The sequence below is a fragment of the Cydia fagiglandana genome, chromosome 27 (assembly GCF_963556715.1).
Source record: "Cydia fagiglandana chromosome 27, ilCydFagi1.1, whole genome shotgun sequence".
NCBI classification, from domain to species: domain Eukaryota; kingdom Metazoa; phylum Arthropoda; class Insecta; order Lepidoptera; family Tortricidae; genus Cydia; species Cydia fagiglandana.
This window is the reverse complement of record NC_085958.1, coordinates 8432816-8504402: the sequence shown is the minus strand read 5'-3', so window position 1 is coordinate 8504402 and position 71587 is coordinate 8432816. Positions and strand designations below refer to the sequence as shown.

Here is a 71587-nt window from a genome sequence, read left to right as displayed (position 1 = left end):
ATCGAACGCATATGCACAGATCTTGTTTCAATTAAATGATCTTCTTTAATTAAATTGGCAAGTTATCTTCTTGATACAGCCGAATTTGACCATTTTAATAGATTTTAAACGTTATAATAGGCACATTTTCCTTGGTTTTGAAAATACCGGGATCCCGGTATTTCATTAAATTATACCGGTATTGAAAAATCTGTTTAAACAGACGGGATCCCGGTATTTCGGGATCCCGGGATCCCGGTATTGGAAGCCCTAGTCACAATGCAGACGTTACAAAATGGCTCATTGGCGATCAATTCTTACAATAACAAACAATTTTCCACAAATTACGAGCAAGAAATCTAATTAAAAAAAAACAGGAAAATAATAGACACTACCACTACCATTGGAATAGAAAACAATGTAGGTACACAAAAACAGGACAAAGCACTATTACTATTAAAACTCACCTCTTCGGCACACTAGACACGAGAAACACACACACATACACACATAAACACACAAGTCAAGTTCAAACGTAAGTAATTGCAACCTCCATGATCAAGAGACAGAACTGATCTAATAATATAACAATCCACATTTCTTATTTTACAAAATGTAATTTAAAACCGATCACCTTTAAACTTACCAAGCCGACAGAATCCAAAAAAGGATCTCCATCTTCCTTATTAGAAGATAAGAAAGCAAGCGACGCATTGTTTACAGTAATTACAGTATTATATCTAATGTTACATAGGAATAATTATAAGTAAGACACATACTGAATGTCAATACCGCACTTATAGCTATAAGATAAATATAGTCATGTAACCTTTAGGATAATTAATAGCAGAGTAAGCAAAATAATACTTAAACAACGACACCAAGGTGTTTTTTGTAATTTAACTAGTAGTTCGCCTCGAACTGAGAACTCGCGGTTTGCCAAAAATTATATAGAGCGATTGACTTTGTTGCACCTACTTACTCGTATAGTTCGACATAAAATAGTAGAAAATAATTTTCAAGAAAAAAAAACCGACTTCTATGGGGGCCGGTGAAAGATTATTGTACATAGATGGTGCAACATAGTGCACCATCTATGTACAATAATCTTTCACAGGAGGTAAAACCACCCACTTTTCTAGTAGTAGCATTTCGTTTCTGTAAGGGTCGCAGTTTTAGCCTCACGAACCCACTTCTCTTATAGCAGTTCGGTTCTGTGAGGATTGCAGTTCGAACCTAACCAAAACCACTTTTCTAGTAGCATTTCATTTCTGTAAGGCTCGTAGTTCTAACCTAACCTAACCCACTTTTTTTCGGTTCTGTGAGGATCGCAGTTCAAACCTAACACTTAACGGCGCGTGCGGTGCGGTGTACGGGGGTTTGAGCAGGAAGGGCTAGTAAGTTTGGCATCATTATACTTTATACCTACATTTTATGGTAGTTAATCATAGTGGTTTATTTAGCTTAGGTATCAGTGGTTTTCCGGGTGAAGGTCCGAATCCGGGTCCGAGTCCGGGTCCGAGTCCGGATCCGGGTCCAGTTCCGGGTCCAGGACCAGGTCCAGGTCGAGGTCCAGCTCTATGTCTTGGTCCAGGTCCAAGTTCAGGTCCAAGTCCGGGCCCAGGTCCGGGTTCAGGTCCAGATAAGAATCTGGATCCGGGTCAGGTCTGGCTCCAGGGCCAGCTCCGTCAAAATCGAAATTCGAAATCGCCAAACGTGTAGTCATTGAAGAGTTCTGTTCTGATCATCATCAGCAGTTCCACTTCATCAAATGCGACAGTTTTTAATGTAAATTCTTGATTTTCTGATGAAAATACACAAATCTCTATACGCATGCCTTTAAAATTTGAGGAGTTCCCTCGATACCTCGTGGATCCCATCATCAGAACTCGAGCTTGACAAAAATGTGGCTTAAAAACTTAACTTGCTTAACAAACGTAACGAAGAGGACAAATCGCCAAACGTGAACTACGCTTCGTTGAAGAGTTCCGTTCTGATCATCATCAGCAGTTCCACTTCATCAAATGTCACTTTTTTTAATGTATGTGCTTGATTTGTTGATAAAACCCATAAATCACTATATGTATGCCTTTAAGATTTGAGGAGTTCCCTCGATTCTTCATGGATCCCATCATCAGAACTGGGTTTTGACAAAAACGGGACCAATCTGTATGCATATACATACAATCAAAAAAATAATTTTTACAATCGGTCCAGTAATGACGGAGATATGGAGTAACAAATATAAAAAAAAATCACAATCCAATCTCCTCCTTTTGAGATTTGGAAGTCGGTTAATAAATGAGGGCGCCACTTTCTACGTAGCTGTCACATTTTTGACGTAAAATGCTTACACATGGCAACTATTTATAATCTGTCAAACCATTTCCATCAGTAGAAAAAAGCGGCTAAAAAATGTAGGCGCGAAGGGTTATCGTTCCATAGAAAATTTGAATATCGCGCCTTTTTCTACTGACAAACTTGTTTAACCGACTATAGTCTGGAAATTTTAGAGTCCCATTTTATTTAATTTCTACTATTTTATGTACCACTATAGGCGGCAATAGATCAAAAATCGCGTGGATATATTACAAGGTCTGTGGAGCCCTTAACTGATACTGTGTCTGTGGTAAGCCGAAATATTTCCTGTCAAATGTCAAATACCTATATTATGTTTATTTTTATCTTGCTAATTATTCCAAATTGGTAAATTTAGAAACGATATTATAAAAGTGCAAGCCGAGCACTTTCATTTGATACCAAACTCGACCATACTTTCTTGCAAAAAGATTACCAAAATAGCAAGACCCCTCACAAATAGCTTTTTAGCCTTCTAAGCTCTTCTAGCTCAATAACCCCTTGATCGAGCCTGCTGATAATTTAATGACTAAAATATAATGCCCTCAACTACACGTTTACCCAATTTAATTTAAATTAGAATAAATTTACTTAAGTTCTTGAGGATAAAACTATCCTCTGATAGTTCAGCTTAAAAATATCGAAATGCCGGGACGTGCCCCTAGCCAGCCGCGTGTCCCAAGTCGAATGTAAGAACTTCGTTCGCTTCGCTCGCTCGTTCGATAAGAACTTCGTTCGCTTCGCTCGCTCGTTCGATAAGAACTTCGTTCGCTTCGCTCGCTCGTTCGATAAGAACTTCGTTCGCTTCGCTCGCTCGTTCGATAACAAAGTAGAAATACGAGTACGTAACAGGAAGTGAAAACCAAGTCTTGTAATTACATTTAGAATATAAAGTGGAATAATTTTAAGTACCTAGTAGTCTGTCATATGTTAACCAATATTTTTTTTTATATACCTATGTTAAGTCAAATATTTTCAACATTGTTAAACCTTTAATTGTTTAAACTGTATTTACGACAAAAATATATTATTACCTATTTTTGTCTACAAAAAATAAACGGGGAAGGTGTACTAACTGTGGGTAGGCACATGTCGTGATGAGTATTACAGTCAACACGTCATGACACATTTAAGAAATATAATATATTTTTTTTTAAATGAACAATAATTATAATTACATTTATGTAAAGGTCACCTAAAGTGAGTGGTTGACGTAGACCACTAGTATATAAGCCCGATTTTACTTAATAAATATGTTCAGTAATCAGCAGATTTTCTTAGTGTTCAATACTACCCTGCAACGCCCCACATTACAGGTAAACTAGACCTTATTAGGATTAGTACGGTTTTTTCACGATGTTTTCCTTCACCGAAAAGCGAATGGTAAATATCAAATGATATTTCGCCTCCCTCAACCTTCATTGGAGGTTTTTCAACTGTTTTAAGTAGTTAATACTTTTTTTCTACTCGTCGACTGTAATTCTTGAATTAACATTTCTTATACCAAACTGCAATTGGGTATATTTAATGTATGGGCTCCCAACTCAACTATAATATTAATTTCGATACAGTTTAGTCATCTATAATTGACCAATCACAGCTCGCCGCGATCAAGAGGACGAAACAAAACCATAGCTCAAATTAATTAATTATTTTAGGTTGTATAGTAGAAACAATGAAGCGCTGGTGGCCTAGCGGTAAGAGCGTGCGACTTGCAATCCGGAGGTCGCGGGTTCAAACCCCGGCTCGTACCAATGAGTTTTTCGGAACTTATGTACGAAATATCATTTGATATTTGCCAGTCCCTTTTCGGTGAAGGAAAACGTCGTGAGGAAACGCGGACTAATCCCAATAATAAGGCCTAGTTTCCCCTCTGGGTTGGAAGGTCAGATGGCAGTCGCTTTCGTAAAAACTAGTGCCTACGTCAAATCATGGGATTAGTTGTCAATTGATTAGTTGTCCCATGAGCCGTGGCAAAATGCCGGGATAACGCGAGGAAGAAGAAGTATAGTAGAAACAATTGGTTTATAAGTCAGAAACGCGCATGTGGCACCCATAATATAGGAACATCCATAGACTACGAAAATCGCTTAGCGTTACTTGTTAGTCTCCATAGGCTACGGTGGCTAAAATCGAGAAAAAAAATGAAGATAGGCTGTATCAGGGACACAGCCGCTATGGTTGACGTGAAACGTGGTGTGGACAGCTAATGCGAAGGCCGAAGGCCGAGCTCCGCGTAGGGCCGAAGGCCCGAAGCGTCCAGAATGTCAGTGCTTTAGCACAGAGCATTAGTACAAGTGCCTAAATGCGAAGGCCGAAGGCCGAGCTCCGCGTAGGGCCGAAGGCCCGAAGCGTCCAGGATGTTAGTGTTTAAACACAGAACAAAAGTACAAGTGTCTAAATGCGAAGGCCGAAGGCCGAGCTCCGCGTAGGGCCGAAGGCCCGAAGCGTCCAGGATTTAAGTGCTTAATCACAGAAAAATACTATAAGTATCTAAATGCGAAGGCCGAAGGCCGAGCTCCGCGTAGGGCCGAAGGCCCGAAGCGTCCAGGAGGTCAGTGCTTTATCACAGAACAATAGTACAAGTATCTAAATGCGAAGGACGAAGGCCGAGCTCCGCGTAGGGCCTAAGGCCCGAAGCGTCCAGAATGTCAGTGCTTTAGCACAGAGCAATAGTACAAGTGTCTAAATGCGAAGGCTGATGGCCGAGCTCCGCGTAGGGCCGAAGGCCCGAAGCGACCAGGATGTTAGTGTTTAAACACAGAACAAAAGTACAAGTGTCCAAATGCGAAGGCCGAAGGCCGAGATCCGCGTAGGGCCGAAGGCCCGAAGCGTCCAGGCTGTCAGTTCTTAAACACAGAACAATAGTATAAGTGTCTAAATGCGAAGGCCGAAGGCCGAGCTCCGCGTAGGGCCAAAGGTCCGAAGCGTCCAGGATTTAAGTGCTTAATCACAGAACAATACTATAAGTATCTAAATGCGAAGGCCGAAGGCCGAGCTCCGCGTAGGACCGAAGGCCCGAAGCGTCCAGGATGTCAGTGCTTTAGCACAGAACAATAGTACAAGTGTCTAAATGCGAAGGCCGAAGGCCGAACTCCGCGTAGGGCCGCAGGCCCGAAGCGTCCAGGATGTTAGTGCTTAAACACATAATAATAGTATTGTTGGAATGTAGGTATAAGTAACATAACCTATTATTGTAGTCGGTACATATAAGGAGAGGCATGAAATATCACTCTCCTCCATATTAGGTTAGGAATGTAGTCCATATACGGATAGTCATGTAAGATGACTCTCCTCTATATAAGGAATGGAATTTAGGTCAAGCTACTGGACACCTGAACTGGATACCTTCCACGTGTAAACCTCCCCACCTAAACACGTGTGACCTAAATTCCCAAGTTTATATATTCTAGGTTTTAATCAATAAATTTCAGTATTTACTCTGCAAGCGTGTGTTTTACTACTGTCCTGGGTCCCATCCTTACATGGCGATCCTGCCAGGCAGGCAAGTGTCTAAATGCGAAGGCCGAAGGCCGAGCTCCGCGTAGGGCCGAAGGCCCGAAGCGTCCAAAATGTCAGTTCGTCAGCACAGGGCAATAGTACAAGTTTCTAAATACGAAGGCCGAAGGCCGAGCTCCGCGTAGGGCCGAAGGCCCGAAGCGTCCAGGATGTTTGTGCTTAAACACAGAACAATAGTACAAGCGTTTAAATGCGAAGGCCGAAGGCCGAGGATGTTAGCGCTTAAACACAGAACAATAGTACAAGTGTCTAATTGCGAAGGCCGAAGGCCGAGCTCCGCGTATAGGGCCGAAGGCCCGAAGCATCCAAGACGTCAGTGCTTTAGCACAGAACAATAGCACAAGTGTCTAAATGCGAAGGCCGAAGGCCGAGCTCCGCGTAGGGCCGAAGGCCCGAAGCGTCCAGAATGTTAGTGCTTAAACACAGAACAGTAGTACAAGTGTTTAAATGCGAAGGCCGAAGGCCGAGCTCCGCGTATAGGGCCGAAGGCCCGAAGTATCCAAGACGTCAGTGCTTTAGCACAGAACAATAGCACAAGTGTCTAAATGCGAAGGCCGAAGGCCGAGCTCCGCGTAGGGCCGAAGGCCCGAAGCGTCCAGGATGTTAGTGCTTTAACACAGAACAATAGTACAAGTGTCTAAATGCGAAGGCCGAAGGCCCGTACCGTCCAGGATGTCAGTGCTTTAGCACAGAGCAATAGTACAAGTGTTTAAATGCGAAGGCCGAAGGCCGAGCTCCGCGTAGGGTCGAATGCCCGAAGCGTCCAGAATGTCAGTTCTTTAGCACAGGGCAATAGTACAAGTTTCTAAATGCGAAGGCCGAAGGCCGAGCTCGGCGTAGGGCCGAAGGCCCGAAGCGTCCAGGATATTAGTGCTTAACCACAGAACAATAGTATAAGTGTCTAAGTGCGAGGGCCGAAGGCCGAACTCCGCGTAATGCCGAAGGCCCGAAGTGTCCAGGATGTCAGTGCTTTAGCACAGAACAATAGTACAAGTGTCTAAATGCGAAGGCCGAAGGCCGAGCTCCGCGTAGGGCCGAAGGCCCGAAGCGTCCAGGATGTTAGTGCTTAAACACAGAACAATAGTACAAGTGTCTAAATGCGAAGGCCGAAGGCCGAGCTCCGCATAGGGCCGACGGCCCGTGGCGTCCAGGATGTTAGTGCTTAAACACAGAACAATAGTATAAGCAGGGGTGCGAAGCTCCTGACTTCGGCCAAACTCGGCTCCGCTCGGCTCAGCATTGCTCCGAGCAATTATTAGGGTTGGCACCACTTGACTTCCTTTTGCGTGCACGACCACAGATAAGATAATCACTTGAATTTTGACAACCCTAATTGGCCGAAAGGGATAGTGCCATGTATTAGAAAGGGATAGCATGATTCGACCCTGAACCGCTGTCAAACTTCGGTTTTGTAGGAAGCTTCCTTTCTGTACGGTAGTACTATTATTTATTCTGTGGTATAAGTGTATAAGTGCGAGGGCCGAAGGCCGAGGTCCGCGTAGGGTCGTAGGGCCGAAGCGTCCAGGCTGTCAGATCTGTGTTAAACCACTGACATCCTGGACGCTTCGGGCCTTCGGCCTTCGCATTTAGACACTTGTACTATTGACCTGTGTTTAGAACTGACCTCCTGGATGCTTCGGGCCTTCGGCCCTACGCGACTTCAGCCTTTTTATCATGCGATTTGGACACTTGTACTTTAAAATACTTCTTCAGACCTTCGAATCGGTCCTACGCAGAGTTCAGCCTTCGGCCTTCGCATTTAGTTAGACTCTTGTACTATTGCTTTGTGTTTCCATACCGAAGTGTCGCGCGTCTCGCGAATGCTTGATGTATTATAATTATTTTGAGTAATATCTTAAATTTTATCTGTAAAGATTATTTGGGGTCATAATGATTCACTGTATCTAAATGAACTTGAATACAGCATTTGATGGGTAATTTTAAAACAATTAATTAAAGCGTCACACCTATTTAATTATATGATCATTTCATTTTGGAGTAATGAATGTAACGATTAGGTACTATTTTTTTGTAAATAACACCCCAAAATTACGAGAATAGATATTTTATACGGGTAATACACGTTTTATAGCAAACTCGTTCGTGTCTTTCCTGTAGCCATCGCAAATATAAGGGAATCTAAAAGCAATTTTTTGCAGCACCTTTACATGCGGAATATTTTTTTTCAGTACTTGAGACTCAAATGAGATAAACGGGATATATATGTACCAGAGTCGTTACCTTTTATAGTATTGTCCACAGAAGTGACCTTTTCTAAAATATGTTTTTTCCATAGGTACATCTGAAAGTACCCAACAACAAGTAATTAGCAATAGGAACTCGAGTTTGTAAAGCAGCCGTCATACGTCCTATGTGTTCTATCAAACTAACTCGCGCCGCCGCGCCGCCATAGATTCTAATGCATTATTTGTGGATACTAGCATGTTTTACTAGGATAAAAGTGATATGTAAAGAACCGTTTTTGCTTTATCTTAGTACTTCAGGTATTTTGCGTCAGTTTTGTGCCCTTTTTTTCGCACACGGTGGCCTCAAACAAGAGCAGTGATAAAAATTCTGTAAAAACTGTCACATTTTTATCTTTTAGAAGCTTATTATAATTCCGCGTGCTTCATTTTACTCATATTTCATTAAAATAAAATAAGATCAACCAAATGACACTAATTTTACCGAAATCGGTTAATGGGCTGATGAGTCATTACTAAATGAACACTGAAAATAGGGGTCATTTTAGCTCCGAATGCGTCGTTTCTAGCGCCGAATTGGCGCCATCTATGTCAGCGGCACATGTAATTCCGAGTAATGGCTACTTTCCTCTATACACTGATGTCAAAACTATACATATAGGTATTATAGTTATGGAGATATAAGCCTCCGCGCCATAACACTTTTCGTTACACTTGGTTTTTGGTCCGGCACCTCTACTACGGGTTTTTAAAGACGTTCACCTAACGTTTCACGTCAAAACAGTAAGTAACGTAAGTAAAATTGTTTAAATATTGTCTAGGATAAAAAAAGAGGTACCTACCACAATTAAATAATGTTGGCCGATTGAAGTATTTTATAGATGGCGCCAGCATAAGTTTTCTTGAATTTTATAGCCTGAGAAATGAGAATCGGTTGAAAAATGCGACTAGAACATCGACACACGAAATTTTTTTCCCAAATTGAAACGGAGACCTTTGTTTTCGCTCGGTCAATAACACTGTTATTTTTTTACAGCCTGTATCGTATTGAAGAGCGGTCAGAATGCTATGGCAGCTAGTTTTGGCGGCGGTGGCAATGGGTGCCGCGTACTACCGATGGTCTCGAAGGCGGCTCTACCGACTCGGGGCAGAGATACCTGGCTTGCCGAACAATAATCATATATTTGGACATGCGCTCAAGTTTATTGGGAACAGTGAAGGTAATTTTTATTGAGATGAAAAAAATCATTTATTTATCGTACAAACATTTGAAAATAAATAAATAAATGAATGAATGAATGATTGAATGAATGAATGAATGACTGAATGAATGAATGTATGATTGAATGAATCAATCAATCAATGAATGAATGATTGAATGAATGAATGAATATATAAATATACTTGGTCAAGCAGATCTTGTCAGTAGAAAAAGGCGGCAAATTTAAAAAAATGTAGGCGTGAAGGGATATCGTCCCATAGAAAATTTGAATTTCGCGCCTTTTTTTACTGACATGATTTGCTTGACCAGCTATATATACATATTTTAAGGACATTCTTACACAAATTGACTAAGTTTCACGGTAAGCTCAAGAAGGCTTGAGTTGTGGGTACTCAGACAAAACACACAGAGATAAATATAATATACAAATACTTAAGTACATAGAAAACATCCATGACTCAGGAACAAATATAAAAGGTAATAGTTATTTACGATACAAGTGTGGAAAAGAGGAAATTCGAAACGAGTGGCGATAAATTAAAACACGACCGAAGGGAGTGTTTCAAATCGACACGAGTTGTGAATCACCTATTAGCACGTGTATCGTACAACGTTTTACAGTACATATGGCCCTTTAAACTTTTGACATACGCACGGAAAGTGCTCTTTCCCGCACTAGTGCGGGAAAATAGGGCCATAATGTACTGTAAAGTTTATTTCAATAACAATTTTAATAACAAAACTTCCGTGAGACACAGACATATTAAATATATTAAAAACGGGTCACTCACGTATTTTAAGTCGAAAAACGCTCGACATGTTTCACTCCGTACCGAGAAATGTCATCAGTACGGTTACCATCAGTTTGTCACTGACATAAACGCCGTCGAGAACGTAATTTACTATCTATACATCCCGTTTGCACTAATATGCGAGTGCGAGCGAGATGTATAGAAAGTAAATTACGTTCTCGACGGCATTTATGTCAGTGACAAACTGATGGTAACCATACTGGTGCTTGCGTTTACGGTGACGGACCGGCGCAAAGTTTATGTTTAAGTTAACTATAGAGTTAGACCAATTAAGAAAACTCTGCAACGATTTTGATAGCACACGCAGTGAAAGTGTTATTTTAAACGTCAAACTTCTATGAAATTATGACGTATAAATAACACTTGCACTGCGTGTGCTATCAAAATCGTTGCAGACTTGTCTTGGTTTAACTCTATCAAAAATGTTTTTGACGGTAACTTTGTTTCAGATCGAATGAAGTATCTACAAGAAATGGGTCGACTCTCAAACCAATATGGTGGCCTGTCAAGTGCCTGGCTGGTCAACAGACTGTTCATTTGTGAGTACCTGTAGGGACCGTGCGCGTTGGAGGGCCTGCCATCTTGTGGCCTGAATCGGAAACATAAACATGTACATTGCCAAAGCAAGTGCTGCCATCTACCGTATTGTGCATAGTAGGTTCTGCCATCTTGTGGGCTACATTGGAAGCATACCTACCAAAGAGTAGTATAATATATAGGACAATACCTACACTTCATATTTACGCCTCGCCCCAAAAATCTGACGGCTCCTGTGCTGCCACCTACAGTTCATGCACGGTCGCTATAACCAGAGTGCTTAACGCGAAAATTACAAAATGACATTTCGTTAGTCGTGATGATCCCCATTATTTTGTAAGTGGGTAGTTTTTCCTCAGTCACCCGTTGACCACGAACGCTGTAAAGGGTTCGAAACGTCGGGATGTAGTATGAATTCAATATACGCGATTGTGTATCGGAGCCAGAGTCAGGGCTCTGGCTTCATGCATTGCCATCCCCCAACATAGGCACCCTCCTAGAAAAAACGACCCTCACACTCGCTACCAGTCTGCGATTGGGGGTCAAAACCAATGAGCCCCACCGCTGCCGCTGTGGCTCCAATGTTGACGAGCTGGGCCACCACGGCTTATCCTGCCAGAGAAGCGCGGGCCGCATCTCTCGCCATGCCTCCCTGAATGATGTCATCCGGAGGGCGCTTGCTTCCGTTAGCGTGCCGGCCATACTTGAGCCGAACGGTATCGCACGTGACGACGGCAAGCGGCCCGACGGAATGACACTTATTCCGTGGAGGCTGGGGAGGACGCTTGTGTGGGACGCCACCTGCGTTGACACGCTGGCGCCGTCCCACCTACAGGCGACCTCCGTCAGGGCGGGAGCTGCGGCTACAACCGCAGAACAGAACAAGCGGCGCAAATATGCTGTCCTCGGTGAGGGATATATATTTGCGCCATTTGGCGTAGAGACTCTGGGACCGTGGGGGCCTAGCGCAAAAGCCTTATTTAAGGAAATGTCCCAGCGTCTCATCGACACCACAGGTGACCAGAGGGCTGGCAGCTACCTCGGCCAGAGAATAAGCCTGGCCATCCAAAAAGGAAACGCTGCCAGCCTCCTGGGCACCATAACAAACGAAGGCGACCTGGGGAGCATTTTTTATTTATAAGTTCTGTTAAATTTTAGTTTTAATTTTAATGTTGTTTTTATTATCACCTTATTTGTTATTGGTAAATAAAATATACGCGATATAATCCGTTTCAATAGTTTAATATCACGAATAAACTTATTATTATTATTGTACTAGTAAATGTCTAAATAAACTTACGAAGGAGCATGACATCGATATTTTCAACAGCAACATCCAAACTGTGCGGCGTATCCTGACAGAGGAGTTCTTTAAATGAGCATGGCTTATTGGATTTTGAAATTTCATTGTGCTGTGTTTTTTCTTTATTTCTTTTGAATCTTCTTTAGTAATACGAATTCAAAATTAGTTACTCTGCCTTTGGCGTCGAAATGAATGTGGTGCAATAGTGCTAACCACCAATTGTTTTTGTTAATCTGTATTTACTGGTGAGAACCTGTAATTGGCTTTTTGTATCACATTTATAAAACCTATTAACATGTTAACAGCTGTTGGATCTCCGAATAGTAAAATAAATAAAATAATAATAATTATTATTATCGAGCAGGTATGACAGATCCGGCGGCTATCGAACTAGTGTCCAAGAGTTGTCTGGATAAGGACGAGTTCACTCTGAAGTTCACCAGGACGGCAATAGGCAACGGCTCCATATTTGCACCAGGTATAGTGTTTCCTTTTTTTAGGGTTCCGTACCCAAAGGGTAAAAGGGACCCTATTACTAAGACTCCCCTGTCCGTTTGTCTGTCACCAGGCTGTATCTCATGAACCGTCATAGGCAGTTGAAATTTTTACAGATGATGTATTTCTTTTGCCGCTATAACAACAAATACTAAACCCGGAACCCTCGTTGGGCCCGACTCGTACTTGTCCGGTTTTTCTTTTTTATCAATTCACTTCACAGTGTACTCGTGTATAAAAATTTAATTTTGTAGGACGGGGAGGTAAGTAGCGATGGGCGAGTCGAGTTATCTGATTCGAATAATCCGAATCAACCTACAGATGAGTTGATTCGAATCAAGACTATTGGCAATCCGAATCAACTCGGCCACTAAACTGACTGGTAACTTGGTATCCGATCCGCTGACTCGGCGAATGAATCGCCAATTCACCAACTCTCCGAGCCGAGTCAACGCTACGCTAAGGCCATTCAAAAATAAACCTTAATTCGATAGCCCGAAGATTCTTTTTACAACAACTGCCGCTTGATTCGGCGTTTCAATCCGAGTTGACTGGTACTATGACCATTCAAAAATAAACCTTAATTCAGTAGCCCGAAGGTTCTTTTTACAACAACTGCCGCTTGATTCGCCATCCCGAGTCGAGTTCACTGGTAGTATGGCCATTGAAAAATAAACCTTAATTCGGTGCCCTGAAGGTTCTGTTTACAACAACTGCCGCTTGACTCGTTTGCGGCTCCGCGGCCCGTGACCTTGTCGCGAACCACGCAGTCGCAAACCGTCGAGTCGAGTCAGTTCGAATTTCGACTCGGATCAGTGGCCGAATCGATTCGAATGATTCGAATCGAAAAAAAGTGGACTCGTCACATCGCTAGAGGTAAGGGCGAAGACGAAAAGCCGACGTTAGGTACTTAGCGCGTGTATTATCAAACTTAGAGCTATTACAATACTGTAGTCTTTACTTGCCGAGCAAGACCTAACGAGGTAGGCGCGAGCTAGACTAGTATAAATTTTACTACGGCACAGACACTAGGATACTTCAACAGAGGTGAAGGTATGTAGCGTGCGGTGCCGAAGTCGACGATCCCTACTTGCATTTCTTCAATAATCCTCGGTCCATGCTGGAGGGTCATGTTTCCACGTCGTACAACCGTTAGCGAGATCTATCTCGATCGCGTCGCCATCTATTGGTAGACGTGGAGTTGCATCGTGCAGCGGCTATGCTGCACCGCGAGTTGTGTACATTGACGTACTAGTAGCGCCATCTGTTGGCCTGTGATGGTAATGGTGTTACAATTTAATTTAATTTTTTATACTTGAGATTCTCGAGAATACCAATGTGCAAAGAGATTTTTCAAAAGTTGAAAAATTCCCATGAAATTCTCGGTATTTTTTTCTGCACGTTTATTGCCAAAGCTTCTTACAATTAATTTCGATTTCTATGACATTTGAAATATAAGCCAGCGAGTGTCGTAAATAAATAAATAAATATTAGGGGACATCTTACACAGATCAACCTAGCCCCAAACCAACCCAAACTAAGCAAAGCTTGTACTATGGATGCTAGGCGACGATATACATACTTATAGATAAATACATACGTATATACATAGAAAACACCCATGACTCAGGAACAAATATTAGTGTTCATCACACAAATAAATGCCCTTACTGGGATTCGAACCCAGGACCATCGGCTTCGCAGGCAGGGTCACTATCCAAGTATCCACTAGGCCGGACCGGTCGTCAGACTTGTCTGTTTCATGTTAAATGCAACGGTCGTCAACAGTTCAGAACATTCAGTAGGTAATAAAAAACCGGACAAGTGCGAGTCGGACTCGCCCACCGAGGCCCGAGGGTTCCGTACTTTTTAGTATTTGTTGTTATAGCGGCAACAGCATATCACGGTTCGTGAGATACAGCCTGGTGACAGACGGACGGACGGACGGACGGACGGACAGCGGAGTCTTAGTAATAGGGTCCCGTTTTACCCTTTGGGTACGGAACCCTAAAAAATAATAATTAAACATATACATACAAACATGAACGCTGAAAACAATACACTCTTTTTTTTGGGCAGTCGTGTAATAATTCCTAATTTAAACGGAGTTAGACATTTCTAGAGTCAGACCAAGAAAAATCTGTAACGATTTTGATAGCACACGCAGTGCAAGTGTTATTTTAAACGTCTATTCGTTCTATGAAATTATGACGCATAAATAGCACTTGCACTGCGTGTGCTATCATAATCGTTGCAGACTTTTCTTGGTCTAACTCTTAAGTGGAACATGCATGGGAAAATTCAAATACAAGTTTCCAAAAAAATTTCAGATATTTTGAGTATTGTCTGCAACATGCACATGTCATTGCCACCTATAACGGTATTCCCTGATCCATTTATATGCCAGTCTTCAACACGCTTTAACCTTACAGATGTGGTACATAATTGTTTTCCATCGTATTTTCTCGGAAACGTTCGTATTTGTCATGCTACTTCAGTCAACCTCAGCACTTTGTGTAAGGTAAAGGGCCCCTGTTTCGGCAGGTTAAGGCTCTTGAGAGTTTGTATATTTTTTTTTAATATTACTAAGCATATCAATACCTTGAAAGCTTTTGAGTAAGTTATATTAGTTCTTTGTTAATAATTTAATGTATAAACTATAGGGTTTTAGTTGAAACTTTTTTTTCTATGATTTTTTTCGTGAACCTCTTATTTGGCTCCCATTTCGTGATACAAATTTAGCTCAGCTCCTAAGTTCGTGAATTCGTGTCCCCTGTTTCGGAATAAATTTTCTTAGAGTAATTGGTGATAATTTGCTGATAATCATTTTAAATATTTAGCGGTCTTACCTACTTACGAGTAATTTGTAAGATCAAATTAAAAATAATATTTAAAAAAAAGTTAAATTGAGAGCTAGCTTAAAGTTTTTTGTACTCGTCGACTTTAATGGTTGAATTAAGACTTTGTAAACCATATGGGTACTTTAATACTTGATTAAAAGCCGAACTATATAAAAAAAAAATTAAACAAAAATAAAAAAAAAAATTACAAAAAAAAATTTAACTATCTTATACGTTAAATATAAACATACTTACACAAAAATAAATCTAATAAATTGAATTATAAATAAAATTGTGCTAGTAGTTAATATGAGAATATACGTGGAATATACCTTGATTTTTTAAACTCGGGTCACATTCAAACTCGTTTTATGAGAATTCTAGTGAAAAAAACATATACCGATTTCGCTCATATGAAACTTCATGAAATACATTAATTGTTTTCTAATTTATTTTTTTAATTATCTTCGTTGTTATATTTAAAAACAAGCACTCAAAATGTATCTAGAAAACCCTTGATTCGTTAGTGGCACGAAATAGGAGACACACGTAAAATAAAATGACCGCTATTTCGTGAGTCGATTTGTTGCAATTTTAAGGTATTTCTATGCATATATTCAATCTTTTTTCTTATCAAATCAATTACTAAGGAACCCACAGAAACACTTCCAAAAACTTTTATTCGAATGGGTTTAGCTTTTCCTTCCTATAAGCTTAACAAGTGAGAGCGCGCACCTTACGCCTAAAAAAAGTGCACGCATACAACACAGCTGTTCGCGGCCGTCTGACAGTTTCGACCGTTGTATTACTCTCAGATTAATCACTAAAATATTGGTTATTATTTTATTGAAGAGATTAAATAATACAGATTTTTTTCATATGTATATTTGAATTCCTTATTATTTGCGCCAGAAACAAAACTAACGAAATAACGTACTAACACGAACTTGGGGCCCGTTACCTTACCGAGACTGACTGAAATAGCAAGACACGTTGGTAACGTCCGTGAAAATACGATGGAAAATAATTATGCACTACCTACATCTGTATTCAGGTCTAATAACTCAAATTTAAACTATGTTCACAGTAAAAATTTGGCACCCTCGCCGAAAAATCAACTCTCCATTCTACAGTTTGAAAAACTTGAACAAAATAGTACCCCAGTTTGACACACAGAGCGCCATCATGGTGGACCTCATGAGGGCTGAGGTCGGACGAGGGGATTTCTCCATCTGGGGTTACATCACTACCTACACAAGTGATTCTGTTGGTGGTAAGTGAACCCAAATGAAATGAAATTAAATGAAATGACAGTTTATTCCCGAGAACATATGGTACAGTAGATATTATCCCATCAAAAACATAAATGTAAAAAAGGAGAGCCAAGTTCAATACAAAAATTATGCTTGGCTGTGGGGTTCGCCGCAAAAAGAATGGAGATCTAAATGAGTACCAAGTTCTATGCAAAATCCAAATATGTATTTATAGGAACAAAATAACATTATAAACAAGTATTAAACTCTATTTCTTTGCTTTATTGGATACCTATAACAATTGCTGTTATTTAAAAAAAATGCGAGATCTTAAAGCAGGTTAGATTTGACTAGGCCTTTTCAAATTTGCCGCCTTTTTCTACTGACAAGATCTGCTTGACCATCTATAATTTCCAACATCTCTCGTGGCTCTATAAGCCCCCTCTACAGCCTGGCAAAAATTCAAATTCAAATTCAAATTCAATTTCTTTAATGTCAAAATAACACATGTCAAACAAAATCACAATAGAACTACAAAATATACAACTAAAACTAAACACTCAACTATTACAAAACACTAACACCAAAATAAACACACATAACCAGATCAAGGAAAGAAGAAGAAATCATTAAAACTTATACATTACAAATGTCATTATTTACGAAATTATTTAATGTTAAATTTACTGTAGAATTCCTTAACCGTAAAAAATGCCTTATCAATTAAATAGGCTTTCAACTTCTCAACAAACAGGTCATAAGAAGCCGCCTCTTTAATCTCACGGCTCAGGCTGTTAAAGATTTTAATTCCAACTACCCCCAATGAGTTGGATGTTTTCGCAAGCCTAACAAAGACAGACTTAATGTCCCTATCAGTTCTCCTTTGTTCAGGTCGACGCATCACATATTCACTTTTGTGTTTATACATGTACTTTGCCACTTCAAAAATATATAACGAGGGCACCGTTAGAATTTTTAATTCGCGGAAATATTCTTTAGTCGGAGTAAATGGCGGCACCCCAGACAACATTCTAACAGCCCTCTTTTGTAGCAAAAATACTCTATCCCTATCGGCTGCCAGCCCCCAAAGGTCAATACCGTACGCTAATATTGAGTTCACATACGCATAATATGCCATACGGAGATTCTTACATGATAGTGCAGGAGCAAGCCGAGACAGTGCAAACGACGCTTTAGTAAGTAAAAAGAGTAGAAATTAAAAAGTGGCAACACTGTAGTGTCGTCCCTTTCAAATCAATTTATATAAAGGCCCCTGTACACATTGGGCCAGCGTGGGCCAGTCTGGGGGACGCATTTATGCGTTAGAGGGAGCAAGTGATACAGTCGACTCTCGTTCATTCAAACCCGCGATAATTCGAACCTCTCTATAATCCTCCCTCTAACGCATAAATGCGTCCCCCAGACTGGCCCACGCTGGCCCAATATGTACAGGGGCCTTAAGAGAACGGAACGACACTACAGTGTTGCCACTTTTTAATTTCTACTCTTTTTTGCCAGGCTGTACACTCGCGTTCGCGGCTTCGCGCCGCGATTCTCGCACGAGTGTGGAGCGGGTTTATAAGCCAATGCGGGACCGGCATGCGACTTGCGACCGCATTTGCGGCAGCTGAAGCAGAGAGCCATGTCGACAATAGCATCAGGTAGGTTGTGCCTCTTTGCGCGTTTTCGGGCAAGGACTTGAAACCATGCGTTGTCGTCATATAGACTAGGTTAGGTAATATAAGTAACGAAAGAGTAGTAACTTCATACATCAGCATTCTTACCAAAACGCGAGTTATTTCGTAGTCGACATCTAGCGTTACGTAGCGGAATTTATCTGTACCTACTGCTAGTAATACAATCGATGTCGCAATTGCTCAACAGTTTTCAACTAATATTAATTACCGGATTAACAGGAACTCTTATTAATATTATTTTTCATACCACATTGGTGGCAAACAAGCATACGGCCCGACTGATGGTAAGCAGACACCGTAGCCTATGGACGCCTGCAGCTCCAGAGGTGCTACATGCGCTTACTTATTGTATCTCCTTCTACTTATAAATCTTATAATATTAGTTGTAAATTGTTCTAGCAGTACATTTTTTGTAACTAGTTGCGTTAGACTGCTCGAATTCGTGAGTGACACTGACACCGCCGAACCAGCACCATACCAAAGACTTCGTATAAGACGAATAAAGTTTAAGGAAAAAACGTGCCTCAGATTTCAAGTAAAAGTCATTCTCGAATAGATGGCGCACACACCTTTAGCCTATCCTCGGCTAGATGGCGTGACGACACCGTTTCATATTTAACAATTTTAACACATAGATATCAGTGAATGAACATGGATCAAAATGATATAAAAATAACTAAATCATTTTATCCATATATATAAATTTTTTGATAACTTTATACGTTTTCATTTTGAGTTTTAGTCGTGTGTCGATAGATGGCAGTAAATTTACAGTGACTACAAAATTTACAATGACAGGACCCCTCTATACTATCTATTCTTTTTGACCATACTTAGTGCCCGTAAGGCCCGTCCTTAGATATATATCAATAATTCTCTTTCACAGAGTCTGCAATAGGCACTAAACTAAATTCGCAAGGGAACCCAGACCACTATTTGCTGCAAGCACTAGACGCGGGTATGCACATGGTGGCGAAGAGGATTTTACAGCCATGGCTGCATCCAAACATTGTGTATAAAAGCTTGCCCGTCTACAAAGAGTTTCAAAAGCATTTAGAAGGCGCCAATGCATTTTTAGATGAGGTACTTACCTATTTATTTTTTTAAGTTTAAAGGGGCCCACAGATACCAGTTCCCCGGGCGATATCAGCCTGTCAGTTGCGAACAACTGACAGGCTGATATCGCCCGGCGAACTGGTAAGCTGTGGCCCCCTTAACGGGGTTATTTAAACATTTAAAACCGGGTCTATCACGAATTTATATTCTTACCTTTATTTAAGAGGTTTTGACGCAGGTTTCACTGGTCGTGGTTCAGGATATCTGATATCCCAGCGAAATGTCAAAATAGTGATTTGTGTAACTAACTACCCGACAATTATTAACATGGGTGGCGGGTGGACTGAAATTGTGATACCCAGAGCTTAACACAAGTTAACCAACAACATTTATATAATTGCATTTTGTTTACTTATTATTTACAGACTATAAAAAACAAACGAACGGAAATGAAAGAGAACAGTAAGTAATTAACAACATCACACTTAACCACAGACCTACAATGTAAAAGATTGCATATCAAAATGTCAAAATTGCGCCCAAAATCAGAATGATGTCAATTTCAATGGAAGTACCTATTGAGTTCAGAAATATGAGAAATATAGTATGTGCTTGTATAAATAATTTGCTTTTGTAACAGTACCTATATTTACGCCCAGTGCCCTGTTTATCAAAAGCTTGTAACTTGTAATACAAGTGGAAGTCCCTTTTTGACAGCTTTTGTTAGAAAGGGACTTCCACTTGTATTACAAGTTACAAGATTTTGATAAACAGGACACTGGACCTAGGCGAGCCTACACGCTCGTAGGGGCTTATCAGATAAAAATAAATCATCGATTATCTCCAAAACGGAGTTAATTAGAATACCGGTTTTTTTGAGACAGTTACTTAATTTAATAGGCTCAGGCGTGCATAGTGATGTGCCGGTATTTTTCCATTTGGGAATATTACCAGTAAATTACCATTCTTCCCGGTAATATTCCCAAAAGCGGGTAATATACTCGTACTTGAACGCTTACGTTATAATTGAATTAATTTAATTTAAAACATGTAGAAATGGCTTAATTATATTTACGTCTGTTCCACTCGTAGCATCAGCTATCTCTCTCACTCAATCTTAGCGGAGTTGCGAAGCAATGTAACTGGTTTTGACTATGCCCACTTGCCCAGACAAGGGGAATACTTCCTGGTAATATTGGGAAAATACCGAGTAACATTGGGAATATTACCAGTAGTATTGGTAATTTACTAGAAAAGTAAACCTATGTTGATTTTTTGCACTTCGTATGATGCATTTGTTGACAAGTAATGATTTAATGTAAAATAACTTATGTTGACATTTACTTAATTTGAATATTACCGTAAATTACTGATTCTTGGGAATCTTACCGGTAACATTACTGGGAATTTTCCCACCTTGGGTATTTTACCGGTAACGGCGCATCACTACGTGCACCTTTGAAATAAACGGAGTTTAGAAAAAATTGGTATTAATTATAGGTATTAATAAAAACAAAATTAAATATTCCAAGATATGACCATCTGTTCCTATCATAATATGTACTGCTTTCGTATCCTGAATAACAGATTTTTTGTATTTTTCGGTCAGTAAGGTCAGTAAGTCGGCACAAGCTTAACTTACATTAAATATTTTATAGAAAACACCAAAAAAACGGACTGGTCGATTTTTCTCGACGTAATAATCGAATCTTCTGGAGGAATTAATAATGGCTATTCCGACATGGAGCTGCGCGAAGAAATAATGGTGATGATGGTAGCCGGGAGCGACACGTCAGCGACAGGAGCCTGCTTCACCGCTGTGCTGCTGTCGCGGTATCCTGAGGTGCAGGACAGAGTGCACCAGGAGTAAGTTGTAGGGGCATTTCATGATAGGAGCGACACGTCAGCCACAGGAGTCTGCTTCACCGCTGTGCTGCTGCCGCGGTATCCTGAGGTGCAGGAGAGAGTGCACCAGGAGTAAGTTGAAGGGGCATTTCATGATGGGAGCGACACGTCAGCCACAGGAGCCTGCTTCACCGCTGTGCTGCTGTCGCGGTATCCTGAGGTGCAGGAGAGAGTGCACCAGGAGTAAGTTGAAGGGGCATTTCATGATGGGAGCGACACGTCAGCCACAGGAGTCTACTTCACCGCTGGGCTGCTGTCGAGGTATCCTGAAGTGCAGGAGAGAGTGCACCAGGAGTAAGTTGAAGGGGCATTTCATGATGGGAGCGACACGTCAGCCACAGGAGTCTGCTTCACCGCTGTGCTGCTGTCGCGGTATCCTGAGGTGCAGGAGAGAGTGCACCAGGAGTAAGTTGAAGGGGCATTTCATGATGGGAGCGACACGTCAGCCACAGGAGTCTACTTCACCGCTGGGCTGCTGTCGAGGTATCCTGAAGTGCAGGAGAGAGTGCACCAGGAGTAAGTTGAAGGGGCATTTCATGATGGGAGCGACACGTCAGCCACAGGAGTCTGCTTCACCGCTGTGCTGCTGTCGCGGTATCCTGAGGTGCAGGAGAGAGTGCACCAGGAGTAAGTTGAGTATGAGGCCTAAGAGGAAAGGGGAAGGCCGCTTCTCCATAAACGTAGTCCTCATTTTCCTCTCTGGATATTGACATAATGGAAAATATTTTTGCCTAATTTGATTTATCCCCCTACTTTGGACTTTATTCTTGTGCAAAGTTTTAATTATCTTGGTCACATACTTACTGAGGATCTCTGTGATGACCAAGACATAGAAAAAGAGCGTAGGGCATTATCAGTGAGGAGTAATATGCTCGCCCGCAGGTTCGCGAAGTGCTCTACAGAGGTAAAAATTGCGCTATTTAAAGCCTACAGCCAATCATTTTACTCGAGCGGCCTGTGGGTCAAGTATACTAAACGAGCTTACAATGCCCTAAGAGTGCAGTATAATAATGCCATCAGAATGCTGTTGGGGCTACCTAGGTGGTGCAGTGCTTCAGGCATGTTTGCTGAGGCCCGAACGGATGACTTCTATGCAATCATGCGCAAAAAAATTGCATCCATCTTGAGTCGGGTAAGAAATAGCCACAACAGCATTCTGAAATTGATTGCAGGCAGATTCGACTGTCCAATTCAAAATTACTGGGTTGGGCAAGTCAAATCAGTATGGCAATATGTTAAGTAAAATGATTTGTGTTTTTATTTTATATTTTTAATGTATTTTAATTAATTTAGATTTTAATTGTTTTATTATTTTAATGTAATTTAATTTATTGATTTTACAATTTATGTAGGTACTCAACTAACATATTTTAAGTAGGTACCGTGTATACTAACAGAATATGGGTCGATAGACCTGAAATAAAGATTTTCAATTTCAATTTCAATTTACAAGATTTTTTGACTATTGTAAAAATTAAGAGCGAGAAACAGATTACATACAAATTTTTAATAAATACCCCTAACCCTAATAATTAAAAATTCGAAAAAAATCACACCCCTACGTTTGATTCTCTATTCAAACGTAGGGATACTTGCTCGGGTATCAAATATTAGCACGAGCGGTAAAACAACAATTTTGCCCCCTAGTAGGCCTAGTAGAACAAATAACTAGTGGCACTCTAATAACACGAGTTAAAAATTGCCTACTCCAGAGCACACAGTCGCTGTGGCCGAAATCGGTCAGGAGAACATCATCATCAACTTGTGGCTGATTGAGCTGTACATAGACCACGCAAATCCCCATGGCACCGCCATTTTGAAAAAATCCTAAAAACTAAAACAGAAAAATTCTAGATAATCATCGTAACTACTCACCAAATGTCACGAGAATCAATATTATGACACCATGAAGCTGATCTGATGATGGAAAAAGGATGGCCATAGGCTCGATGAGTATCAGTTGCCTGTGGAAAGAAACGTACAGTCAGCGATAAAAGCTTGTACCAATAATTCAATTTAAATTTTCAATCCAGATTGCTCGAGGTTTTCGGCGAGTCGGACCGAGCGGTCACAGCAGAAGATCTGCCGCGACTGAAATACCTGGAAGCCGTATTCAAGGAGAGTCTGCGGCTCTACCCACCCGTGCCGATAGTGGCGCGGGAGGTGCGCAGCGATCTAGTTTTACGTAAGATTCCTAATTATAAACTGAAATAATCGCGACAGGTGGTGCCATTCGGCCTCCGGGCCACAGCGGCATAGGTCGAAATTTCCAAGTACATATATGCACTTCTTACTGAATGCTTATGGCCCCCCCCTGGCTATCCCTAAGGTAGAACAGTATGGTTTGACCTTCTAACTGGATCATCTCAGGTGATACCGAGCTAGCGAGAGAGATGGCTATGGATGGATGGAGATGGAGAGATTACTAATTGTCGTCCCACGGGTAAAGGTAGCTTACGGCGGTTGGCGCTAATAAGTAGGTATGTATATCGTCACCCATATAGGCTTTGCTTTGTTTGGGGCACAGAAATATGAATATAAGGTTTGGGGCTAGGTTGATCTGTGTAAGATGTCCCCTAATATTTATTTATTTTAATATTCTTTACAGCTTCAGGCGCAACGTTGGTGGACGGCTCATCCGTCATGATCAACATCTGGGGCGCGCACCGCAACCCCGCGTACTGGGGACACGACGCGGAGGAATTCCGCCCCGAGCGGTTCCTCAATGGCGCGCTGCGACACCCCGCGCAGTTCGTGCCGTTCAGCTACTCTGTCAGAAACTGTATAGGTTCGTATTCTGTACATTTTTCTTACTCTACAGCATCGGGTGCAACGTTGGTGGACGGCACATCCGTTGAGATCAACATCTGGGGCGCGCACCGCAACCCCGCGTACTGGGGAGCCGACGCGGAGCAGTTCCGCCCCGAGCGGTTCCTCGACGGTGCGCTGCGACATACCGCGCAGTTCGTGCCGTTCAGTTACTCTGTTGGAAACTGTATAGGTTCGTATTATGTACATTTTTAAAACAATTTACCACACAATGTTCATGCCTTTTAGCTATTTCGTCAGGAGTTGTAAGTATATATGTTCGTATTCTGAACGTTTTCGAGTATTTTTATTACGCAGGAGCACTGTTACACACTGTGTTCCTGTTGTTCAGCTACTCTGTTTAAAATTAAGTAACGTAAAATCAGGTAACTTTAGTCCACAACTTACAACTATGGTCCAAATTCAAGTTCCAATAAAATATGTATAAGTATTTTTCAAATTATGTTGAGTATATAATATAGAAAGAGCATTAGTGTATCAAAGCTCACAAATAAATGTAACGAGTACAAATCATAAAGGCTTTTTAAGAAGTTTAAGAATCAACGTTAAAAACTGGACCATAAGTTGTACTTATGTACGGACTATAGTTACCTGATTTTACGGTACCTAAACCTATGACACTTAAATAAAATCTATGGGGTGCACCGAGCGTATGCTGCACTTGCCTGTGTCGTAGGACGCACGCAGAAGCAGCACCCGCAGACTATTGCGAGTATTACCGATTAAAAGTATATAATAGATACTAATTTAAAACTTGTTATTCCAGGTCAAACGTACGCCATGCTGTCAGCTAAAACAGTCTTAGCTAACCTGCTCCGGCGCTACCGCCTGCTGCCGCCGGCCAGCGCGCGCGCAGCAGACTTACAGCGCCCTCTACCTGTCAAATTCGACATTATGATGAAGGCTGCCGACGGCTTTGTTGTCAGACTAGAGGAGAGAAAAACTTGAGTTCTTATTGAGCTTTGTAGAAAATATATTTTTAAGTTCTTGAACTCGTATCATTTAAACTCAAATACCTCTTCGATTTTTTTTTGTGGCGGCCTGCTCATTGCTCATTTCCTTATAAAAAATGAAGACTGTACACGGCAACCCCAACATTGGACAGAAACAACACTGATATGATGGCTCCTCTACACGATGGGCCAACGCCGGCCATTTCAAGGGACGCATTTATGCGTTAGAGGGAGCAAGTGATATGGCTGTCTCATTCTACCGCATGGCTGCGTCTCTTGGAATGGCCGGCGCTAGCTCATCATGTAGAGGAACCATGACATGTACTCGTATTGTATTGCCAGCCATATATACCTGGAACAGCCGTAAGAGATATATCTTTCTCGCTCTCACTTATGGGTGCGGCGCACCAAAGTCGCGATGCGGTGCGGTAGTCTGTTACGGCTATTAGTATCATCATCATCATCTCAGCCATAAAACGTCCACTGCTGAACATAGGCCTCCCCCTTTTTTGGGGGGTGAATGCCATAATCGCCACGCTTGGCAGGCGGGTTGGCGATCGCAGTCGAGTACACCGAATTTAAGGGACGCTGCTGCCCGTCCACCGGTGGTCTTGGACGTGGTTTAAGCACTTACCCGAGTCCTGGACGTAGTTTAAGGACATACCTACCCGGGTCCCTATTAGTATAGTCCGACAAAAAATTGTAGAAAATAATTGAGGGCGCCACTTCCTACGTAACTGTCATATTTGGCGACAATTTGTGACGTTATCTATGAAAAGGTACCTTATTGTCGATGGCGCTAACGCCATTATTAACGATGCTCCGATATAAATACAATGCCGCGCGACGCTGTGCGGCGTAAGCGCCATCGACACTAAGGTCCCTTTTCATAGATAATGCCCCATTTAATATTTAAAAGTTTTATTTATAGTTCAATTTTATTTTATTTCTACTATTTATGTCGCACTATAGTAGTTTCTGTCATTCTAAGCTGGCTACATTGAAAACATCACGCCTTTTTCTCCTTTTGGCTTAAAAGTCTCGTAACCAGGCCATAAAATAAAAAAAAAGCCTTTATCTCCTGTCACTGTCAGCTGTCAAGCGTAGGTTGTTTTGTATTATTACTGTTTATTGTACTAGTACTATTACTCGTAATTCTTCAGTGGTTTAATTACTTATTCTACAGTTGCATATTAAGTCAATCTTTATGTATTTTCGATTCCTTTGAACGGACATTAGTGTTCCAAGATGGAATCAGTGTTCGTGAAAGTAGAACCTTGGTGTGAGGATGGGTCAACGCCGAAGCCTGCAGGTGAGCAGTCAAGCCTAAATATCTGGTATCAGCCCTTCCTGAGAGCTTAATACCTCTCTGAATTTAGTAACTGACTCAAGGGACGCCGCAATACGTGGAACACGATAAGAGATATATCCTATTGGGGGTCATCCATTAATTACGTCACACCAATTTCTAGGTTTTTTGACCCCTCCCCCCCTTGTCACACTTGGTCACATTTGACAAATCCCTCCCCCCTAGTGTGACGTCACATTTTTTCAACGAAATCGCCAAATCGAATTAAGTAAGTACCTAAGTATTATTAATATTTTATCAAAATATTTTTGACGATATAAATATTAGTAATTTTATAATCCAAAACTGCTTAGGAAAGAAAATTAAACGATTAAAAACTATTTTCGTTTTAAAAACTTGTTATTTAAATGTACAGCGAACTAAATAATTTAAATAAATTTTCGGTTACTGATGAAGTTAAAGTGACGTCACAAAGTTTGTGTCTCCCCCCTCTCCCATGTCACAATATGTCACATTTTCTTGACCCCCTCCCTCCCCCTAAACGTGTGACGTAATTAATGGATGACCCCTTGTGGATCACATATTGCGGTGTCCCTCTAGTCATTTGCTAAATTTAGGAAGGTGTAACAAGCTCTTCAGCGCTTGCTAGAGTTATACTAATAAAAGTCTGCAGCGATTTTGAGCCCACGCAGTGCAAGTGTTATTTTAAACTTTAAACTTCTATGAAATTATGACTAGAGGGCGGAGTACCGGTGGCAAATTTCACACAAAAGGTATGGAGTCGCCTAAGTATTCTTATGATTAAATAAATAACGAATAAATGATTAATTTTGCATAATAATTTTTAGGAACTTATAGAAATTATCTTACGAGCATACAAATATAATATAATATGTTGTTAATATCTATAATACATAATAATATGTTTTCTTATCAAAACATTATCATTAGGTACTAAATACTAGACTAAGAAGTTATACCTGCCAAACGATATATTATTTTCAAGACCATTCAATTACAATTGAGGACTGGAATTATGTGTTCTAGGTCCTCCTCACAATCTAAACTTAAGTGCGTATCCGTATCTGGTTTTTCGGAGTGAATCGGTTTCTTAATTTATTGAAGATCCATTTATGAGTGGAAAACGATCGCTCTACATCTACCGATGTCATGGTTGCATGTTTAAGGACTTGTTTATAATTTTCCATTGTAATCATATTCCTTAATTCGTCAGCATCTGGGTTTCTATCTAGAACCAATTCGAGTTTATTTCGCACGGTTTCACTTCCTTGGAGGCTTAAAATAGTCCTAACTATATCTATTACCAGAAAACTTTCTTCTATCGGAATTTTAGTGCATAGTGTTAAGTACTTACTTCCAATTTACGAGTAGGTACCATACTAAGTACATAAGGTAAATGAATAATTTTATTATTCAAGCCTAAAATAATAATTATAAAAACGACTCCATACCTTTTGTGTGAAATTTGCCACCGGTACTCCGCCCTCTAATTATGACATATAAATAACACTTGCACTGCGTGGGCTATCAAAATCGCTGCAGACTTTTCTTGGTCTAACTCTATAAAGTATAAGATCACAATGCGCTTTTGGTCGTTGCATGCAATTTTACACAGATCAACCTAGTCCCACAGTAAGCTCAGTAAGGCTTGTGTTGTGGGTACTAGACGACGATATATATAATATACACATATATATAAATACTTATATACATAGAAAACATCCATAACTCAGGAACAAATATTTGTGATGAACACAAATGCCCTTACTAAGATTCAAACCCGGGACCTCCTGCTTCGTAGGCAGGGTCACTACCCACTATACTTCTTTTTTTAGCATTAGAAATTAGGTAAAAAATCTTGATGTGTCTTTTAATTGAAAAACACATTTTAAAAATAAGTTACGGCAAATATATAACAATTATGAATCTAATACGATAATTTATATTCTTCTGCTTTCATAAGTAATAGTTTTATATTTTTATTAAGCGTTTTTCAATTAAAAGACATGTCAAGATCGCTTACCTTCTTGCAAGTTCTTTCTAATGCTAAAAAAAACGAACTATAGGCCAGACCGGTCGTCAAACCACTTATATACTTGTTTACTTCTTAACAGGGCACATTGAAGCCACAGCCCCAGCAGCGGACACCACACAGACTATTGACATGGAGCTGGAGATTGTGGTGAAACAGGAGCCTCAAGAAGTGAACATAGAGTTTGAGGACCCGAGGGAGGCAATCAGGGTGAGGGGAGAGAGGGAGGGGCCTCGTGGTAAGCATAAAAGTGTCAACTCACTTTCATTTCACTGACTTAAACTTTCACGATTATTAAACTGCACAACGGGACTTAATCGCGTATTTAACTTTTTAAGATTTACCTCCGACGTTTCGAGGACGGCGTTGTCCCCGTGGTCTCGGAGAAGACTGGCTCAAGTTGACATCAACATCTAGCCGCGCGAGTTTTTCCAACTACCGGCACTTGGTCTTGTTTATCAGTTTGAACGTTCACTTCCATTTTGCAAAAAGACGTCTTCCCAATAACGATTTTAAATCGACATCTTATTGGAAAATGAATGTGGTTAACACATTCTTAAACAGTACAGATTGATTCGGTTAAATTGTGTTTTTTTTAAAAACTAATTATAGCCAGCATTCTATGAATGTAGTATGATACCTTTGGGTATGGTGCTTTACGCAGGCTAGCGTCCCGTCCCCTCCCCCTGACGCAACCCCCCCCTTTTAGCATAAATATGTCCTGGTTGAGAGTTTTTTTTGTTTTTTGGGGAAAGTATACAATATAGGAAAAAAGTGTCAATGAAAGAAATGTTCCCTAATAAATTCTAAACAAAAAAGGTTATATTAATTTTTTTGATACGACGCACCATATTCATGTTATGGCTAGATGAACTTCGACAAAATTTTACCGTTGAAAAACTTGCAGAAGATCAATATAACATAGTACGTGATAGTACTAAAAGAAATCATACAGGACAATAACCTTGCAAGCTTATTTTCCGTATAAGATTTTTTTCAGTACTATCACGTACCAACTTATAATGAACTTCAAAAAGTTAATACATGAATATGGTGAGTCTTACTAAAAAGTTGTATATAACCTTTTTTGTTTAAAATTTATTAAGGATTATTTCTTACTTTGACACTTATTTCCTAACTCTAATACTTTTCTCGAAAATAAAAAAAAACCGTAAACCGGGACATATTTCATGCTAAAAGGGGGGGTTGCGTCAGGGGGAGGGGGAGGGACGCTAGTGTGCGTAAAGCACCATACCCAAAGGTATCATACTACATTCATAGAATGCTGGCTATAATTAGTTTTTCTTGCCCATACATTAGAACATAATTTAACCGAATCAGATGTAGTGCATAATCCTTTGCCATCGTATGCTAACGGAAATGTTCGTATTTGTCATGCAACTTCAGTCAATCTTAGTACTTTTAGGGTTCCGTACCCAAAGGGTAAAACGGGACCCTATTACTAAGACTTCGCTGTCCGTCCGTCCGTCCGTCCGTCTGTCACCAGGCTGTATCTCACGAACCGTGATAGCTAGACAGTTGAAATTTTCACAGATATTGTATTTCTGTTGCCGCTATAACAACAAATACTAAAAACAGAATAAAATAAAGATTTAAATGGGGCTCCCATACAGCAAACGTGATTTTTGACCAAAGTTAAGCAACGTCGGGAGTGGTCAGTACTTGGATGGGGGACCGTTTTTCTTTTTGCTTTTTTTTGTTTTTTTTTTTTGCATTATGGTACGGAACCCTTCGTGCGCGAGTCCGACTCGCACTTGCCCGGTTTTTCAATTTGTTTTTACTTATTTTTTTTTTTTAGTGGAGTGGTAATTCCATACATCAGTTTTCATACCAAAACGCGAGTTGTTTCGTATTCGACATCTATAGCATCAAGTATCGGAATTATCAGTACTGATGATGTATGGAGTTCCCACTCTTTCATTACTTATATTACTCTATGGTAAGGTAAAGGCACCCATGGAGCATTCCACGGGCTGTACCGTACAAACGCTCTGTATTTCCGGTGTTGCGACTTTTTTCTCGGCATTTAAAGCAGGCGATTATTTTTCTGTGCATATTTTTGACCATTTGTCATAGAAAAGGAAACTCTTATACCTTTAAATCTTCAGAAACTTCGCGTTTGTACGGGACAACGGTAGACAATTTCATGGAATGCTCCCTATGAGGATATCCTCATAATAAATGTACAACTTTTTCTAATAACGCACTTTAAGTTATCAGGGGTGCTTTTTTTCCCGTAATGTATTGTTTGTCATATTATCGTTAGTCATAAAACTGAAACCGTTAACTTTTCAGGATTTTCGTAAGGTTATCCTATAGATAGGTTAGGTTAGGTTTGTTTCATGGCAATCCTGAAAATTTACGCGTTTCTGAGAAAAACTAATTATGACTAACGAAAATTCGGACAAACAATACATTATGACTTAAAACTATTTGGGAAACAATAGAGACCCAAGTTATCACACTATGATCTCGGTTTCTTTGCCACAGGCACTAGACGCAGATGACGTCACTTCTTTGTATTATTACAGATGATATGCGGTCTGAAGAGATAAACTATGAGAAAACTACTTACGAGTGTGACACGTGCGAAGCCTTGTTCAGTCACAGACGTAGTCTTATCCGTCATCTACGCCGCAGTCACAACCTGCATGTCAAACACGGCCCTTTACATCACACCGGGGCGAAATCATACGCCTGCGAAATATGCGCGAAAGTTTTCAAGCATCCGAGCAAATTGAAAGAGCATATGCAAATACATTCCGCCGAGAAACATTTCGTGTGCCAAATCTGCCAAGCGCAGTTCGCAACGTCAAGGTATTTAACGAAACACGAGCGAATCCACCCTGAGAAAAACCCATACGGCTGCAATATATGCAAAAAGCGCTTTAATACTGGCAGCTCTTTAAAGAAACATGAGCGGATGCACGCGGGCGTTAAACCGTATTTTTGTGAAATATGTCAAATGGAATTCGCGCATATGAGCACTTTAGTAGCGCATGAACGGATTCATAACGGAGAGAAAGCATACAACTGCGATATTTGCGAGATGCTGTTTCCTTCATTAAGCTCTTTGCAGAAACATAAACGATGTCACAGGGAGAAACTATCCTGCAGTGTTTGCGAAAAAAAGTTTATACATTTGCGGAATTTGGAGGAACATTCACGAATACACACCGGGGAAAAACCTTACGAGTGCGACGTCTGTAAAAGAGAATTTACACAACTAGTTTACTTAAGGAGACATAAACGTACTCATACCGAAGAAAGACCGCATGTTTGTGGCATATGTCATTTAAAGTTCAGAGATTTATGTAATTTAAAGAAACATGAACAGATTCATACTGGGGAGAAACCGTTCCAATGTGGATATTGCAACAGAATGTTCAGAGCCTCGAGCAGTTTAAAAAATCATATTAGAATACACACTGGTGAAAAACCATACAACTGTGGCACATGTAATAAGAACTTTAGGGTATTTAGTAATATGAAGAAACATGAAAGAGTACACACGGGTGAGAGACCATATTCGTGCGAAATATGTCAGCAGGATTTCGCAGATTCCTGCCATTTGAGGAGGCATGAAAAAATCCATAATACAGAAACGAGGTAGTCATATGTTACGCTTACTGAATATTTATGTATTATTTATTAGAAACATTACATACTTAGCAGTAATCTACCTTGAAATAAAAATATAGTGAAGCAAGTTTTTTTTTACTTCTGTTATAATTGAGTCCCTTAACTTCAAACTCGGGGAAATCCATCTGTCAGATCATGCGATTTTAGTATTAAGAAAAGGTAATATGGTAGATATTTGCTGAGAGGTTCGGATGGATTTACCCAAGTTTGAAGTTAAGCGACACAATTTATGCTAACGATTTTTTTCAGCTGCAGTGTATAATAAAACAAAAAAAATATCAATTATATCGAAGATAATTATTTTAATAAAAAATAATAGCATAATTATGAATACATTTAAATTTCATTGGGTAGTTTAAACATTATTTATTTTCGTAAATATACAGTGTTTCCTCCAAATACAAAGTAATTCAAATATGGATTTAGGTTATTATTACTATAGTTCGTTTTTTTAGCATTAGAAAGAACTTAATAGAAGGTAAGCGATCTTGACATGTCTTTTAATCGAAAAACGCTTTTTTAAAATAAATAACTATTACTTATGAAAGCAGAAGAATATAAATGATCGTATTAGATTCATAATTATTACATATTTGCCGTAACTTATTTTTAAAATGTGTTTTTCAATTAAAAGACGCATCAAGATTGTTTACCTTATTTCTAATGCTAAAAAAAACGAACTATAGCCTGGCCATTATGGCCTCCACCCTCGATCTCCAGTCGTCTCGGTTTTTTGCAATCTCCAGCCATTGAGATATGCGTCCAGGTCATCCCGCCATTCCCTCGCCCATCTTGCAGCACCCAGAACGAGGCTATTTCATTAATTAATTTATAAAAACTTAAATATACAAAAGGTGAACTTAATGCACAGCCATTCTCTACGAGCCCACACAGGCAACGGCTATTTTGGCCCACCTCTGTGGGTCCATGCGGCAGACATGGCCGGCCCAGTCCCATTTCAGCTTGGCGGTCATAACTCCAACATTAAGTCACCTATAAGTGGCTAAGCTGTTAATGTTAAATGTCCTTGTTCCTATGTAATTGTATAGATGTATTATCCGTTGGTGATCCTTAAATAAATAAAAATCAGTAATGCGCGATTTTGAGCGCTAGAGTTGCGAATTTGGTCAATCCGTTTTACTCCTAGTATGCTGCGTTCCATAGCCCTTTGGAAAAACCTTCAATTTGGTATTTTGCGCCTCGGTGAGTTACATTTACCATAGGTTAGGACAGACAAAATGCACGTCGACGAGTCTGCGCTTTAAGGTCAAAGATTAAATCAATACTAAACTGAACACAAGTTGTTAGCTGTCCGCAGGGGTCACAACTTTTGCTTTGTTATATTGACACATGTAGGTATATCTACTGACAGACATATGTATGCACGGTGAAACATGAGGAAACCGAATAATTTTAACCACGCATTTCTGAGGTCAAAAGAAGTAAAAAATTTAATATGAGTTCAAGTCAATTTCGCCAAAAAAAACTGTTTTGTTTTTTTTTCAAATTTTTGAATGTATTTGTACATAAAAATTAAATGTTATTGGTAAACTTGTAACTTAAAATATATTTTTTTGTTTTCGTAGAACCTACTTTTTGCAAAGTGTTACTTGACATCTATCAATAAGGATATTTAGACTAGACCCATAGCAGCAACATCATCAAAAAGGCCTTGTACACTATGCAACAATAAAAACTTGTTTTTTTTAGTTAATAATATCTCTGAAACTAGGCCAATTTCAAAAAAGTTTAAAGTAAGTAAGTAAGTAAGTAAATACTCTTTATTGCACCACAAAGAAAAATAAAATAACAGATTTACAGTGTAAATAATGGTAGCAACAGGCGGTCTTATCGCTGTAAGCGATCTCTTCCAGACAACCTTGGGGTAGCAGGATATAAAGAATAGAAAACTTTTAAAAACAGGTAGTGCACGAAATAAGTTACAGGAATAAGAAGATTACACATTCGGTCATATACAATTATATAAATATGTACCAATAGGTACAAACAAATAGTTTAATATATATAAAGGCCATTTTTGTCTCTAAATATGATCAGGAATACGCTGTTAAAATTATTCGGTTTCCTCATGTTACACCGTGTATGTAAATTTATTAAAATCTTCCACCCTAAGGTTGTCTGGAAGAGATCGCTTTTTAGCTATAAGACCGCCTGTTGTTTACCTCCGCTACTATTTCTGTTTTTTTTATATTGTTTTATTTTATTGAGGTGTGTAATAAAGAATGTCTTGTATTGTCAGTTGCCTACCACGGTTGGACGACAATTTCAATTTATTCTAGAACAATACCAGAGATATATAAGATGAATAAAGTCTAAGAAAAAAACGTCCCTCGGAAATCAAAAAAAAGTCATTCTCGAATAGATGGCGCACACACCTTTGGGCTGTTCTAGATTGGCTAGATGGCGTTGACGTTTGATATTTAACAATTTTAACGCATATCAGTGAAAGAACATGGGTCAGTATGGAACAATAAAAATTAAAAATCATTTATCCGTAAACATATTTTGATTAATTTATACATTATCAATTTTATTTTAATTTTTAATCGTGTGTCGATAGATGGCAGTAAATGTACCGTGACTACAAAATTTACTTTGGCAATAGCCCTCTATACTATCTATTCTCTTTGATAATACATAGTTTATGTTCAAGACACCGATACACAAAGTCAAGTAGGGCATTCAATATCCACTCCCGCGACCGGAACTGTGCTAGGCTCCCCACTGTGATGCTTCCTTTCATGTCTCTCCAAAGTGCACAACTCTCTAAACTTCTTCGTACACATCCCACAATGATAGAACTTTTGCTCTATATGCGTTTTTATATGTTTATTCAAATTACTTAACTGCCTGAACCTTCTTTGACACGTGTCGCATGAGTATGGCTGTTCCCCTGTGTGTATACGAGTGTGCCTTATAAGACTATCCAATCCTGAAAACGCCTTTTTACAGACATCACACACATATGGTTTCTCCCCAGTGTGCACTCTTATATGCCTCTTTAAAGTACTCAAACCGGTAAAGGTTTTTTTACATATATCGCATGAGAATCGCTTTAAACCTAAATGAATACGCTCGTGTTTCCTCAAATTATCCATCCCACTGAAATATTTTTGACACGTTGCGCATTGATAAGGTTTTTCTCCGGTGTGTGTCCTCACATGCAGCTTTAACGTACTCGATTGCGTGAACTCTTTGCCGCAAATCTTGCAAGAATACGGCCTTTCACCTGTGTGTGTTCTTTCATGGCGCTTCAAACAGCTTAATCCAGCAAATTCTTTGCTACACATTCTGCATGCATAAGGTTTTTCCCCAGTGTGGATTCGTTGGTGCGTCCTCAAGTTAGCTAACTCTGTGAACTCTTGTTTGCACACGTCACACGCGTGAGGCTTCTCGCCAGTGTGAATACGAGAATGTCTTCTTAGATGACTCAATTGTCTGAACCGTTTTTCGCAGATTGCGCAATTGTAGGGTTTTTCACCGGTGTGTATTCTCAGGTGGTCTTTTAACTTGCTTGCTTGCTTGAATGTTTTTGAGCATATGTCGCAGGAGACCTCCTTCCTTTCGGTGAGTTCGGCGACGGAGTGGGCTGCGCGCCGAGAGGGTCCTTCTTCTGAAAGAATACACAAAAGTTATGTCAAATTTACTTAGTATGATTTTATTATAAAACGACCAGTTTTCATTGTTATTGAGTGTAGGAATAAATTTTAATTATTAACAAGATTTATGTCAAATATCTAATAATATTTCTTGGAATTTGATATTTTTTTAATATTTTTTCTTTGAATTGATATATTTATACTCGTAATTTTTGGTGATTTATTTTTATTGCTTGTAAAACTTGACATGTAAAAGTGCCCTTGTAGCTTATTTGCTAAATAGGTGTGACGTATTCAACGAAAAGGTACCACATCGTCGGTTGTCGATAAGGTTGATTCTAAATTGAAGTTTTATAGGAATAGCGCCTTATCGACAACCCACAATAAGTACCCTATTGGTTGATATTGCAAATATTCTGAAAATAAGCTTACGTTTCGGTTCTGACGTTTCGATGTCTGCTTGCGGGACTCGCACGCTCTCGCTCGCACCTGCGTAATCCGGTTCCTCTTTAATGCATTCTGTCTCCCTCTCCATCTCCACCTCCACTTTAATTTTCACTGTAAACAAAGATCGAAACTATATGTGACGTTCCACGGCAAAAGGTACCTTATGGCGGCTGGCGCTTAGGTCGCATAGCGCCGCAATAATATTGGAGCGGCGTTAATAATAGCGTAAGCGCTAACCGCCATAAGGTACCTTTACCCGTGGGACGTCACATATTTACTTACAGGTTGATTCACGAAAGCTGGCACGAATGGAATGAATGAAATTTTCCCCTCTGTCGAAAATAGGCGGCCAATGGTCATACACATTGTATGGACAATTTTTAGGGTTCCGTACCCAAAGGGTAAAACGGGACCCTATTACTAAGACTCTGCTGTCCGTCCGTCCGTCTGTCACCAGGCTGTATCTCACGAACCGTGATAGCTAGACAGTTGAAATTTTCACAGATGATGTATTTCTATAGCCGCTATAACAACAAATACTAAAAACAGAATAAAATAAAGATTTAAATGGGGCTCCCATACAACAAACGTGATTTTTGACCGAAGTTATGCAACGTCGGGCGGGGTCAGTACTTGGATGGGTGACCGTTTTTTTTTTCCTTTTTTTTGCATTATGGTACGGAACCCTTCGTGCGCGAGTCCGACTCGCACTTGCCCGGTTATTATTTTTATATCATTTTGATCCATGTTCATTCACACATATATATGTGTTAAAATTGTTAAATATGAAACGGCGTCGTCACGCCATCTAGCCGAGCATAGGCTAAAGGTGTGTGCGGCATCTATCCGAGAATGACTTTATCTTGATTTCCGAGGCACGTTTTTTCCTTAGACTTTATTCATCTTATACGGAGTTCGTTCGGGAGTACGGACGGAGATGGCGGGACGACCTAGACACCTTTCTCAGTAACTGGCCAGAGCAGGCGCTATGTCGGGAGTCGTGGAAGACAGGGGGAGAGGCCTTTGCCCAGCAGTGGGACACCTTAATAGGCTAGCAAAAAAAAATAAAAAAAATACGGAGTTACATATGTCTTTGCCTATACAGGGTGGAAAGATAAGTCGGGCCCTGGAGGGAAACTACCTTAAATGCTTAAGCTGGCTCATTTTACTTAAAGGAGACATTCCTTTATTGACCGAAGCGAAGCGAAGGTCTACGTTTTGACTCGGGCATTTTGCTTTCGTATGTCCGGATGTTCTCCTCTACAGGTCGCAATTCTTAACCGATTCTCGTGAAATTTTGTGACCGAATTTTATGACTAAATAAAAATTTTTTGTCAATCCGGTTTTTGGAATTTTTTAAAAATGGCGGAGTCGTGATACCTGGCGCCTAAACAAATAGTCGTATCGATATCATAAGCCTATTTTCTTTTTGAAACATGTTTACAGAGTTAATAGCAAAAAATGCAGAAAAAAATTATCGCTGGTTTAGGCGGTATTTAGATATTTAATTTTAACTAATTTTAATTTGAGAAGGAGTAGCTAAATTTCGTCAACCAATCTAAGAACTATTTGGCTCAGTTTGTAAACGTTCGCTTTTTCTGTTTGCACAGAGGGTCTGGGTTCGATCCCCAGTAATTGTATGCTGGGATATTATAACTTTTTGTATTTTTTTACACATAAATTTCGTATTGTTTTTCTTTAATTTACTATACACCGTGTTTTTATTGAATTCCGTTAACTTCGGGGTATAGTTAAGTACGTTTATAAGAACTAAATGGCATAGTTAATTTAAAAAAAAAAAAATTTTTTTTTGTTTTCTTTTTTGTTTTTTTTTTTGTTTAAAAAGTAATTAAATGTAGCATATAGCGTTGTTGTAACACGGGCATTACATTTAACTCAACCAAACAATTGAAATCTGTAACATATCAATGTCATTTCGTACATCAATCGACCGAGATTGTACTTAAGTTTAGTAGCAAATGTATGAACTCATTCTAAACACTAATCAATATGTAAGCCGGCCCTAAGGCAAGTGTACACGCTTGTAGAGGCCTTATAGTAAAAAAATAAATTATGGATTATCTCCGAAATGGACTTAATTAGAACATCGGTGTCTTTGAGAAAGTTACTTGATTTAAGCTCAGGAATGCACCCTTGAAATTAACGGAAATCAAAAAAAACACGGTGTATTTAAAGCTCTTAGCACCATGTTATTTCAAGCTCTGCTCGCGAGGTCTACAGCTCAGATTAAATGTCCAAAAATTCAGAAAATTTGTATCGCTGGTTTTGGCGGTATTTAGATATTTCATTTTTACTTGAGAATGAGTAGCTAAATTTCGTCAGCTTTAGTAAGAACTATCATGGCGCATTTTGCAAACGTTCGCTTTTTTTGTTTGCATCGGGAGGTCCCTGGTTCCATCCCCAGTAATCGTATGCTGCTACACAACTTTTTGTATTTTTTTATACTTAAATTTCGTATCAATTGTTGTTTTTTATTTTATTATTTTATTTTGAAAAGCGCGGGCTAAGCGTATTCGTTTAATTTTTGCAAGAGATGATGGCTTTTTGCGCTTTAAAGAAAATTTGATTCTTGAATATACGGCGCCCATACCTTTGGCCTCCATGCTCGTCTAGATGGCGACACCATTTTATATTTAACAATTTTTACTCATATCAGTAAAAGAACATGGGTCAAAATCATATGGCGTTCTAAAAATAAAAAAAATCATTTATCCATACATATATACATTTATTGATATTTTTTATTCATTTTCATTTTAATCCTGTATCGAAAGATGGCAGTAAATTTACAGCACTGATTTACAGTGACTACAAAATTTAGTATGACAATAACCCTCTACTATAGGGACCGTGCGCGTTGGAGGGCCTGCCATCTTGTGGCCTGAATCGGAAACATATGTGCACATGTACATTGCCAAAGCAAGTGCTACCTTCAACCGTTCTCGTAGGTACGTTTTCTTGTGCATAGTAGGTTCTGCCATCTTGTGGGCTACATCGGAATCATAAACTAGACATCTACGCTTCGCGCCAAAGATCTGACGGCTCCTGTGCTGCCCCCTATAGTTCATGCACATCCCCTATACAATCTATTCTCTTTAGAATTTAGATTAGTTAGATATTTAAATTCTTACTCGAAATAAGTAAGCAAATTTCGTCAGCTCAACTAAATGCTATCATAGCGCAGTTGGAACTCTGCCGCTTATAAGCAGGGATATGGGATAGGTACCCAGTTCGATCCCCAGTAAATGCAACTTTTTTTATTTTATTTTTGCACCTGAACATCGTATTGCTGATTGATCAAGCGAGCGCGAGGTAAGCGTATTCGTTTGAGTTTTTTTTTGTTTGAACATTTTTTTTGCGGTTTAAGTTCAAGGACACGGACCGTTACGCGGGCGAAAGCGGGCGCGGTGCGCGGGGCGGCTCCGCGGCCGAGCGCGGTCGCGGTGAGTGGGGGCGGGGCGGGGTAGGTGTTAGAGTAACTAACCCGAGCGGGCAGACGCGTAAGGGCAGACGACGTTGGCGCTTGTGTTGATTTTCAGAATTTTCCAGAACAGTATTGCACTTAGATTTAAATAACAAACTGGCTTTTCTATACGGACTTCGTTGCTTAGTGAATGGAATATTGATATTATTTTGATTTAAATAATAAACTTTAGCTTTTCTTTTCGGACTTCGTTGCTTACTGAATGGAATATTGATATTATTTTGATTTAAATAATAAACTTTGGCTTTTCTTTTCGGACTTCGTTGCTTACTGAATGGAATATTGATATTATTTTGATTTAAATAATAAACTTTGGCTTTTCTATTCGGACTTCGTTGCTTACTGAAGGGAATATTGATATTATTTTGATTTAAATAATAAACTTTGGCTTTTCTTTTCGGACTTCGTTACTTACTGAATGGAATATTGATATTATCTTGAATTAAATAATAAACTTTGGCTTTTCTATTCGGACTTCGTTGCTTAGTGAATGGAATATTGGTATTATTTTGGGAATAGAAGTATATACGTTATACCTAAACAAAATGAATAATATCATAGCTAAAAGAGGGAAACTCAGTCAATTTTCTAACATTTTTACCCAGCCCCGGCAGCAATGTTTCGGGATGGCTGTCGCGGCAGTAATTTACGGCACGGCTCATGGAATTACTTTTGCGAATTTTCATATAGATGAATTACTAACATCCGGCGATACCTACTATATAGGTCTTGTTTACAAAAAATGCGGAGCACGAATTTACATGATCAACTGTGCTCCGACGATTTATTATCGCCTATATATATTTTAGGAAAGGTATTCCATGTAGAAAAATGTGATTTAGCGGATGAAATCACCAAATCCTATAGAGATAGAACACTGCAGAATGAGGCTCTGATGGCCCTCCGGGAGGCTTTTGCCGACGAACATGGAGGTGGTTTTACTTTTACCACTCAGGGGATGACGGTAGGCGTCTGGAAACGGGAAGGGGAGTATTTTCTTTTCGATTCCCATTCTGTAGATATTAGTCATCGGTTGGTAGATTACCAGTCAGGGGCTGCATATTTGTATAAAACCACGTCAATTGAACAGCTTGCTACTTTGCTGTGCGGAATTTACAGAAACAATGTAGGTCCTGACTGGCTTCAAATGGTCAGAGTTTTTGGAAACCCAATATTTACACGGCCTAATGATGCAATTTTGATGTCCTTTGCTGAGTCACGTAGGAGGCAGCGACCCCTGCCTGGGGCCTTGCCTTCACCCTTGATTCCTCCAGTTATAGTATCTTTGTCGGAATCAGACAATGCATCTGCGTCATCCCAGCGTAAAAAGCCCAAACCAACTCCAAAAAAAAAAACTGCCGCAATGAAGGCTAAGGAAACTGCACAAAAACGGCTTAATGAGACCCCAGAGCAGACAGCCGAGCGCCTTAATAAAAATAAGGCACGTAAGTCATTTAGAATAACTGCGGAGACAGAAGAGGAAAAGGAACAGCGTCTTAATACAGATAAAGAACGTAAGTCTTCTAGAAGGAATATGGAGACGGAGGAGGAAAGGGGAGACCGTTTATTAAAAATGAAAATTTGCACAACGTCTGCTAGGACTAGCTGTACTTTACAGACTGACCAGCGTGTAAAGGAAAATAAGCCACATGTGACTTTGTTTGATTATTTTCAGAGAGACTTTGATTGGGATATTTGTTTAGAGTGTTCGGAACGGTTTCCTGGTCTTCAAATAAAATCAGGGTCTTGTATTCGTTGCTTAAAATACCGAGGGGGTGATAAAGTTAACCCATTTTCTGCAACGAACTACATGGATCCAGGGGAAGTTCCACCAGTCCTAAAGGATCTCTCAATGGTGGAGGAACAGATAATAGCTAAAATCCATCCTGTTATATCTGTTTATCGCATAAAAGGTCAACAGTTAGGGTACTCAGGTCAGGTTATAAATTTCCCACAGGAGGTTTCTGACATTGCAAACAAATTGCCCAGAGCGGTTTCTACTTTGTCCTCTATTCTTATAGTCAGACAAGAAAAATCATCTGGCTATGTTGATTTTAGAGTTCGTAGGGATAAAGTTAGGTCAGCATTGGAGTATCTCAAAGTAAATAATAGATATTATCGGGACATTGAGATTGATGTTAATGCTCTAAATGATATACCTGTGGACGGATCGCTGATAGACGTAATTCCACAAACATTTACCGGACTCGCCGATGATCAGGTGGACAAAGACGAAGCGTGTGAAGTAATGACTACTGACGTTCCCAATTTTATAATTAATGAGAAAAAGGGTCAAATTAAAAGCGTACTCGAGGATGACCCCGAGGTTGTTGCTTGGCCCAAACTGGGGAATGAGCCAGTTAATGAATTCTCAACTGTGGGTTACATAGCTATGGCTTTTCCGACCCTGTTTCCTTATGGCAGTGCCGATTTGCGTGAGCCTAGACTGATAAAGGTAACCCCCAGTGATTATTTCCAGCATCTAATCAAGTATAAAGATGGTAGGTTTGCGAAACATCCGCGTTTTCGTTTTTTTGCAATGAATAGTTCGCTAAGATGGGCTGCTCTTCAGAATGGGAAGATCTGCGTTCAGAAAAATTCAGAACTTCAAAATCTTACTGCAGCTGGCATTAAAGAGAGGTTAGCTATAAATCCGAGTTTATTAAAAAATATGCTTTGTTTTAACTCTTCACTGAGGGGGACTAGCGCCTACTGGCACGCAAGGTGTGGAGAATTATTAGATATGGTGCAACAGTTGGGACCGCCGACCCTCTTCTTTACTTTAAGTGCAGCTGACATTCATTGGCCGGATATTTATCGTCTGCTTGATCCCGGGACAGATTACAGTAAGCTAAGTAAATCAGAGGCTAACCGAAGAAGAAATTCTATTTTAAACGATAATCCGGTTATTGTAGCGTGGTTTTTTGCCAACAGGGCTGATTTTTTCATAAAATCAGTTATAATCCCCAAGTTTAATGTTCGAGACTTTTGGTATCGGACTGAGTTCCAACATCGGGGTAGCCCGCACATACACGGGGTAATATGGTTAAATGAAGCTCCAGATTTGCATACTTTGGACAACATGGACGAACCAGAAAAACAATCCGTTTGCCAATTTTTCGATGCGCTCATATGTACTGATAGCCCAGGAATAGGGCCGCTCCCCCCTGTGCATCCCTGTCAGGTCCATTATTCCGACATATCTGACCATGACGAAGATTATTTAAACTTAATAAACTGCGTACAAATGCACACAAAGCATGGTCCACAGTGTTTGCGCTTAAACAAAAAATCGAAAAAAAAAGAATGTCGTTATAAGTTCCCATTTCCTTTACAGGAAAGGACTCACCTCAGCAAGAGTAATGGGCATTGGGAATTGATAACAAAACGCAATCACGAATTGGTGAATAGGCATAACAGATACATAACGGAGCACTGGAGAGCTAACACCGACGTTCAAGCTATTCTCAGTTATAACGCGGTATTGAACTATATAGCTAAATACGCTAGCAAAGCTGAGCCCTGCTCAAAAACCCTAGAAGTCTTGCTGGGCGAGTCCCTTAAAAACGAAGAAGACGCGGCAAAAACAGTTGTCCAGAAACTATTTATCCGCATGATCGCAGAAAGGGACTTTTCGGCCCAAGAGACTGCTCAAATTTTAATGAGTTGGCCTCTTTATCATTGCTCAAGAGTATTTGTCACAATTAATGTTCATAAAAAGCAATGGGTGCCAATGGAGAGTACCAATGCTCAGGCGACGTCTCTTAATTCTCCCTATGACGTGTATCATTTGCGTCCAAAGGAACAAGAGACTATGTCTCTGTTTGAGCACGCGTCCAAGTTCTACAAAAAAGGGGAAAATTGGGTCAAAAGAAGAACATCATGTATAGTTAGAGTGTTCCCCAAGCTTCGCACAGATCAAGGAGAGGCATATTTTCGACAACAAGTTCTCATCCATGTGCCGTGGAGATCGGTAGAAGCCTTGAGTAATCAAGGGTCGTGGGAACGGTTATATCACCGTCTGGTGGAAAAGCCTAATGATATTTTAGTCCTACCTCGAGTTGAAGAAGAGTACGAAAATGTTGAGAATGATGACGAGGCTCGTGATGTAGCGGAGGAGTGGATGGTGGTAGCAGCTATGGGTCCCACTGGCGAATTAGGACTCGAAGTGGAAATGGGACTAAGAGAAATTGATACAAATCATTCATGGGCAGATGCATTTGAGAAATTCAACGACCCATTGAGCTTGCCTGGATTTATTACATTGGAAAAGTTAAAGGACTGCGTCGAGAATGAAATTTGGGAAGATCCAAAAGTAACATTTTCCAGTGAGCAAATGACGGTACTCTCATTTCTATCCGAACGCATTTCGTGCATTAAATCAAATTGTATCGAACTCGAACCACGTATTATGATCGTACAAGGCAAAGCTGGTAGTGGCAAAAGTACCGTAATTAAAGCCATGTGTGCTACATTGAACCGGGAGCTAGGACCTAATAGTTTTCGCCTGATGGCCCCCACAGGGGCTGCTGCTGTTAACGTTGGAGGTAGCACAATTCACTCGGCCTTGCATCTCGGCATTGAAAGACAATTCCGAAAACTAGGCGATGAGAACCTACAACAATTTCAAGAGAATATGCAAGATTGCAACTTTATTATAATTGATGAAATGAGTATGATTGGCTGCTCACTATTCAAAAAAATTGATTTGAGATGTAGGGAAGGTAAGCCCTTATTTTCCCACTTGCCTTTCGGAAATGTTACTGTATTTTTGTTGGGTGATATAAAACAATTACCACCAGTACTTGATCGTCCGGTTTATGGAACGGGATTTACCTGCGTGCTAGCGGATCAGGGACAACTACTCTACAAAGAAATCACATCATGTGTCATTTTGTCAACGTCTTATAGGCAAGGAGGTGCAGGCCAGGCACATTTTAGGGACATTTTGGATCGTCTGGGCGACGGAAAGTCAACTAAGACTGATTGGGAAATATTAATGTCGCGGGAAAAAAGTAGACTAAGTGATGCGGAACGACGGCTTTTTTCTAATGCAATGAGACTTTACCCGGAAAACAGGAATGTTAGTTTGTATAACATTTCCAAACTAAAGGACCTCCATAAGCCCACGGCTAAAGTATCGGCTGAACATAATAACAAAGAAGCTGCACAGGCATGTGCAGATCGACAAGCGCAAGGGTTAGAGAAAACTCTGTACCTCTGCGTTGGCAGCAGGGTCATGCTCAAAACAAATTTGTGGGTTAAAAAAGGTTTGGTGAATGGTTCCGTTGGCACTGTTACCGATTTGGTGTATCTACCTAATCGTGCACCACCCGTTGATCGCCCTTTGGTAGTAATGGTCAGATTTGACAACTACAGCGGCCCGGCTATAATGGGATCAGTGCCGGTCGCCGCTGTCACAAAAACTTGGCGTTCTAAAGAACTTACATGTTCCAGGAGTCAATTTCCACTTACGTTAGCATGGGCGGTCACCATCCATAAATCGCAGGGGTTAACATTGCCTAGGGTAGTGGTCGACCTTGGGCTCAGGGAACTAGCTGTAGGTTGCTCGTACGTTGCGCTTTCCCGGGCTCAAAGTCTAACTAACATTATCCTAGAGCCTTTTAATTTGGATCGTCTCGCTAAAATTAAAAGCATGAAACTCCTTCTATTGCGACTCGAGGAGGAACAAAGACTGAATAGACTGGCAAACCAAACGCGCACGAAGCTTCTCAGTTGCAGTTTACAGGCTAATTAAAAGGTAATGTTGGTTCCCTAACATAAGTAGAGTTAGACCAAGAAAAGTCTGCAGAGATTTTGACACTGGCACAAATAACATTGGCACTGCGTGTGCTGTCAAAATCTCTGCAGACTTTTCTTGGTCTAACTCTATCCACTTTTCTATACAATTAGTATGGCGACGTGGATACTTAAGTTGGGGCACCGACCGTACACTGACATCGGAATGATATTTTTATCATGTTATTTAGTAGTCATCGTGCGTCTCGCTTGCGCCAATACATGTACGGACAAGAACCAGCGAAATGCACGATAACTAAATGACATCAGTTAGACGTCATTCTGATATCAGTGTACGTTTGAATTGGCCTGTTAGCCAAAAATTGTTTCGTATGTCCATCTGTTCTACTCTACTGGTCGCATTTCTAAACCAATTCCCGAATTTTGTAAGCAGGTTCGATAGTTAAGGTTTTAATTGTCAAATTAGATTCTCTAAATTCTTCTAAACAACGAAGCCATACATTTACTCAGTTTTAAGCTCAGCTCGCGAGGTCTACAGCTCACAGAGCCACTAGTTTTTAATAAGAAACAAAACTGCATTCAAAGATTTTCTAAAACTCGCTTGCCTCGCCCAGGACTCGAACCGACTAAAAATTCCAAAAAATAAAAACTCGCCATTTTATTCTACTAAACGATACAGTTAGTGTTAATGATAACATTTCTCCAAGAAACATTAGGTCTTACACTCGTCTGTCGTACAAAATATCCATAAAATGGAATATTTAGTACTTAAGATTTTTTTAGACAAGCCAAATTGAAGAAAAAAAGAGAAATACTTTGAATGCACTTTTTTGTAAAAATAAAGGAATGTCTCCTTTAAGTAAAATGAGCCAGCTTAAGGATTTAAGGTAGTTTCCCTCCAGGGCCCGACTTATCTTTCCAACCTGTATATACTAATGTTGAACTCACCGCCACCCCATAGAGACTCCTGTTTCACTACCACTGGATCCTCCGTGCCTGCTGATGGAGACTGCGCCCTCATGTCATGCTCTGTCAAATCAAATCAGTTTACTTTGTTATTTATACTAATAGTTAGTAGAAAAGACATATTAAATATATTAATAACAACGGGTCAATCACGTATTTTAAGTGGAAAAACGCTCGAAATGTTGCATGTTGTGTGTCGAGCGCTTTCGACTTAAAATGCGTGAGTGACCCGTTCTTAATATTTTTTTATCTGGGGACATCTTACACATATCAACCTAGCCCCAAACCAGAGATATATATAACTCCGTATAAGATAAATAAAGTCTAAGAAAAAAACGTGGCTCGGACGGCCAAAGAAAAGTCGTTCTCGAATAGATGGCGCCATTACCTTTTTACTATTCTCGGCTAGGTGGCGTTAACGACACCGTTTGGTATTTGACAATTTTAACACATATCAGTGAAAGAACATGGGTCAGTAGGGAACAATAAAAATTAAGAATCATTTATCCGTAAACATATTTTGATTATTTTATACATTTTCAATTTTATTTTAAGTTTTAATCGTGTGTCGATAGATGGCAGTAAATGTACCGTGACTACAAAATTGACAATGACAGGACCCCTCTATACTATCTATTCTTTTTGCCCAAACTAAACAAAGCTTGTACTATGGCTGCTAGGCGACGTTATACATACTTATATACACAGAAAACACCCATGACTCAGGAACAAATATTTGTGTTCAGCACACAAATAAATGCCCTTACCGGGATTCGAACCCAGGACCGTCGGCTTCACAGGCAGGGTCACTACCCACTAGGTCAAACCGGACGCCACATATACATTTGACGTGCCCCTCCCCCGCAAAAATCGGTAGACTATTTTGTACGGAAAATTACAAGGCGTCTCCATTTGGATATATCCTCCAAGCTCTATACTAATGTTGAACTCACCACCATCCTCTAGAGGCTCCTGTTTCGCTAACACTGGATCCTTCGAGCCTGCCCATGGAGACTGCGCCCTCATGTCATGTTCTGTCAAATCAAATCAGTTTACTATATTATTTATACCAATGAAAAGACATATTAAATATATTAATAACAACGGGTCAATCACGTATTTTATGTCGAAAAACGCTCGACATGTTTCACATTTCATGTTCATGTGTGTCGAGCGCTTTTCGATTTTTTTTTAAATCCTTTTTTTATTTTAAGGGGTTTTGTCACGCAGTGACAATGTCACCCCCGTAATGAGATCTAATAATAATAATGATGTAGTAGTGAAGTATTATCTACACCACTACATCACATTTAAATATAGTTTGCACAGTTTTTCAATTTAAAATAAGAGAGTTATATGCGCGTTGCCGACCTTAACGCCCCGCACCCTTGTCGAGCTCTGGCAACCCTACTCACCGGCAGGAACACAACACTATGAGTAGGGTGATGATGATGATGATGATGATGATGCATTCCTGTTATCCCACATTAGGGACACAGGGCTCGCAGAAGAATCCTCCATTTGTCACGATCTTGAGCGGCTACTTCCAGCTCTTTCCAGCCGAGTCCAGCTGAGCCAGCCTCTTTCTCACCCGATCGCCTCCACGTAGTACAAGGCCTCCCCGACCGCCTCCTGCCGGCCGCGTGCCAGCGGAGACCCTGCTTGGCCAGACGGGTGTCCGGCCTACGGAGTACATGTCCGATCCAGCGCCATTTCCTTTCGAGGATTTCCCTTCCTAAGGGTCTCTGTTCCGTCATCTGCCTTAGTCTGGCATTTGAGATGGTTCGTGGCCAGTAGATCCCTAGGATGCGTCGCAGGCATTTGTTTACGAACACCTTACGATGAGTAGGGTAGTCCACCATTATATTCAACTTACCAGCATACTCCTCCGGGGGTTCTTGTTTCACTTTAACCACCATTTCCTTTGTGCCCTGAACTTCTGTCGAATGTTGTGGTTCTTCCGAGGAATGTCCTGAACATAAATCTACTGTTACTTGTACGGACAACCAAAAGTACAATTTTATTATATTAAAATAATAATGGAAAAATGTAGCTTCAGCCATAACCTATAGTTTGTTTTTTTTTAGCATTAGAAAGAACTTGTGGAGAAGAAGAAAAGCTTGTGGTTCCAAATTCGACGCTTATAGCGGTAATAATTTGAAGTAAATTATATGTATTGACCATGCTACATTAATTCAATAATTATTAACAATTAAAGAGCCTGATAAAAACTGTACGCTTGCTTCTGTGGAGTTCTTTCTAATGCTAGAAAAAACGAACTATACTTACGACCATATACTTCAGACACCTCTCACATCGGTCCCTGGATAGCCTGGAGTTATAATGACATTTATGACGGGCAAAGTTGTAGGCACCAGACCTCCGAGCACTCTATTCTTACTATGTTTCTCTATGCTACTACTACTACTTTTAGATTGACAGATCAGCGCAGCCAAGTGTAAAAATATGGGTGCATACAACTTACGGAAAAATATGTCCCATAGTTCTTAACACTTTGACTACCGAGAACCCGCCTGGTAGGCACTCGTAATGTTTGCTCAGATGCCAGATAACCCGCCCAGCGGGTTTTGTACGCAGATATAGATGACCGGTTTCTGGGGTAGTGCGCCGGTTTTTGCCCGGTTGCGAAAGTGTTAATAGAGCATACTACTGCAATGTTCTGCTGCCAGAGTGCAGCTCTTAGGTAGCTAGTAAACCATCTTCTTCTTCTTCTTTATTAGGGGCTATATAAGCCTCCAAAGCCTATGTGTCACTGCAACCATTCCTGATCTATTGTGATCGCCACCTACTACAACTCTCGATCCAACCCTGCAACTTCAAACAGCTGCAGGATCCTTTTGGTCTCGAGAGACTTTACCTCCTACCTAGTAAACTATAGTGTAACTTACACATATATGCCTTAAACTGTTTTTTGAGAAGTTTCCAAAGACAATAAAATATGATATTGATGCATCAAGGCGGTTTGTTAACAAGCCTAAACGGGAAAATCAAAATTTAGTTACCTGCCTATTTATCGCTTGAATATCGAAGAGTGATACAGTTGCTACATAACGAAATTTCAATTTTCTTATTTCGGGGTAGACCCAGTACCGTCTTTACCATAAGGGCACATGGGGCCCGTACCCAAAGCCCGGAATCACAGACAGTAAGGGTTCCCCTAGATATGTCGACGCGGAATCGGCAAAATACGATAGGAAAAAGCTTTATGTCCGCGCAATAAGAGCGAAAAAGTCGTCGTTTGGCTCGGCTCGCAACGGCCGACGCCGGATGACGCGTCGACCGGTTTTTCGCTCTTATTGCGCGGACATAAAGCTTTTTCCTATCGGATTTTACCGAATGCGCGTCGATATATCTGGGGAGACCCTAACAGTATATTGATTACCCATAGTAAATAGAAGATCATAGTAAAAAGATGTTGATTTAATTCCCTTTCTTTACCTTCCAAAAGGGCCAAATTCTTATGTGCCCAAGGGCCCCAGCATAGTTTAAGACGGCGCTGGGTAGACCTCCACATTGTGATGGATAGCGGTAGTAGTAGTAATAGAGTTTTGTGCAATATTCCCTATTAATTGACATAAGAGCTATGGGACATATTTTTGAGTACCATGTGTGCACCCATATTTTTGATTGCACAAGCTCACCTGACTCTGGCGCTGGCTCGTACTCTTCCCACGAAGGCTCCGGCTTAACCCAAACCGTCTCCATTCTGACACTAATATCCGTGCCAAATTATCGCACCTTTACCACCACACAACGTTACTTATTCATGGCATAGTACTGAAACTAGCTTTCTTTTCCCATAATCTCGACATCTATGTGTACTACTTGTGTCATTAGCCTCAAGACGCAATGTAAATAAACGAAATAATATTTATCGTCAAGATTCAAGATGTTGAATGTTATTGACTTTTCAATACGATAGAATGCAAGGTTAGTCGATAAATAAGAGATATACGTGTAACATCAAAGTTTTCTTTACAGGTTTATGAATAGATAAGTATTCTTACACATAATATAATGCATAAAAAAAATAGTAATTTCACTAACAATAACTAGATGCGACCAAGACGAGATGCGAGTATCTTGACACTTGCATTTGACAGTTGTTTTTTTTTATTCATTTCATAACCATGGCTACAAATGATTGGCGTTTTAATTTTTAAGGCCAGTCCAGACGGGACAACTTTTTCTCAATCTGATTAAATAATTATCATTTTAATCAGGTGGTGTGGACGTAAAAATATAAAGGGCTTGCCGTGACCGATCAAATGGAGGTGCGGACGTAAGGCCGCACCGGACCGTGACCTTGGTGCGGTCCAGCGCATGTTCGTCTGTGTGAGTTCCGAAAGTGAGTTCCTATAAGTAACTACTACTTCTGAGAGGCTACCGCGAAAACCGAAAGATCCCCGCAATTTGCAAATTCGGTTTTCGCGGTAACCCCTCAGAACTCTCTCTCTACTTCTTAGATTCTCAGTGGACTTCGGTTCCCAGGCACAACATCCACCTGGAGAGAGATCTCTATATGCCGCCTCTTTATTTTTATAAAGAGGCGGCCTCTCTATTCTATATTCTTAACTCTATGCTCTATTTAATCCATATTTAATCTACAAATCTGATAGCAGAATGTCACAATAGACACAAAACTGTGTTTATTATTTACATTTTTATTCACTGCCACGATAACATAAACATTCTCTTTAAAAGAACATGTTTCAAACAAAATCAAAAATGTAAAGCTAGATGTGGTTTACCAATGGGTCTACCACTTATCTCGGGCGGTCAGTAAGGAAGGTTGCGCAGAGTTAGGTCTACAACGGGTTGCCACATTCAGCCAGACCTTCAACCAATCCGTTGCTGAAATTGCTGACCAGAATAATTTCTTACTAACCGCGGACCGCCTTAGTTAACCGGTTACCCCATAAAATGCTTGATGCAAATTTTCATTGTAATAAATACCTCAATGTGGCCGCAAATTTATGTATTGTAAGATGGAATCAGATTCAAAATAATAAAATAGTACGTACGAAAAGCGAAAGACAAAAGCTCTATTTCTCTCCATTTTCTCGCTCATTTATGGCTAAAATAGCGTTTGCGAGAAAGGGAATGTGTTAAAAGTCACATCATGAATCCAGGTAATTTGATTATAATTAATTACACAAACGGGTCTACCGCGATATAATCTAATTGCTATTACCTACCAGGCGTGGCTCACTCCGCAATTTCGTCGCTTTGCTACAGGTAGCTAAAAGTACATCCGTTCGGCCCCAATTTTGGGGTTTTCCGCCACCTAGCGGCCATATCTGTGCTGATCGTAACAGACGCGTTTTGTTAGAGAGTGACTCTTCTGTACCTAGTATTATTATTTATTCTGTGCTATTTATTATCTTAAATTCCGACGTTTCAGCTGAGTTAAAACAATGAAATTATATCGCGGTAGACCCGTTTGCGTAATTAAATATGTGTACAAAACGCGAGAGTTTAAAGTAATTATTAATAATTATAAAGCGACTAGAAAGTAGAAACCCGCCCCGGCTTCGCACGGATAAAAATAAATATCACCAAGGTGGGGTCAAAACGTAGCCTAAAACACCTTGCGTGATTTGTGTACAAGCCCTAATTTACCTACTTTAAATCGTCATATAAGGCCTCCTAGCCTAGTCAGTCATAGTGTCCCTGCTTATTAGCATAGCTGGTTTGATAGTGTACGACATCTTGCACTTTGTGACTATGCGCTAAAACTTGGCACAGTTGATTCTTAGCTGGTCTTGAGCAGATACAGACCGGGAGCCATCGAGAGCCGACTCTCATTTAGTGGGGGGAAAGGGGGAAGTTCGACGCTGCCGCGATTCACTTGGAGCAACATTTCTCTAAAACTATACTTAAACTTCCGTATATTTAAAGGCCCCAGTACACAGTGGCTAAAGATGGGCCATGCCAAGCCACTGCCATAGCCGACTGTGTGAACGCTTCGCCTCGATTCCTTTGAAGTGTCAAACACAACTTCCAGATTGCTCACCACGATAGACAATTAGAGAGCCTACCGCGAACCACGTTCGCCGTGTTGGCTCCATCACACTTACGTACGAATTTACAAGTGCGACAGAGAGGCAACACATCGAACGTGAATCGCGCGTAGGCCCTGTGATGGCCAGTTATCCGCCATATACCATTGCCCCCCGCACACAATGCCATATACAGCTTAGCAAAAAAGAGTAGAAATTAAAAAGTAGCAGCACTGTAGTGTCGTCCCGTTTTCTTATATAGATTGGTTTGAAAGGGACAACGCTACAGTGTTGCCAATTTTTAATTTCTACTCTTTTTGCCAAGCTGTACCATTGCCCCCCGCACACAATGGCGATGGCTCGTCATGGGCCATCCTTGACCACTGGGGCCTCCTTATTAATAAACATTACATATATGCAGGCCATTATCAACAGGATATCCGGAACAAGAAGCCCCACCACAGTCCAGATTTGCGTGGTTCACGTCAAAGATATGGGCATTGGCCGGCCCAGCGATCCCATCAATTACAAGTAGGTTCCTTTCACAATATAAAAGCCGTAACACCCTGTCGCACCGCACTACGACCTTGGTGCGTCGCACCCATAAGCGAGAGCGAGAAACAGATATCACTCTCACTCACTCACTCTCACTTATGGGTGCGACGCACCAAGGTCGCGGTGCGGTGCGATAGTGTGTTATCACTTTAAAATAATTATAAAGGCCCAAGTACACAATGGGCCATCGTCGGCCACTCCAAGGGACGCAGCCTTGCGGTAGAATGAGATAGCAATATCACTTGCTCCCTCTAACGCATAAATGCGTCCCTTGGAGTGGCCGGCAATGGCCCATTGTGTACTGGGGCCTTAACGATTTGAGTAGGTACATTTAAGGGCGACTCGCGTCTTTTGAGGAATTACTGGAGGAAGAGAGGAATCTAGGAAATAACTGTATCTGGCATGAGGGGTGGGGGGAAATGACAGAACGGGATAGTCTTATGTATCTTTCAGTAGGAATAGCAGCAAAAGCGCTATTATTGTATGGATTATGGTGGGCAACAAATAAATTTAACTAATCATCACAGTGTCGTATTGCGTATGTTTTGTCCCTCACGGAGGCACGCGTGTACCACTTTTATAGGATCCTAATTTCTATAGTCTGAGCGGCTACCGCGAATTGCGGGGATCTTTCTCTTTTACTCCAATGAAGGCGTAATTAGAGTGACAGAGAAAAAAAGATTTTCGCGGTTATAGCCCTGTTAACACGCAATGTCTTGCATCGAGCCACAGAATAAGTAAGTAATAGTACTCCCGTAACAGTGGTAACACACTATCGCACCGCACCAAGGTCATTGTGCTGTGAGGTGGGACGTAAATACAAACAACTGCTTGCTATGATATTGGTATAATGCGCTCTCAAATGATACATGTGTAGCCTTATATACTCTAACACTGTATATGTGTGGGTAAGGTGTAGCACACACTACACCTTCCCTCCTGGAGAAAAAAAAAATAGATTACTGTACCTAAAACAAGAAAACGATAATCTATTTTTTTTTTATAAAAATAAGTTTATATAAGAAAATAATGCAAACAAAAAGACAATAGAGTAGGTAATACACATTGTAAAAATAAAATACTATTAACCTCATGAAGAAAAACACATTAAATTCGTTAGGTTTAAAAAATGCATTACTTAGTTTTTTATAATTTCAACATATTTCTTTGAAATACATATTGGTACAATTTTGAATTTAAAATATAAAAAAAAATGTTAAGATCTTGGAATGTAAATATTGACCTCGAGTTATAAAATAAAGTTCTGCATGTACGGGATACATTACGTACATAATTATGCATCATTTAAAAATTATAATTATTTCTAAAGAAACTTACTACCTAAAATACATTTAAAAATAAACCAATAGACACGAGTTTAGTTTTAACATTAAAAGAAAAACACCGAGGCCAAGAATGTTTGGTCACTAACCTGCAGCAACACGGACCCGCCTGCCAATCCTTGCTCGCAGAGGCAATGGGACGAGCCGCTCTGCCGTCTAGTACGGAATAATCTCGTTGATACGTCAACTAGTACGGCGGAGCGAGCTCGTCTCCTTGCCACTGCGGAGTGGGAGTCGGGTCTGTGGCTACAAGCCCTACCCTCTCCATCCATAGGGACCCTATTGGACAACACCACCTTCAGACTGGCGACTTGTCTGCGCATAGGGACTGTAACAAACGTCCCCCATCACTGCCGTTGTGGTGCCATGGTGGATAAATTTGGACATCATGGACTTTCCTGCGGCAGAAGCGCCGGACGCATACCCAGACACGCCAGCATCAACGACGTCATCCGAAGGGCCTTTGTCAGCGTCAAAGTCCCGGCCATACTCGAGCCCGTCGGTTTGGCTAGGGACGATGGCAAGAGGCCCGACGGTATGACGTTGGTGCCTTGGAAGATGGGACGGCCTCTAGTCTGGGATGCCACATGTGTTGACACCCTCGCGCCGTCCCACCTTCCGGGCACCAGCAGAGATGCTGGTCATGCCGCGTCCATGGCAGAAGACCTCAAACGCCGCAAATATGCCACCCTTGGCAGTAGTTATATTTTTGAGGCGTTTGGGGTCGAAACGCTGGGGCCGTGGGGGCCAAGCGCGCGCCGTATATACAGGGCCTTAGCGGAGCGCCTTATAGATGCCGCAGGAAACCAGAGGGCTGGCCAGTATTTTGCTCAACGCATAAGTATTGCCATACAACGTGGCAATGCGGCCAGCCTTCTGGGCACACTGCCCATCGGCAGTGACTTGGGGGACGTTTTTTATTTATAGGCTTTTTATTTTAAGTTTATTTAGTTTAGAGATAGTTTGTATTATTATTTGTAAGCTAATTTAATGTTTTATATTTACTTAATTATTTGTGAATTAAAGTAAGTATTTAAAGAAAAACACACAAAAGTTAAAGTTACTTAATAGGTAGGTAAATACTAACCCCCTTATTCATAAACGTTTACTAAAGTTGATAAGCCGATAATAATCGTTTGTCCCTTTTCATCATACCAATACGTCGGAAAGGGACAAACGATTATTATCGGCTTGTCAACTTTAGTAAGCGTTTATGAATAAGGGGGTTAGTATTTAGACAATTTAACACAAATTTTAAAGTTTACAGAATATTAAACCTATATATCCAGTATCCAAAATTCCAATTCATGTATATAGTAACAGCACCAGTCATGGGACATTTAAGAGGAAATTTGGAGTATTTATGATATTTCCCTTATACATGTAAATGGTCTATCGCAGTCCTATCCGTCTTTCATGTTTTAGGCGTGTTGTATCAAAGATACTGCAATTAGTTTCCACATATTTAACAAATTAAAACTATGCTTTTTTTCCCCAGTCATGGACACCAAAGCTCCAGTAATGGGCCTCCGGTAATGGACGTGGATCCAGTAATGGGCCCCCTATAATGGACATTGCTCTATCAGCATATTTAACAAATTAAAACTATGCTTTTTTTCCCCAGTCATGGACACCAAAGCTCCAGTAATGGGCCTCCGGTAATGGACGTGGATCCAGTAATGGGCCCCCTATAATGGACATTGCTCTATCAGTATAAAATATTGAAATGGGGAATAAGTTACGGCAAAAAAATCTATTTTTGGTATAAGCTTTTATCGCTGAATGTATTTTTCTTTCCACAGCCAATTATTATTGTATTAGATCCATCGAGACAATTCTAATATACCCAAACGCAATTAGTTAGGGTTTATTGCGATAAAGTTCCCATGGCCACCTCCTGTCTCCATCATCAGATCAGGTCCATGTTATCATAATATTGCATTATCATCCGATTTGCATACTTAATTACGTACTTACACAAAATTTCAACTGAATCGGAAATCGAAAAGTGGCTCAAATTCAGCTACCAAGATTGGACCCACACTAACTAACAGGGCAAGTTAAATAAAAGTTTGGAAAAACGATATTAATTTATCCGAAGTCCGAGAATACCTCCTGATTGACATATTTCGTAACTACATTTTACTTCTGTATTGTTTAAACATGAAATTATGCCATGGCAAGCATCATTCTGTCAATTGTCCCATCATAGGAGACACGCAGCTTTACAGCTCCTATAATGGGATTGGGCCAAATACCACATTTTTTTTTACATCTGTGGAGTCACAACATAGTGTGTTGTATACCTTATCTCATGGTAAATGCAATTAACAAAACACATTCTAGTTTTCATCAAGTATTAATTAATTAAAATTTAATAAATTAACTCACCTCTCTTAGCGAAGTTGTTAAGAATTCGTAGTGGTATTTTTTTTCAGTGACACGACAACTTTTGGGTTGTCGCCAATTTCTTATTTAAAAAACAACCAAATATAATGAAACTTCAAACTGAAACAGCTCTAGGACTCTTATTTATGATAATATACAGCCAATGTTTATAAACTACTTTTAGATACTTATTTTAAAGGAATTATGTTTTTTTGTCCCATTACTGGTTCCACGTCCATTATAGGGTATACTACTATATTTAGCTATACAATTATTGTATACCTAGTTGTTAAATGAGTCCGTCTACATTAATGTTTCGATCGAAGGTACCTATGTACATCCTTAGTTGTTCTTCGTCATAATGTAAAAATTAGTAAATTCTCGAGTTTATTATATGATACATATATCCGTGTATACGTATGACTTGCAAGTCTATCCTTTTTCGATATATTTATTTAAGATGTCACTTTATTCCTTTACAGTATTTTTTTTAAATAAACACTTGTAGTGGGCATTTTATATGCTTCACTTTTGGCAAGGGTACACAACGCTTTTATACACGTGGTCGGCCGACCTTAATATTAATTTATTTATTTGCTCAGGATACAAGGATATTTTATTTTTACGCGCGCACACATACATAATATATTTATATTCACATTCAGGCAGTTCTTTTAACACATATCCTTACATCATAACCTTCCATGTGTCCAAGGAGTCTCCACAATTGATACTCGACCGAATCATGGTCAGACATCCAAGGATTCCGTGCCTGCCTTGTATCCTGGCGTACCCTTGCTATACCGTATCGCTCAAGGCCGCCTCTTGGGCCACCGATGATGCGATAGGCATTTTTATTTGTCAATTATTTACTTTCATTTTTTTTTCCTCTCAACAACAAACAAAAAATAACAACACAATGCAATCACTTAACTCACATCAATGAAAACGTCAACAAATAAGAATTTCAGCAACTCTTAGTTGATCAAGCTAATCGTCCTTTGAAAAACTTATCCGTTTCAGTTTTCCCAACCACTTTACTAACGTACTTTCCCAACAACAAACTATTTTCTTTTTAATTAAACAATCCAAGACCAACCTATCCATTATTTCACATTCAACACCTTTCTGAAACTTCCATAAACATTCAATTACTTATACCTATACATTATCAAAACTTGCGATCCTTGAAAACCATCGTTAATTGACCGAAGCGAAGCGAAGGTCTACGTTTTGACTCGGGCATTTTGCTTTCGTATGTCCGGATGTTCTCCTCTACAGGTCGCAATTCTTAACCGATTCTCGTGAAATTTTGTGACCGAATTTTATGACTAAATAAAAATTTTTTGTCAATCCGGTTTTTGGAATTTTTTAAAAATGGCGGAGTCGTGATACCTGGCGCCTAAACAAATAGTCGTATCGATATCATAAGCCTATTTTCTTTTTGAAACATGTTTACAGAGTTAATAGCAAAAAATGCAGAAAAAAATTATCGCTGGTTTAGGCGGTATTTAGATATTTAATTTTAACTAATTTTAATTTGAGAAGGAGTAGCTAAATTTCGTCAACCAATCTAAGAACTATTTGGCTCAGTTTGTAAACGTTCGCTTTTTCTGTTTGCACAGAGGGTCTGGGTTCGATCCCCAGTAATTGTATGCTGGGATATTATAACTTTTTGTATTTTTTTACACATAAATTTCGTATTGTTTTTCTTTAATTTACTATACACCGTGTTTTTATTGAATTCCGTTAACTTCGGGGTATAGTTAAGTACGTTTATAAGAACTAAATGGCATAGTTAATTTAAAAAAAAAAAAATTTTTTTTTGTTTTCTTTTTTGTTTTTTTTTTTGTTTAAAAAGTAATTAAATGTAGCATATAGCGTTGTTGTAACACGGGCATTACATTTAACTCAACCAAACAATTGAAATCTGTAACATATCAATGTCATTTCGTACATCAATCGACCGAGATTGTACTTAAGTTTAGTAGCAAATGTATGAACTCATTCTAAACACTAATCAATATGTAAGCCGGCCCTAAGGCAAGTGTACACGCTTGTAGAGGCCTTATAGTAAAAAAATAAATTATGGATTATCTCCGAAATGGACTTAATTAGAACATCGGTGTCTTTGAGAAAGTTACTTGATTTAAGCTCAGGAATGCACCCTTGAAATTAACGGAAATCAAAAAAAACACGGTGTATTTAAAGCTCTTAGCACCATGTTATTTCAAGCTCTGCTCGCGAGGTCTACAGCTCAGATTAAATGTCCAAAAATTCAGAAAATTTGTATCGCTGGTTTTGGCGGTATTTAGATATTTCATTTTTACTTGAGAATGAGTAGCTAAATTTCGTCAGCTTTAGTAAGAACTATCATGGCGCATTTTGCAAACGTTCGCTTTTTTTGTTTGCATCGGGAGGTCCCTGGTTCCATCCCCAGTAATCGTATGCTGCTACACAACTTTTTGTATTTTTTTATACTTAAATTTCGTATCAATTGTTGTTTTTTATTTTATTATTTTATTTTGAAAAGCGCGGGCTAAGCGTATTCGTTTAATTTTTGCAAGAGATGATGGCTTTTTGCGCTTTAAAGAAAATTTGATTCTTGAATATACGGCGCCCATACCTTTGGCCTCCATGCTCGTCTAGATGGCGACACCATTTTATATTTAACAATTTTTACTCATATCAGTAAAAGAACATGGGTCAAAATCATATGGCGTTCTAAAAATAAAAAAAATCATTTATCCATACATATATACATTTATTGATATTTTTTATTCATTTTCATTTTAATCCTGTATCGAAAGATGGCAGTAAATTTACAGCACTGATTTACAGTGACTACAAAATTTAGTATGACAATAACCCTCTACTATAGGGACCGTGCGCGTTGGAGGGCCTGCCATCTTGTGGCCTGAATCGGAAACATATGTGCACATGTACATTGCCAAAGCAAGTGCTACCTTCAACCGTTCTCGTAGGTACGTTTTCTTGTGCATAGTAGGTTCTGCCATCTTGTGGGCTACATCGGAATCATAAACTAGACATCTACGCTTCGCGCCAAAGATCTGACGGCTCCTGTGCTGCCCCCTATAGTTCATGCACATCCCCTATACAATCTATTCTCTTTAGAATTTAGATTAGTTAGATATTTAAATTCTTACTCGAAATAAGTAAGCAAATTTCGTCAGCTCAACTAAATGCTATCATAGCGCAGTTGGAACTCTGCCGCTTATAAGCAGGGATATGGGATAGGTACCCAGTTCGATCCCCAGTAAATGCAACTTTTTTTATTTTATTTTTGCACCTGAACATCGTATTGCTGATTGATCAAGCGAGCGCGAGGTAAGCGTATTCGTTTGAGTTTTTTTTTGTTTGAACATTTTTTTTGCGGTTTAAGTTCAAGGACACGGACCGTTACGCGGGCGAAAGCGGGCGCGGTGCGCGGGGCGGCTCCGCGGCCGAGCGCGGTCGCGGTGAGTGGGGGCGGGGCGGGGTAGGTGTTAGAGTAACTAACCCGAGCGGGCAGACGCGTAAGGGCAGACGACGTTGGCGCTTGTGTTGATTTTCAGAATTTTCCAGAACAGTATTGCACTTAGATTTAAATAACAAACTGGCTTTTCTATACGGACTTCGTTGCTTAGTGAATGGAATATTGATATTATTTTGATTTAAATAATAAACTTTAGCTTTTCTTTTCGGACTTCGTTGCTTACTGAATGGAATATTGATATTATTTTGATTTAAATAATAAACTTTGGCTTTTCTTTTCGGACTTCGTTGCTTACTGAATGGAATATTGATATTATTTTGATTTAAATAATAAACTTTGGCTTTTCTATTCGGACTTCGTTGCTTACTGAAGGGAATATTGATATTATTTTGATTTAAATAATAAACTTTGGCTTTTCTTTTCGGACTTCGTTACTTACTGAATGGAATATTGATATTATCTTGAATTAAATAATAAACTTTGGCTTTTCTATTCGGACTTCGTTGCTTAGTGAATGGAATATTGGTATTATTTTGGGAATAGAAGTATATACGTTATACCTAAACAAAATGAATAATATCATAGCTAAAAGAGGGAAACTCAGTCAATTTTCTAACATTTTTACCCAGCCCCGGCAGCAATGTTTCGGGATGGCTGTCGCGGCAGTAATTTACGGCACGGCTCATGGAATTACTTTTGCGAATTTTCATATAGATGAATTACTAACATCCGGCGATACCTACTATATAGGTCTTGTTTACAAAAAATGCGGAGCACGAATTTACATGATCAACTGTGCTCCGACGATTTATTATCGCCTATATATATTTTAGGAAAGGTATTCCATGTAGAAAAATGTGATTTAGCGGATGAAATCACCAAATCCTATAGAGATAGAACACTGCAGAATGAGGCTCTGATGGCCCTCCGGGAGGCTTTTGCCGACGAACATGGAGGTGGTTTTACTTTTACCACTCAGGGGATGACGGTAGGCGTCTGGAAACGGGAAGGGGAGTATTTTCTTTTCGATTCCCATTCTGTAGATATTAGTCATCGGTTGGTAGATTACCAGTCAGGGGCTGCATATTTGTATAAAACCACGTCAATTGAACAGCTTGCTACTTTGCTGTGCGGAATTTACAGAAACAATGTAGGTCCTGACTGGCTTCAAATGGTCAGAGTTTTTGGAAACCCAATATTTACACGGCCTAATGATGCAATTTTGATGTCCTTTGCTGAGTCACGTAGGAGGCAGCGACCCCTGCCTGGGGCCTTGCCTTCACCCTTGATTCCTCCAGTTATAGTATCTTTGTCGGAATCAGACAATGCATCTGCGTCATCCCAGCGTAAAAAGCCCAAACCAACTCCAAAAAAAAAAACTGCCGCAATGAAGGCTAAGGAAACTGCACAAAAACGGCTTAATGAGACCCCAGAGCAGACAGCCGAGCGCCTTAATAAAAATAAGGCACGTAAGTCATTTAGAATAACTGCGGAGACAGAAGAGGAAAAGGAACAGCGTCTTAATACAGATAAAGAACGTAAGTCTTCTAGAAGGAATATGGAGACGGAGGAGGAAAGGGGAGACCGTTTATTAAAAATGAAAATTTGCACAACGTCTGCTAGGACTAGCTGTACTTTACAGACTGACCAGCGTGTAAAGGAAAATAAGCCACATGTGACTTTGTTTGATTATTTTCAGAGAGACTTTGATTGGGATATTTGTTTAGAGTGTTCGGAACGGTTTCCTGGTCTTCAAATAAAATCAGGGTCTTGTATTCGTTGCTTAAAATACCGAGGGGGTGATAAAGTTAACCCATTTTCTGCAACGAACTACATGGATCCAGGGGAAGTTCCACCAGTCCTAAAGGATCTCTCAATGGTGGAGGAACAGATAATAGCTAAAATCCATCCTGTTATATCTGTTTATCGCATAAAAGGTCAACAGTTAGGGTACTCAGGTCAGGTTATAAATTTCCCACAGGAGGTTTCTGACATTGCAAACAAATTGCCCAGAGCGGTTTCTACTTTGTCCTCTATTCTTATAGTCAGACAAGAAAAATCATCTGGCTATGTTGATTTTAGAGTTCGTAGGGATAAAGTTAGGTCAGCATTGGAGTATCTCAAAGTAAATAATAGATATTATCGGGACATTGAGATTGATGTTAATGCTCTAAATGATATACCTGTGGACGGATCGCTGATAGACGTAATTCCACAAACATTTACCGGACTCGCCGATGATCAGGTGGACAAAGACGAAGCGTGTGAAGTAATGACTACTGACGTTCCCAATTTTATAATTAATGAGAAAAAGGGTCAAATTAAAAGCGTACTCGAGGATGACCCCGAGGTTGTTGCTTGGCCCAAACTGGGGAATGAGCCAGTTAATGAATTCTCAACTGTGGGTTACATAGCTATGGCTTTTCCGACCCTGTTTCCTTATGGCAGTGCCGATTTGCGTGAGCCTAGACTGATAAAGGTAACCCCCAGTGATTATTTCCAGCATCTAATCAAGTATAAAGATGGTAGGTTTGCGAAACATCCGCGTTTTCGTTTTTTTGCAATGAATAGTTCGCTAAGATGGGCTGCTCTTCAGAATGGGAAGATCTGCGTTCAGAAAAATTCAGAACTTCAAAATCTTACTGCAGCTGGCATTAAAGAGAGGTTAGCTATAAATCCGAGTTTATTAAAAAATATGCTTTGTTTTAACTCTTCACTGAGGGGGACTAGCGCCTACTGGCACGCAAGGTGTGGAGAATTATTAGATATGGTGCAACAGTTGGGACCGCCGACCCTCTTCTTTACTTTAAGTGCAGCTGACATTCATTGGCCGGATATTTATCGTCTGCTTGATCCCGGGACAGATTACAGTAAGCTAAGTAAATCAGAGGCTAACCGAAGAAGAAATTCTATTTTAAACGATAATCCGGTTATTGTAGCGTGGTTTTTTGCCAACAGGGCTGATTTTTTCATAAAATCAGTTATAATCCCCAAGTTTAATGTTCGAGACTTTTGGTATCGGACTGAGTTCCAACATCGGGGTAGCCCGCACATACACGGGGTAATATGGTTAAATGAAGCTCCAGATTTGCATACTTTGGACAACATGGACGAACCAGAAAAACAATCCGTTTGCCAATTTTTCGATGCGCTCATATGTACTGATAGCCCAGGAATAGGGCCGCTCCCCCCTGTGCATCCCTGTCAGGTCCATTATTCCGACATATCTGACCATGACGAAGATTATTTAAACTTAATAAACTGCGTACAAATGCACACAAAGCATGGTCCACAGTGTTTGCGCTTAAACAAAAAATCGAAAAAAAAAGAATGTCGTTATAAGTTCCCATTTCCTTTACAGGAAAGGACTCACCTCAGCAAGAGTAATGGGCATTGGGAATTGATAACAAAACGCAATCACGAATTGGTGAATAGGCATAACAGATACATAACGGAGCACTGGAGAGCTAACACCGACGTTCAAGCTATTCTCAGTTATAACGCGGTATTGAACTATATAGCTAAATACGCTAGCAAAGCTGAGCCCTGCTCAAAAACCCTAGAAGTCTTGCTGGGCGAGTCCCTTAAAAACGAAGAAGACGCGGCAAAAACAGTTGTCCAGAAACTATTTATCCGCATGATCGCAGAAAGGGACTTTTCGGCCCAAGAGACTGCTCAAATTTTAATGAGTTGGCCTCTTTATCATTGCTCAAGAGTATTTGTCACAATTAATGTTCATAAAAAGCAATGGGTGCCAATGGAGAGTACCAATGCTCAGGCGACGTCTCTTAATTCTCCCTATGACGTGTATCATTTGCGTCCAAAGGAACAAGAGACTATGTCTCTGTTTGAGCACGCGTCCAAGTTCTACAAAAAAGGGGAAAATTGGGTCAAAAGAAGAACATCATGTATAGTTAGAGTGTTCCCCAAGCTTCGCACAGATCAAGGAGAGGCATATTTTCGACAACAAGTTCTCATCCATGTGCCGTGGAGATCGGTAGAAGCCTTGAGTAATCAAGGGTCGTGGGAACGGTTATATCACCGTCTGGTGGAAAAGCCTAATGATATTTTAGTCCTACCTCGAGTTGAAGAAGAGTACGAAAATGTTGAGAATGATGACGAGGCTCGTGATGTAGCGGAGGAGTGGATGGTGGTAGCAGCTATGGGTCCCACTGGCGAATTAGGACTCGAAGTGGAAATGGGACTAAGAGAAATTGATACAAATCATTCATGGGCAGATGCATTTGAGAAATTCAACGACCCATTGAGCTTGCCTGGATTTATTACATTGGAAAAGTTAAAGGACTGCGTCGAGAATGAAATTTGGGAAGATCCAAAAGTAACATTTTCCAGTGAGCAAATGACGGTACTCTCATTTCTATCCGAACGCATTTCGTGCATTAAATCAAATTGTATCGAACTCGAACCACGTATTATGATCGTACAAGGCAAAGCTGGTAGTGGCAAAAGTACCGTAATTAAAGCCATGTGTGCTACATTGAACCGGGAGCTAGGACCTAATAGTTTTCGCCTGATGGCCCCCACAGGGGCTGCTGCTGTTAACGTTGGAGGTAGCACAATTCACTCGGCCTTGCATCTCGGCATTGAAAGACAATTCCGAAAACTAGGCGATGAGAACCTACAACAATTTCAAGAGAATATGCAAGATTGCAACTTTATTATAATTGATGAAATGAGTATGATTGGCTGCTCACTATTCAAAAAAATTGATTTGAGATGTAGGGAAGGTAAGCCCTTATTTTCCCACTTGCCTTTCGGAAATGTTACTGTATTTTTGTTGGGTGATATAAAACAATTACCACCAGTACTTGATCGTCCGGTTTATGGAACGGGATTTACCTGCGTGCTAGCGGATCAGGGACAACTACTCTACAAAGAAATCACATCATGTGTCATTTTGTCAACGTCTTATAGGCAAGGAGGTGCAGGCCAGGCACATTTTAGGGACATTTTGGATCGTCTGGGCGACGGAAAGTCAACTAAGACTGATTGGGAAATATTAATGTCGCGGGAAAAAAGTAGACTAAGTGATGCGGAACGACGGCTTTTTTCTAATGCAATGAGACTTTACCCGGAAAACAGGAATGTTAGTTTGTATAACATTTCCAAACTAAAGGACCTCCATAAGCCCACGGCTAAAGTATCGGCTGAACATAATAACAAAGAAGCTGCACAGGCATGTGCAGATCGACAAGCGCAAGGGTTAGAGAAAACTCTGTACCTCTGCGTTGGCAGCAGGGTCATGCTCAAAACAAATTTGTGGGTTAAAAAAGGTTTGGTGAATGGTTCCGTTGGCACTGTTACCGATTTGGTGTATCTACCTAATCGTGCACCACCCGTTGATCGCCCTTTGGTAGTAATGGTCAGATTTGACAACTACAGCGGCCCGGCTATAATGGGATCAGTGCCGGTCGCCGCTGTCACAAAAACTTGGCGTTCTAAAGAACTTACATGTTCCAGGAGTCAATTTCCACTTACGTTAGCATGGGCGGTCACCATCCATAAATCGCAGGGGTTAACATTGCCTAGGGTAGTGGTCGACCTTGGGCTCAGGGAACTAGCTGTAGGTTGCTCGTACGTTGCGCTTTCCCGGGCTCAAAGTCTAACTAACATTATCCTAGAGCCTTTTAATTTGGATCGTCTCGCTAAAATTAAAAGCATGAAACTCCTTCTATTGCGACTCGAGGAGGAACAAAGACTGAATAGACTGGCAAACCAAACGCGCACGAAGCTTCTCAGTTGCAGTTTACAGGCTAATTAAAAGGTAATGTTGGTTCCCTAACATAAGTAGAGTTAGACCAAGAAAAGTCTGCAGAGATTTTGACACTGGCACAAATAACATTGGCACTGCGTGTGCTGTCAAAATCTCTGCAGACTTTTCTTGGTCTAACTCTATCCACTTTTCTATACAATTAGTATGGCGACGTGGATACTTAAGTTGGGGCACCGACCGTACACTGACATCGGAATGATATTTTTATCATGTTATTTAGTAGTCATCGTGCGTCTCGCTTGCGCCAATACATGTACGGACAAGAACCAGCGAAATGCACGATAACTAAATGACATCAGTTAGACGTCATTCTGATATCAGTGTACGTTTGAATTGGCCTGTTAGCCAAAAATTGTTTCGTATGTCCATCTGTTCTACTCTACTGGTCGCATTTCTAAACCAATTCCCGAATTTTGTAAGCAGGTTCGATAGTTAAGGTTTTAATTGTCAAATTAGATTCTCTAAATTCTTCTAAACAACGAAGCCATACATTTACTCAGTTTTAAGCTCAGCTCGCGAGGTCTACAGCTCACAGAGCCACTAGTCTTTACAGTATCATGCCCATATCTATAAAAACTGGTCTACACAAACTCTACGCTTTCGCTATTTAACTATTAACTCATTCTTCATAAGTAGCTATGTAATTGGTGTATAATTCTTGTATTAACTAATCTAGTCACTCCTTGAATAATATGTCAGATCCACGTTATTATAAATAATAACAAATTTAAAAGTCCGGTACACAAAATCTTTTAAAAATCTTAATTACGAACAAAAACATTTGTATACTAAAATACCAAATCTATGTAATGGTTAAAAGTCGGTGCGGTCGGTCTCTACTAGCAATTAATAAGTATCATTATGATAAAATTGATAAAACTTAAATAATCTAAAACTGTGCACAATGCTTCATTTTAAGACACCTGTTACTGAAATTTGAGATGTAATAACATACTCTCTGCATACCAAACCGTTTATGGGAACTCTTTCGCAACGCCGCGCTATATTTGTATTGTAGGTACTACACTCTAATACTCGTATACTGATTTACAAGGAATGATTTCTTTTTAAATATTTTTAGCACGTTATATGTAACACAATTATATAATTTAAAAAAAAAGAACATGTACATATTGCTGGAGCAACCTGTGTTAAAATGTATATAAAATTAGATCACAAAAAAAAACTATTTATAAAAGTGAGAAATTATAAGTAAATATTTATTTTCAACTAACCGTCCTTTTAACCATATAAAGTACTATAAGTATAAATTTAAGTGGATACAACGATATCCTTCATATTAATTGCTTATTACATATATTATTGCCAATAGCTATAATTTTTTAAATTAAAATTAACACTCAAGTTTCACAACGAAAACAAATATTTAGTTCAAAAGTTTAACTACAAAGAAATAAAAATTCTAAAAATATTATTTACCTACGTACCAACAATTAATTATTAAAATTTTCTTATAATCGTAACCTAGCCAATTATTTTACGTCAAGCACCTCTCTGTTTGCGCTGTTGCCGCCGTTCTCGTATCGTACCTCCTGCCCCGGGCTCGCCGTCCTAGTCCAGGGACACCAACAACTCCCGGCTGCATACTATCCCAAACCGTTTAATAATCACTGTCCGTTTTTAATTTAAAGTCCAGTCTTCTTGTAGGTACGTAATTGACTCGTGAAACACGTTCCATTTAATTAAATCGTTATTAATATAATATCTATATAATAGTATTTTAAAAGTTCACTTCTTCGAGTCACTCCACTAAATGTTTTTGCAATGTTGTTCACATAGTCTATTTATAACTGTTCTAGCACTTTCTCAATTTATGTGTTAATTTGTAAAATAGTTTGAACAAGGTCACATAATTATTAATTACGATCTTCTTTGGCTCGACCTTCACTGGCCGCGCGGCGCGCCGCCAGTGCAGCACAAGGCCGCACTGGCAGGGTCGCCATGTGAGGTGGGACGTAAATACAAACAACTGCTTGCTATGATATTGGTATAATGCGCTCTCAAATGATACATGTGTAGCCTTATATACTCTAACACTGTATATGTGTGGGTAAGGTGTAGCACACACTACAGTGCAACGCACCCATAAGTAAGAGCGAGAAAGCGATATCTCTTTCTCGCTCTTACTTATCTGTGCGTCGCACAATGACCTTGGTGCGGTGCGATAGTGTGTTACGGCCTTAAAACAGGACACTACAAAACCGAAGTTTGACAGCGATTCAGGGTTGAATTATGGTATACCTTTCTAACTTATGGCACTATGGCGGTCTTAAGTAGCTAACACACTATCGCACCGCACCAAGGTCATTGAGGGACGCACCCATAAGTAAGAGGAAGAAAGCGATATCTCTTTCTCCCTCTTACTTATGGGTGCGTCCCTCAATGACCTTGGTGCGGTGCGATAGTGTGTTAGCTACCTTATATCAATGTTCCTTAAGGGTGCGACAAGAAATTTAGGCTTCTAATTCCATTATTTCATGATGTCCACAGATGCATAACCTTAACTGCAAAAGTTGCTAAGCGGGCGAGGTGAAAATGACCTTGACGCGACTTTTTTTTTTATAGGACATTTTTACACAAATTGACTAAGCCCCACGGTAAGCTCAAGAAGGCTTGTGTTGTAGGTACTCAGACAACGATATATATAATATATAAATACTCAAATACATAGAACACAACCATGACTCATGAACAAATATCTGTATCATAATACAAATAAATGCCCTTACCAGGATTCGAACCCGGGACCATCGGCTTCATAGGCAGGGTCACTACCCACTAGGCCAGACCGGTCGTCATTGTTACTTTATTGTTAAGAGAATAAGAGCGTGTCAAGGTAATTTTGAACACCTCGCCCGCTTAGCAACTTCTGCTAAGTCTACTATTTTTTTAACCAGATAACATAACGGGGCGACTCACGAACGTACTCTCCAATGCCGTTGGCAACGTTTTTACCAACGCGTTCAGCTTCGGCCAATCCGGAAGCTCTGCGTCAGGCCCCAGCCAATTAACAAGCTTCGCAGCACCCGACCTCAGCCAATCAGGAGGCGGGATACCAGCACAGCTGCCGCCGGCAACAGACGCACAAACCGCACAAATAGGGGAAGCTGAGAAAGGAACCGTAGAAACTACTCAAAATGCTGAAACTGAACTAACTGAAACTACGCAAAATGCTGAAACGGAATTAACTGAAGCTACGCAAAATGCTGAAACGCAATTAACTGAAGCTACGCAAAATGCTGGAACGGAATTAACTGAAGCTACTCAAAATGCTGGAACGGAATTAACTGAAGCTACTCAAAATGCTGAAACAGAATTTACTGAAGCTACGCAAAATGCTGAAACAGAATTAACTGAAGCTACTCAAAATGCTGAAACAGAATTTACTGAAGCTACGCAAAATGCTGAAACAGAATTAACTGAAACTACTCAAAATGCTGAAGCTGAGAAAAAAGAAAGCGAAGCATCGCTAGTCGAGGAAAAACACAGCGAAGCATCGCTAGTCGAGGAAAAACACAGCGAAGCATCGGTAGTCGAGGAAAAACACAGCGAAGCATCGGTAGTCGAGGAAAAACAGAGCGAAGCATCGCTAGTCGAGGAAAAGGAGAGCGAAGCATCGGTAGTCGAGGAAAAACAGAGCGAAGCATCGCTAGTCGAGGAAAAGGAGAGCGAAGCATCGCTAGACGAGGAAAATAAATGAAAAAAAATGTTTTCTTTACTGACTCTACTTTTCTTTGAAATCATCTACTACTAGACGATTATAACAAATTCATATGTGACGAAGTTTGTTTTATTACGTACAGTCAGCAGCAGAAGTTGCTAAGCGGGCGAGGTGTTCAAAATTACCTTGACACGACAAAGTCGCTTCGAGATTGTTTTGAACACCTGACCTGCGTATCAAGTTCTGCTGTTGACTGTACCTAGTTCCTCTGGCTATACAGGGTGCTTCCTGTAACAGGAGCAATAAATTAAACTAAAGGCTGTACTCCTCAAACTGACCAACATTTGTTCAGCAACTTTTAAAAATTATGAATCCTTTAGACTTCCTCTTTTTCATACAAAATAAATATTGCCTTCAATGTACGCTGACATCAGTGAGTTTGACGTTACTTGTCACTCTTTTAACATAACAAAATTTGCAATACATTGCGTCTTAGAATAAACTTTAAAGTGTATTAAAAATCAAACCACAAGTTATTTTTAAAAGTTGCTGAACAAATGTTGGTCAGTATCACAATGATATGGCGTGGCGATGGCGTCATAATATTTAATTTTGTATGAAAAATAGGGACTCTAAATACTTCATAATTTTTAGGGTCCCGTACCCAAAAGGTAAAACGGGACCCTATTACTAAGACTTCGCTGTCCGTCCGTCCGTCCGTCCGTCCGTCCGTCCGTCCGTCCGTCTGTCTGTCACCAGGCTGTATCTCACGAACCGTGATAGCTAGACAGTTGAAATTTTCACAGATGATGTATTTCTGTTGCCGCTATAACAACAAATACTAAAAAAGCGGCCAAGTGCGAGTCGGACTCGCCCATGAAGGGTTCCGTAACAGCAAGTAACACAATAAAATTGCGGTTTACGGTTTATGACGTATTAAAAAAAAACTACTTACCAAATCTTGTTCAAACCAATTTTCGGTGGAAGTTTGCATGGTATGATGTACATAATATATTTTTTTTAGTTTTATCATACTCTTATTTTAGAAGTTACGGGGGGGGGGGGGACACATTTTACAACTTTGGAAGTGTCTCTCGCGCAAACTATTCAGTTTAGAAGAAAATGATATTAGAAACTTCAATATCATTTTTGAAGACCTATCCATAGATACCCCACACGTATGGGTTTGATGAAAAAAAAAATTTTGTGTTTCAGTTCTATGTATGGGGAACCCTAAAAAGTTATTGTTTTTTTTTCTATTTTTGTATGAAAATCTTAATGCGGTTCACAGATTACATCTACTTACCAAGTTTCAACAGTATAGTGCTTATAGTTTCGGAACAAAGTGGCTGTGACATACGGACGGACAGACAGACAGACAGACAGACAGACATGACGAATCTATAAGGGTTCCGTTTTTTGCCATTTGGCTACGGAACCCTAAAAAACAGAATAAAATAAAGATTTAAATGGGGCTCCCATACAACAAACGTAATTTTTGACCAAAGTTAAGCAACGTCGGGCGTGGTCAGTACTTGGATGGGTGACCGTTTTGTTTGCATTTTTTTCCGTTTTTTTTTAGTATGGTACGGAACCCTTCGTGCGCGAGTCTGACTCGCACTTGCCCGGTTTTTTTTAAAGTTGTTGAACAAAAGTGTCATCGTTTGAGGAGTACAATCTATGTTATAATTATTTGCTCATGTTACAGGCCACACCCGGTATATTATTATAATATAACTCCGGCCTCCATTATCGGATCAACTTGATGATGGCTCGATGCCATCATCGTAAGTATATATAAGTCAAATTACAGCTCAATCGGATACACCAACAATTGTATTTATAACTTATGCATTTAGTATCAAACTTGCAATATTCCTATCTATAAATGGAATTGTACCTACTTAGTAGTCCGGTATTGTTAGATTACAAAGTAATCTGGGAATTCGGTAATCAGATTACAAAGTAATTTCAAGTAATCGTGGTTCAGGAATCAATTACGAAATGCCCATCTCGGACTA

General features: G+C 40.0%; 4 protein-coding genes and 1 long non-coding RNA gene across 6 annotated transcripts in view; 4 read left to right on the top strand and 1 right to left on the bottom strand.

The window, feature by feature from the left end:
- The first annotated feature begins 10930 nt into the window (after positions 1 to 10930).
- LOC134677817 (cytochrome P450 4C1-like) lies at positions 10931 to 24957 on the top strand. Its single transcript, XM_063536244.1, has 11 exons — positions 10931 to 10940; positions 11078 to 11539; positions 12299 to 12412; positions 16357 to 16542; positions 19106 to 19302; positions 19701 to 19737; positions 20934 to 21141; positions 23214 to 23365; positions 23789 to 23968; positions 24002 to 24181; positions 24776 to 24957. The coding sequence occupies exons 1-11, from the start codon at positions 10931 to 10933 to the stop codon at positions 24955 to 24957; spliced, it is 1908 nt and encodes a 635-aa protein (XP_063392314.1).
- A 1122-nt stretch (positions 24958 to 26079) lies between these two features.
- LOC134678050 (zinc finger protein 501-like) lies at positions 26080 to 32167 on the top strand. The gene is made up of 3 exons (XM_063536494.1): positions 26080 to 26274; positions 28407 to 28562; positions 30877 to 32167. The coding sequence occupies exons 1-3, from the start codon at positions 26211 to 26213 to the stop codon at positions 31956 to 31958; spliced, it is 1302 nt and encodes a 433-aa protein (XP_063392564.1). The 5' UTR covers positions 26080 to 26210; the 3' UTR covers positions 31959 to 32167.
- Positions 32168 to 34409: 2242 nt separating this feature from the next.
- On the bottom strand, positions 34410 to 50369 carry LOC134677881 (zinc finger protein 501-like). 2 transcript variants are annotated; one of them, XM_063536316.1, is made up of 6 exons: positions 49948 to 50369; positions 48162 to 48257; positions 47239 to 47319; positions 46268 to 46348; positions 36040 to 36165; positions 34410 to 35621 (listed from the first exon to the last, which is right to left on the bottom strand). In XM_063536316.1, exons 1-6 carry the CDS (start codon positions 50009 to 50011, stop codon positions 34678 to 34680), a joined length of 1392 nt encoding a protein of 463 aa, XP_063392386.1. In that variant the 5' UTR covers positions 50012 to 50369; the 3' UTR covers positions 34410 to 34677. The 2 variants fall into 2 exon arrangements, with proteins under 2 accessions (XP_063392386.1, XP_063392387.1); XM_063536317.1 differs by lacking the exon at positions 47239 to 47319 and having other exon boundaries at positions 34411 to 35621.
- A 9759-nt stretch (positions 50370 to 60128) lies between these two features.
- Positions 60129 to 69605, top strand: LOC134677816 (uncharacterized). Its single transcript, XM_063536243.1, has 4 exons — positions 60129 to 62754; positions 63049 to 63151; positions 63452 to 64442; positions 68803 to 69605. Exons 1-4 carry the CDS (start codon positions 60857 to 60859, stop codon positions 69603 to 69605), a joined length of 3795 nt encoding a protein of 1264 aa, XP_063392313.1. The 5' UTR covers positions 60129 to 60856.
- Positions 69606 to 70490: 885 nt separating this feature from the next.
- The window catches only part of LOC134677934 (uncharacterized), a 2575-nt gene continuing 1478 nt past the window's right edge, over positions 70491 to 71587 (top strand). The window contains exon 1 of the long non-coding RNA XR_010100124.1: positions 70491 to 70774. This is a non-coding gene — a long non-coding RNA (uncharacterized LOC134677934). The remainder of the gene's footprint in view (positions 70775 to 71587) is intronic.

Bases quoted from the DNA above. Each gene is read 5' to 3' on its own strand.
- LOC134677817 (XM_063536244.1), top strand. The intron at 11,540-12,298 runs GTGAGGGATATA...ATTATCGAGCAG, and splicing joins GCGCAAATATGCTGTCCTCG to GTATGACAGATCCGGCGGCT. The intron at 21,142-23,213 runs GTAAGTTGTAGG...TTTTCAATCCAG, and splicing joins CAGGACAGAGTGCACCAGGA to ATTGCTCGAGGTTTTCGGCG.
- LOC134678050 (XM_063536494.1), top strand. From the start codon at position 26,211: ATGGAATCAGTGTTCGTGAAAGTAGAACCTTGGTGTGAGGATGGGTCA. The intron at 26,275-28,406 runs GTGAGCAGTCAA...ACTTCTTAACAG, and splicing joins GTCAACGCCGAAGCCTGCAG to GGCACATTGAAGCCACAGCC. The intron at 28,563-30,876 runs GTAAGCATAAAA...GTATTATTACAG, and splicing joins AGAGAGGGAGGGGCCTCGTG to ATGATATGCGGTCTGAAGAG.
- LOC134677881 (XM_063536316.1), bottom strand. From the start codon at position 50,011: ATGGAGACGGTTTGGGTTAAGCCGGAGCCTTCGTGGGAAGAGTACGAG. The intron at 48,258-49,947 runs GTGAGCTTGTGC...ATTTATGTTCAG, and splicing joins CGAGCCAGCGCCAGAGTCAG to GACATTCCTCGGAAGAACCA. The intron at 36,166-46,267 runs GTGAGTTCAACA...CTTTGTTTACAG, and splicing joins GGAGTCTCTATGGGGTGGCG to TGAAAATTAAAGTGGAGGTG.
- LOC134677816 (XM_063536243.1), top strand. From the start codon at position 60,857: ATGCGGAGCACGAATTTACATGATCAACTGTGCTCCGACGATTTATTA. The intron at 62,755-63,048 runs GTTAGCTATAAA...TTTTGCCAACAG, and splicing joins GCAGCTGGCATTAAAGAGAG to GGCTGATTTTTTCATAAAAT. The intron at 64,443-68,802 runs GTGAGCAAATGA...TTTTTTAACCAG, and splicing joins TCCAAAAGTAACATTTTCCA to ATAACATAACGGGGCGACTC.